The sequence below is a fragment of the Cibotium barometz genome, chromosome 5, assembly GCF_041138505.1.
Source record: "Cibotium barometz isolate CiBa-2024 chromosome 5, ASM4113850v1, whole genome shotgun sequence".
Taxonomy (NCBI): domain Eukaryota; kingdom Viridiplantae; phylum Streptophyta; class Polypodiopsida; order Cyatheales; family Cibotiaceae; genus Cibotium; species Cibotium barometz.
The window spans coordinates 33,034,415-33,106,503 of NC_141050.1; the positions used below are offsets into that span (position 1 = coordinate 33,034,415).

At 40.4% G+C, this 72,089-nt stretch overlaps 1 protein-coding gene across 5 annotated transcripts; it reads left to right on the forward strand.

The window, feature by feature from the left end:
* The first annotated feature begins 18,474 nt into the window (after nucleotides 1-18,474).
* On the forward strand, nucleotides 18,475-44,240 carry LOC147638376 (cyclin-T1-3-like). Of its 5 annotated transcripts, none has more exons than XM_086798306.1 (8): nucleotides 18,475-18,599; nucleotides 18,743-19,006; nucleotides 37,113-37,194; nucleotides 42,252-42,386; nucleotides 42,516-42,691; nucleotides 42,800-42,951; nucleotides 43,102-43,491; nucleotides 43,594-44,240. In XM_086798306.1, the coding sequence occupies exons 2-8, from the start codon at nucleotides 18,795-18,797 to the stop codon at nucleotides 43,812-43,814; spliced, it is 1,368 nt and encodes a 455-aa protein (XP_086654432.1). In that variant the 5' UTR covers nucleotides 18,475-18,599; nucleotides 18,743-18,794; the 3' UTR covers nucleotides 43,815-44,240. The 5 variants fall into 5 exon arrangements, with proteins under 5 accessions (XP_086654432.1, XP_086654430.1, XP_086654435.1 ...); XM_086798307.1 differs by having other exon boundaries at nucleotides 18,479-18,604; XM_086798304.1 differs by having other exon boundaries at nucleotides 43,102-44,240.
* The last annotated feature ends 27,849 nt before the right edge of the window (nucleotides 44,241-72,089 follow it).

Genomic DNA, 72,089 nt, shown 5'->3' on the forward strand with positions numbered 1-72,089 from the left:
AAAATCCGATGGAATGGACCATTTGTAGTAGTGAAGGACCCAATCAGCTAGAATGCCTTTACCTTAAAAAACTTGGATGGTACACCCTTTCCAAAAATAGTGAACGGCTTCAGGATGAGAAAATACAAAGGCCACCCGGAAGTGAGTACACTGAAAGAAGCAGAAGCAAAAGATCAGTGTGCCAGTCCGGAGCATTTGCTGGCATGATCTCACTAGTGGAAGTGGATGCGCAAAATTCAAAAGACCACAGATCCGCAGAAGGATGGCTAGTCCGCTAGGGTAGCTAAGCCACAAAACCTCAAATCTCTAGAACCAATCAAAGTCCCAGGACAATAAAAAAGCGAGTGACCAAGGGTGAACCAGCCCGATCCACGTCAATAATTCAAAAGGCCACAATGTCAGCATGAGCAACTGCATGGAGGACACGTGCCACAATATCATCAAGACCCCACTAGAAATGGTAAAACGGGAAGACTAAAGAATGCTCTAATACCATTAAGCCGAGACGGTGGCCATAATGTGGATCAAGGGTCACATCACATCGAAAAGTGTGAAGTTGAAAACGACAATGCCCCAAAAAAGGAAGCAAAAAAAAAACCATCGCAAAAAAGACTATAAGGAGCCTAAAAATGCACATTCTCAATCTGCTCTTCTCTTGCTCACATCTCTCGCATCCATCTGCAGCACTTTCTCATAAAACATCACCATGTCAAAGATCAACAATGTTAAAATTACAGCAATGTGATGAGCTATGGTGGATCAATTTTGCTAGAATCAACATCATTAACAAAGTGATTAGATGATAATTAAGATGTGGTTAGGAGCAATTAACTAATAGCTTAATGTAGGCATGGATAATAAAAAACCTGCAAATTCTCATTAGGCCAATGCCTCAATTTATAGAGTTTACATCCAAGTATCAAATCCCATTGATTTTACATCCAAGTATCAAATCCCACTGATTTTACATCCAAGTATCAAAAACCAGCAAATTCTCATTAGGCCAATGCCTCAATTTATAGAGTTTACATCCAAGTATTAAATCCCACTGATTTCTCCTTGATTCACTCCACCTCTTTTGCTTGATTCTCTCCACCTCTCCCAGAATATCTCCACACTTCTTAAATCTTCTCATGCTACCCTTTATTCTCTTCCCAGTAGATTCTTCTCACCTTTTCACAGGTTCTCTCACATTTAAGATTCTCTTTTACAGCCTCTTGCCAAGGGCTTGTTCCCGCACACACCCTATTCACTTGTATATTTCAACACCTCCCCTCAAGTGAATACTCCTAGCACACCTGGACCCTATACCAAGTTTCTCTCTTACTTGATAGTCCGCGACCAGTGCCTAGCACACCTCCCCTCAAGTGAACAATCTTAGCACACCTGGACCCTATACCAAGTTTCTCTCTTACTTGATAGTCCGTGACCAGTGCCTCAAGTCCCTAAACTCATAGTCCTTGTCACTCTCTCTCTATGTGTCCAAGGCTACTACAAGTGCCCGTGACCTTGACTAAAGTGCTCACACATACATCTACCACTTGGCCTACATCATCGGTGGCTTAGAGGTGGTTTTACTTTGTTGGGGCAAGTTACATTGGGTTGTGGGGTCTCTCTCTCTCTCTCTCTCTCTCTCTCTCTCTCAGATTTTCACATGGCTCCTCACTCTTTGGAGCCTCACATCTTCTCTTGTCTTCAGTCTTCTTGTCGTGGTAGCTTCTCTTCACACGTCCATGTCTTCCTCTTCTTTCAGTCTTCTTGTGGCAGCTTCTCTTCTCGTGTCCATGTCTTCCTTTAATGCTTCCTTTAGCTTTTCTTCTTGGTGTGGATCTTCCTCTTGGAAAGAGATGGCCTTGAGATTGTCCGTCAGTTCTTCTTGCTCCATGTGAGCAACATGTTTAAATGTTTTGTTGACAGTTCTTTTGGGCTTTTGATATTTATCTTGTATCCAGGAGGTCTTACCTCTTGCCTTATTCTGGACAAGGGCAGTGTCTGATCCCATTTTTACACTGATGTAATGTGCCCAATACATAATGCATATAGCTTTCATTCTTATGCACTTTTCCAAATGAAACTCTAGTTGTGAATAATCTTGAATTTGAGTGTGATTTTCAGGCATTAACCAAGGGTTAAATGCAAAATGATGGTTACCACAAATTTATCAGCATAATTTTACCATTAAATCAAGGGTAACCAATTTGTACGGAATGGTTGGAGTATCAAACCAACTCCGAATTGCAATTTGAAGTTATAGGGATCTGTATCAGATACCTAATGGTTAATTTGAACCCTCAATTGCACCAAAATATAGTGATTAGTACTGATTAATCATTGATTAGCAAATTAATCTTCTATTTTGTGTGGGGAGCCCAGATCTGAGGCCTTAGAGTTCAAATGAGCACAAATCCTTTCAAGGCCATCAATAGCAATTAGTCTAGTAGAGGATTAAGCCAAGAAACACAAGATTTGACCAAACATTGAATGCTTAATCTCTGTTTTACCAAAGTCACCTGCAGATCTGATGAAGAGCTTGGATCTCACGGTAGACTTGATCAAATCAAATTCTGACTTCACCAGCTTGTAGAGCATGCTTGAAAACCCCCGGGGCTAAGAGGAATTAGACCCATTTGATTTGATGAAGTAGAAATCACTGATTTTCTCCAAAAAAATGCGCTTGCAAATCATGTTGCCGCCTACTGGCGTTCTGCGCTGAATCACGTCAATTGCTTTGGCCTGTGTGTAGGCTATGAGTCCCTAAAAGGGCTTGGGCTAATGTTGAGCCTACAAGGAGAGGGAGCTCCTCCACTAGCTGGGGGTACAGAAAGCTTCTTGAAAATAACTAAAAATTTGATTATTTCCTAATTATCTACTAATCTTAATTAACTAGATAATGGGCTCATAAACTTGATGGATTCTAGGCTTCGCTCTGATACCATGTTAAAATTACAGCAATGTGATGAGCTATGGTGGATCAAATGCTAGAATCAACATCATTAACAAAGTGATTACACGATTAAGACGTAACTAATAGCTTAAGACGTGATTACATGATAATTAAGACGTGATTAGTGAGCAATTAACTAATAGCTTAATGTAGGCATGGATAATCAAAAACCAACAAATTCTCATTAGGCCAATGCCTCAATTTATAGAGTTTACATCCAAGTATCAAATCCCACTGATTTCTCCTTGACTCACTCCACCTCTTTTGCTTGATTCTCTCCACCTCTCCCGGAATATCTCCACACTTCCTAAATCTTCTCATGCTACCCTTTATTCTCTCCCAGTAGATTCTTCTCACCTTTTCACAAGTTCTCTCACATTTACAGATCCTCTTTTACAGCCTCTTGCCAAGGGCTTGTTCCCGCACACACCCTATTCACTTGTATATTTCAACAACCAAGTCCCAGAGGTTAGACAAAAAGCCTGAGAAAAGCCTCTACATGCCCATGATCATCCCTGATGTGAGAAAGAAAGAACATCAGGAGTGGGCAAGGAAGTGTGGATTTGATAAACTATAAGAGTATCAGTGGGAAGAGCTGCATGACCCCGAGGATGGGGGAGAACTAATAAATCATTTTTTGGAGACAAATACAGTTCACACAAAGGGGAAGGAGCCCATAGAAGTTTCAGAGCTCGCAGTGCATCACGCACTGGGATTACCAATGGAGGGTGCGATGGATACAAATCTCAAGGTGAGGGTGGAAGAAGAAATCACTAAAACTAGGAACATGCATTAGATAAAGGACGTGCGGATGAAACCTGATGGGAGCAGTTCATGTTCTTCTTGCAAAATGTCATATTTATGGGCAAAACAGAGGACATGTCAAACAAAAACTACAGACTTCTTAGAGCAGCAAAGGTAGGGGAAAAATAAAACTGGGCCACCATTTACAAAGAAAACTTGGCAAAGAGGGTAGCCACCTAGCCCAAGGAGAAACAACCCACAGTGGTACATGCACACCTACAAGCAATCACTGAGGCTACCAGGCTTGTGGATCGCTAGACTAGAGATGTCCATGTCAGACACCAGCATAAGGAGGCCGGAGGATCCTCCAAATCCGCCAAGGTCACCTTTAGTTCATTTGAGGATGACGTTGATGAAGAGGAGGAATGGCTAAAGATTGCTCAAAAAGCCAGCAAGAAGAGAAAGCACAGGGTAGATGAAGAAACGCTGCTTGACCCAAAAGAGGTCAAAAAACAAAGAGAAAAAGAAGAAAGGAGAAGGAAGCTAGAGGAGAAACAGAAATAGGAAGCCACGGGCAGAAGAAAGGAAGAAGAAGCTTGAAGAGGAAGAAAAGAAGAAGCAAGAAGAAGAAAAGAGAAGGAAGGACGAAGAGGAGAGAAAGAGGAAAGAAGAAGAAGAACAGAGGAAGATAGAAGAAGCTCAAAAGGGGGGAACAACCCATAAGGACAGAAGTGGTTATACCAGCAGAACTGCAACCTTGGGTGGCAAATATGGCACAGAAAGTGCAGGAAGGACAAAACCACAATTTCAAGCTTCTCGGAGAACTGGAAGTAGAACTTCCCAGCTAGCACGTGCATATAAACAAAGGGCTGATGTCTGCAGCCCTGAACATCCTCTTGCAAGCCCTCTTGTCTGTGGTGGAAGAGTATGAGAAGAAGGCCTGGAGCACAATCAATGACACATGTGCCCGAAATCATAAACAGCATGGAATGCTAGTATACGCCACGGCCAAAGCCAAAGAATTGGAGAACAAGGCTTAGATGGTGGCACAACAAAACGAGGAGATGCAGAAAAAGATTTCCATGGTAGAAAGGGCCCTAGTGCAACAAAAGGAGATGATGTTGGAATTAGGGTTGCAGGAATGCACACACAACTTCAAGAAGATGAGGAAGCTTGAGCACAACACTGTAGTGTATTATGAGTGCCAAAATGAAAGATTTCAAGCCCTAGAAGATAATGGGCGTATATACAATGCACGGGGGAAAAAACCTCCTAGTGAGGGAAAAAGTGCCCCGGCGGTCCTAAGTGTGTTCACACACATCACTACTATAATATGGTAACAAATCCCCCCTGGAGTGATGCGGTGAACAAGAGCTAGCACTCATGTATAGGGAAGTGTCTAGCTATGTGGACGAATCCACAAAAGGGAGTAAGCCCAAAGCTTTGCGAAAAGCTTCGAACTTCTCACGAGGCAGAGCCTTTGTGAAAAGGTCTGCAAGGTTATCCTGTGTTGGCACATAAGCCAAACTGATCTCTCCTGCAGAGAGTCTCTCCCTGACATAATGGTAGTGCACCTCAATGTGCTTCGTACGAGCATGGAACACTGGGTTCCGCGCAACTGCCAATGCGCTCTGACTGTCAGTGAAGATGGTGGTGGCAGATGGCTGCCCAACACCCAAATCAGCCATAAGGCGTCTGAGCCACACACACTCAACTGTAGCTGTGAAAGCTGCCCTGTACTCAGCTTCACAACTAGAAGTGGCCACAGTAGGCTGCTTCTTGCTCAACCATGATATGCATGAGCTTCCAAGCATGAAGCAAAAACCACTCGTGGACACGCGTGTGTCATAACAACCAGCCCAGTCAGAATCTGAAAAAACATGTAAATCTGGCGGCAATGATCCCCCCTTGGGATAAAACAACCCAAGATGCCGAGTACCACTCAAATAGCGAAAGATACGCTTCACTGCCTGCCAATGCTTAATGCCTGGGCTATGCATAAATCTGCTCACCTGTGAGACTGCAAACTGAATGTCTGGCCTCGTAATGCATACATAAATGAGGCAACCAACAGCTGTCTGATAGAGTGTGACATCAAAGTGATCTCCAGCATCATGAAGACTCAACTTCAAACCTGTCTCCATTGGAGTAGCAATAGGCTTGCAGTCTTCAAGGCCAAATCTCCGCAACAATGTTTCAATATACTTTGTCTGACACAAAGCAATACCTCCATCCCTGATAAGAATCTGGTAGACCATTCAAAACAGTCTGCACAAGTGAACTGTCTGACAGGATTTCATCTGCAGAAATGAGCTGCTCTTTGAAATCCTTGATCTTTGTCAAAAAGCTATCCATAGAATCACCTTCGTTCATATGCTCATTCTCCAACTGTTTTCGGAGGTAAGCAACACGAGCCTCATTTCTTGCCTGATACAATGTGGCAAGTACATCCCAAGCATCCTTAGAAGTCCTGCAGGAGCGAATATGTGGGATAATGGTACGTTTGACAGACAGCGCAATCAAGGCATGAGCCTGCGCATCTCTACCATCCCAACGAATCTGCTCTGCTGAAAGTGGTGGTTCTCGAACAGCTGCTACAGCACTTGTGCCTGCACCATCATCAACAGTACCTGTTTCTGATGTGTTTGCAGCATTCCCAGCCACAATAGGACGTGCATCAATACCCTGCACAATGTTCCATAACCCCTTTGCTACCAATACATGTCGCATCATATATGCCCACAATGGATAGTTGGTGCCATCCAACTTATCCTCAGCAGCCAACATGCGGAATACATCATTGTTGTCAGCCATGGCCAATGACTGTACTACTAGATGTAAATGCTGTCTGTAAGAGGTAAACCTGTATAAAATCGACCTGTGCTATGTAGCACAGCCCAAAACAGACGAATGGGCAGCTGTCCTGCAGATTTTAATCTTGACAGAAAATCTGCACAGTAGGACGATTTTGCCTGCGCAGTACTTGGAATGCAAAAACGGAGGGCGAAATGACTTCAGATCAAAATTCTGAAACGACCGAGCCCTACGGCCTATCCCACGGCATATACTAACCTGCAGACGCTCGTGAAACCTCGTTGCAATCGGAGGAGATGAAGCGGCAGATGCCGGTGATGCTGCCCGGGAGAAGGAAGCCTGCTCTGATACCAATTGTTGGAATTAGGGTTGCAGGAATGCACACACAACTTCAAGAAGATGAGGAAGCTTGAGCACAACACTGTAGTGTATTATGAGTGCCAAAATGAAAGATTTCAAGCCCTAGAAGATAATGGGCGTATATACAATGCACGGGGGAAAAAACCTCCTAGTGAGGGAAAAAGTGCCCCGGCGGTCCTAAGTGTGTTCACACACATCACTACTATAATATGGTAACAGATGAGTGAGGGGAAGATCAGAGCCCTCATCAATGAAAGGCACAGTCTCCAAGCTCGAGTGGAGGGACTTCATGTAGAACTAATTAACTGAAGCAAGGAAACCAGCAAAGGTCTAGGCTAACACCATCCAAGGACTAAAGGATGAAGTATTGGATAGCACAATGGTGTTGGTAGTCACCCAAGTAGAAGTTTAAGCCCTGAAAAACCAAGAAGAATTGGAGAGCAAAGCTCAGATGATGTCATAGCAAAATGAGGAGATGCAAAAAAAGATTGCCATGGCAGAAAGGACCCTGGTGCAACAAAAGAAGCTGAGTGAGGGGAAGATTAGAGCCCTCATCAGTGAAAGGCACTTACTCCAAGCTCAGGTGGAGATCAGTGAAAGGCACTTGCTCCAAGCTCAGGTGGAGGGACTCCATGTAGAACTAACTAAAGCAAGGAAACCGGCAAAGGTCTAGGCTGACACCATCCAAGGACTAAAGGATGAAATATTGGACAGCACAACGGCGTTGGCAATCACCCAAGTAGAAGCCCAAGCCCTGAAAAACTAAGAAGAAGAGGAAGTTATGTACCTCCCACTAGACGCCAAAGCAACAGTAATAAAAATAGCAAAGGCCAGACTTAGTAAGGTGTGGGATCGTGTGCTACAAGCCTCGGTAAGTTTGGGTACGATGGCATAAGGAAACGTGGGATTTTCCAAGGCCTCTGAGCACTAGGAGACTTGAGAAATATACAATGGCCACCACTTGACATATCAAACATCATCTGATGAGGTGACCAAACTTTGCAAGCATGTGGGGGACCTATGCTCCCACAACTTGCAAAGTTTGGTCACTATCGGACGATGTTTGGGTATGATGACATGGGGAAGAGCGGAATGTTCCAAGGCCTCTCAATCACTAGAAGACTTGAAAAATGCACACTAGGTGCTACTTAACATATCAAACATCATCTGATAGTGAACGAATTGTGACTAAACGTTGCAAGCATGTGCGGGGAATTCTCCCCCATATGCTTGTAGAGTTTGGTCACCATAGGACGATATTTGGGTACGATTGCATGGGGAAGAAAGGGATTTCCCATGGCCTCTCAAGCACTAGGAGACTTGAAAGATGCACACTGGGCACTTGACATATCAAACATTATCCGATAATGACAAACTTTGCAAGCATGTGGCGAGGGACATTGTTCGATGGTGACCAAACTTTGCAAGCATGTGGCAAGGGACATTGTTTGATGGTGACCAAACTTTGCAAGCATGTGGGGAGCTCCCCCCACATGCTTGCAAAGTTTGGTCTCCCCATCATGGACGATGTTTAATATATCGAGTAATGCGGTCCTCCCCCACATGCTCGCAAAGTTTGGTCACCCATCAAATAATGTTTTATATGTTAAGTAGCACCTAATGATTTATTATAGTTCTAACCCTTTGTGTACATTTACTTGCACACACACACACATACACACGTATTCACGTATGTACACACACCCTTACACTTATGAATGCATGTATACACGCTTGCACACATGCATGCATGATAACACACACACACACACACACATGCTAGAAGCTAGTACGTTTCTTGGCATGTCCCTCTTGTCGAGAAATGAGTCAACCTCGCCACATACATACTTCTCAACATGTCCCTCTTGTTGAGCACGAGTCAACCTGGCCACATACACACTTCTCAACATTAACGACCTTCACCTAGGCTTTGCTCTAGTTGATGCGAGGACTGGCAAGCCTCTCGATTTACATCATCTATAGTGACTTAGGAGTTGATGCCACCCGACAGAGTTGAGGAGCCCGCGGTACCTTCAAAGATTAAGTGGAGTACAAACGGGTTTGGTGGATACTAGAGAGTCCTTTAGAAGAGCTGGCTCACAACACATAAGCGTGTGGGTGGTGCTGGTCCTCGGGTAATGGTGGTGGAAATAGTGCTACTTCACATGAGCAATGTGACCTTAGCAGAGGAGCTTACAACGTAGAGTGGTAGGTATATACCATAGCTGATTACAGATTTTGGGTTTATAGATAAAGACATCTTGCACTAGCACGTGCACGACGTTGAGAGAGGGAGAGGTCTATATCAATTTATAGGATTTGTGGGCTCCCGAGTACACCAGCAACACCCTACGATTGTATACTTAAGGCAAACCTACCTGCAAAGATTCGACAAGCCGGCATAGCCTCCTCAATGTCATGCACTTGACGTGCACATCGACCACTAGTCAGAGATAACGATATTGATTTGGTGCTCGTTTGATAGTGACTAAACTCAAACTAGCTAGGTTAACTCACTTACGTTGTACTTAGATTTATTGGTAAAATGACTAAACTCAGACTAGCTGGGTTAGCTCACTTACATTGTACTTAGATTTATTGATAGTGACTAAACTCAGACTAGCTAGAATAGCTCACTTACATTGTACTTTGATCTATTAAGATAGTGGCTAAGCCCAGAGTAGTTTGGTTAGCTCACATTATGATGTACTTAGTTGATGTTTATATTTTATGAGTTATGTCTTTGTTGTATTTTAGCTGATGTTCATCATTTATGGATGTTTTCCATTGCACTTCAGCTATCAATTGAAAAATCCCTCTCTTCCCCATGCCATCGCACCCAAACATCTTTTGATAATGACCAAACTTTACAAGTATGTGTCCCCTCCACATGCTTACAAAGTTTGGTTCACCATCGTCCGATAGTGAAAAACCTTGCAAGCATGTGGGAAGGACCCCCCATATGCTTGCAAAGTTTGGTTCACCACATCAGACGATGTTTAATATGTCAAGTAGGGCCCAATGTGTAATTTTTCAAGTCTCTTAGTTCTCAAGAGGTCATGGAAAATCCCAGTCTTCCCCATGCCATCGTACCCAAACATCGTCCGATGGGTGACCAAAATTTGTAGGAGGTTCCCCTGTAAAATCTCATTCTTCCTCATGCCATCATACCCAAACATCGTCATCTGATGGTGACCAAACTTTGCAAGCATGTGGGGGAAGGATTTCTCCCCATGCCATTGTACCCAAACATTGTTTGATGGTGACTTCCCATGCCATCGTACCCAAACATCATTCAATGGTGACCAAAATTTGTAATCATATTGGGGGGGGGGATTTCTCCTAATGCCATCGTACCCAAACATCATCTGATGGACATGGTTGCAAGCATGTGGGCGGGGGGATTTCTCCCCATGCCATTGTACCCAAACATTATCCCTGCCACCATCAGACAATGTTTGGGTACGATGGCATGGGGAGAAATCTGGGTATGATGGCATGGAGAAAAGCAAGATTTGGGGAGGGGCTCGTCTGACACCATCAATGGGTATAATGGCATGGGGAAGAGCGGGATTTGGGGGGAAAGCCCCCCCACATGCTTGTAAATTTTGTTCACCATTGAATCATATTTAGGTGTACAATGACATGGGAAAGTGTGGGATTTTCCAGGGGAAGCGTGGGATTTTCTAGGGGAACCCCCTCACATGCTTACAAATTTTGGTCACCATCGAATGATGTTTGGGTACGATGGCATGGGGAAGAGCGGGATTTTTTAGGGCCTCTTGAGCTCAAAGATGACTTGAAACATGCACATTGGGTGCTACTTGACATATCAAACGTCGTTTGATAGTCACCAAAAATTACAAGCATGTGCAAGGGATTCTCCTTCCACATGCTTGCAAATTTTAGTTACCATCGGACAATATTTGGGTACAATGGCATGGGAAAGAGAAAGATTTTCCAAGGCCTCTCGAGCACTAAGAGACTTGAAAAATGCACATTGGACACTTGACATATCAAAGATTGTCTGATAGCGACCAAACTTTGCAAGCATGTGGCGGGGACATCATTCGATGGTGTCCAAACTTTGCAAGCATGTGGGGGGACCGCACTACTTGATATATTAAAGCTCTCTCCCCACATGCTGGTAAAGTTTGGTCACCATAATAGCCAAAGTGCAATGAAAAAAATCCATAAACGATGAACATCAGGTAAAATGCAAACAAGACATAACTTATAAAATATAAACATCAACTAAGTACATCGTAATGTGAGCTAACCCCAACTCTGGCTTTAGCCACTATCTCAATAGATCAAAGTACAATGTAAGTGAGCTAACCTAGCTGGTCTGAGTTTAGTTACTATCAATAAATCTAAGTACAACATAAGTGAGCTAACCCAACTAGTCTGAGTTTAGTCATTATCAATAAATCTAAGTACAACGTAAGTGAGCTAACCCAGCTAGTCTGAGTTTAGTCACTATCTAAGTACAACATAAATGAGCTAACCCAGCTAGTCTAATTTTATTCACTACTAGAGTGGGTGCTACTTTACATATCAAACATCTTTTGATAGTGACCAAACTTTTCAAGCATGTGTGAGGAATTTTCACCTACATGCTTGCAAAGTTTGGTTACCATCGGCCGATGCAACGGCATGGGAAAGAGCAAGATTTTCCAAGGCCTCTCGAGCACTAGGAGGCTTGAAAAATGCACACTGGGCACTTGACATATCAAATATTGTCCAATAGTGACCAAAATTTGCAAGCATTTAGTAGGGGACATCGTCCGATGGTCACCAAACTTTGTAAGCATGTGGGGGGGACCACGCTACTTAATATATCGAAAGCTCCCCCTCCCACCACATGCTTGCAAAGTTTGGCCACCATTGGCAAACGATGTTTAAATTCCACAATGTGCTTCCTCTAGGATAGAGAAGAATGCATCGTCCCTTGATCTTTTTCCAGTTAATGTAGGTGTTCAATAATTTTATTTGATAGGGGGGTTGGCGAATTAATGAGTCATCGTATCCTATCCTTATTTAAGACCTTATTGGTTGGGAATCCATAAGCAAGGAGGGACCCTAAAATTTCTCCACTCCATATGGGCACACCAAGTCAGGATAAATGTCCACATCCCAAAGCATCTATGTTCTTGGGGCATAGAGTGCAACATGCATCATGAAGAAATGGTGGTTCACCTTGAGAGAGAGGTCGCTTTGCCAAAATCCTCTATAATAAACATGCCATGGATATAAGGGTAAGTAAGGTGGCACTGTCACATCGAAAGACTTGTAGAACTTTTGAATATGAAGGATCAACTACTTTTCCCTCTACTGAGCAATCCTCTCCACGAGCATATGCTGCTCTGGCTCAGCTCTAGCACTATGTGCCTTAACTTGGCTTACTCAAAAAGTAAAGCATACAAAAATTAATTATTCTCTCTAATTAGATATAACTTCAAGAAATTTATAAGTTTAGACCTTAATTATAAATCTTTTAAATACAAAGAGAGAGACCTACTGGGTGGATGTCAATATCTCTTGCTCGATGCGCCTTTGTGGTGGCTGCCTCAATGGTGCTCTAAGATAGTTAATTTGTGCTCTTGTCTCTAGCAACTCCTGTGTGAGTCTCTCACTCACAAATGTGGGACCCTATGTGACACAATCAACCCACCATTAATTTTAAAAATATAGAAAAGTATATATAAAGATGTAAACAAAAAAATAGGAAACTATGAAAAATGTATAGAAGCAATAAATATGTATAAATACCTCGACATCTATCAGCATCGATCGTGAAAAAAGATGCACCACATGCATCAACAATCATGAAAAAAGATGCACCACATGCCGGATGCTCTTAGTGGTACTACACACATCGATCCCCACCTAAGCGCCTAGTGTCTTGATAGTAGATAAAGGTACAAATGGTGGGTCAGCAAACAACTGCACGTATGACTAGTGGAGGCTACCTCCCCTAACTTGGAGATAACCTTGACTAGCACCACTGGAAGACCGATGACTGGTGTAGTCAACCTGCTCTCCCAAGACAAACTCTGCATATAATTGCGTTGCAAAGTAGATGGGAAATCCGGCAGTTGCTCGGCATCCTCCCATATATGGCAACATATTGACTATAGATATATGCCACCATACAAGGTCGCAAAATAGTAAGGGGCTTCCTTGTCACAAGTTGTATCAAGAAAAAGGTCCAAGTATGCTTCATCTCTATAAGCCTAAGCTCACACACCTGACGATATGTCAAGCTATGTGATATTGAACATATTGACTATAGATATATGCTACCATACGAGGATGTGAACACCACAAAATAGTAAGGGGCTTCCTTGTCACAAGCCGTATATCAAGAAAAAGGTCCAAGTATGCTTCATCTCTATAGGCTCAAGCTCACACACCTAACGATATGTCAAGCTATGTGATACTGGAGGAATACAGTGGTGTGCTATCCACTCATCTACATACACAACATTGTGAAGGCTTACAAAGGGATGAGAGCATCACCTCCAAGTCCAACACGATATGTAAAGTAGATGGTGTGTCCCTATCACTCTTATAGATAGCTGCTAACTCATGGTCTATCTTTGCAATGAAGTCCATAAAATAGAAGAGCAGCCCTTCTCCTTGCATGACTCCATGCTAGCCTAACACAAATGGGCGGGCTAATGTGAAAGGCTAATATGAAAGGTCCAATGACTAGTGCTATGAAAATACTAATCTAGTACTAATAAATCTCTAGAACACCACTAATGTTGGATTCAAAACCTAGTAATGGCGCTTCAATACAAGAGAGAACACAAATGAAGAGAGAGTGAACCAACAAAAATGACATAAGAGAATGAGGAGGAAATAATCTCGTTCGAGGTCACGTGGCATAACTTTTAGGGTTTGCAAAATGAATGGCCCTGATGTATGCGTGGTTTTAAGATTGGTAAAATGAACAGCTTAAATTTGTTGAGGGTATTTCAATCGAGATATATGGATGGCTCCGATTACTATCAAATATCTCGATCGAGATACATTATCGCATCTCAGTGTCTCGATCGAGATATATGAATGGTTGAGATTGTATCTCAGTATCTCAATCAAGATATGTCAATGGTCGGGATCACATTTCCATATCTTGTTCGAGATACGACAGTTGAGATGGCATCACTATATTCGAGTGGGCAGTGTGTTGAGACCGAGATCCCTTATGGCATTGACATGGATCCCAAGGGCCTTAGTATCTCAATTGAGATATCTAAGTGGCGATGGCGTGTTTTAGTGACATGGACCATGATCGAGATACGAGAGCCCTTTCGAGGCTACTAGCATGGCGGTTGTTGGCTACTAGCATGGCGGTTGTTGGTACCTTGATCGAGATATTGGGCTATTGGCTCGGGAGACACTTGTCAACCTATTAGTGATGCTTATATCTCGATCAAGATACCACCCATGAGTTTTACTTCTTGCATCAATGTCCTATTTTCCTTGAGAGTGAACAAAAGTGTCTACCCTTACCTTGCATCCACCCATTTTACTACTTGGGAGACACTTGTCAAGCTGTTAGTGATGCTCATATCTCGATCGAGATACCACTCGTGAGTTTTACTTCTTGCATCGATGTCCTATTTTCCTTGAGAGTGAACGAAAGTGTCTACTCTTACCTTGCATCCGCCCATTTTACCTTTTATAAAATTCTACAAAAAGTGTTCCTTCATTGATACATTGGCTATATCCTACATCTCATTATAAATCCACACTTAAGATAAAACAAACTTTCCTTGATAGGGATAATAATTGGCTTGTTACGCTATGAAGCCTACACACCCCAACGATTTATTATAGTTCTAACCATTTGTAATTGTTAATGGATGCATCAATGAGGTGTTACCCTTAGGTGATGTTTGTTCTTAATATTTTGGAACTTTATTGATCTAGTAAAAGCACATTGCAAAGTGTGGTGCAATATTGTGTTGATGGATCTATATTACATGGCATTATAATTTCATTGCATTTATTTACTAATGTATGATGTAGCTTGACTGTTCAAACAATTTTGATTAATGTTTATAATCATTTCAACTTATGATTTTTGGGATACATTTACTTGGATTAGCGCGCGCGCGCACACACACACACACACACACACACAAATGCATGCATGTATGTACACGCACCCTTACACATGCATGTATACACGCACACACACACACACACACACACACACACACACACACACACACACACACTTGGATTAACACACACACATAGTGAGATCGAGCTAGAGTATACATGTTTGTATACATTTATCAATATGTGAGATTGAGCTAATACTATGCATACATACATATATAAATATTTGAGATTGAGATAATACTATGCGTATATACATACATATATTAATATGTGAGATTGAGCTATAGTATGCATACATGTATACATACATATATATATGTAAGTTTGAAGTATGCACATATGTAAGTTGTAAGTGTAAGTACACACATATGTAAGTTACAAGTGTAAGTATGGCCATATGTATGTGTATATATATTTTTAAGTTTGATAATTTCTTCCTATTACACTAATACCAATAGTGAGTTGTTACACACTTGAGTTTGATAATTTCTTTCTATTACATTAATACTAATAGTGAGTTGTTATACACTTTGTTGCATTAAGTCTCTACTTGTTGTATGAAGAAGCAAAGCCATGGGTGGAGAATGCTTGCTTTATTACTATGATAAAGCAAACACTTCGTTACATTAATACCAATAATGAGTACGCCCATATGTAAGTGTATATATATTTTTGAGTTAAATAATCTCTTCCTATTACATTAATGCCAATAGTGAGTACGCCCATATGTAAGCATATGTATATTTTTGAGTTTAATAATTTCTTCCTATTACATTAATACTAATAGTGAGTTGTTGTACACTTTGTTGCATTAAATCTCTACTTGTTATATGAAGCAAAGTTATGGGTGGAGAATGTTTGCTTTATTACTTGTGTGGATGATCTTCAAGATGGTTGTCAGGCTTCAACCTACTACTATATTGCTAAGATGGTTTTTAAGCTTCAACATGCTGCCAATATCAAGGACAAATGTACAAACTATACAACACGTTGGGCATGGTGATGGTGCCATGTTCAACCAAACTATAAGGACCATTGACCATTGGCCATTGATCCTGATCATTGACTATACAACACATTGGGCATGGCGATGGTGCCACGTTCAACCAAACTACAAGGACCATTGACCAGTGGCCACCACTAACCCTAGGAGAGATCACTTTTCTTTCATTTAGTTTATCATTATCCCTTATGATTGCCAAATGGGTCATGCTCAACAAATTGGGAGTTTTTGCCTTTTGTTATGCTCGTTTTGATCTCCATTGAGTTTTTTGTAAGAATATTTAGAGTTGATCATAGAATTCAAAATTCTTAAACTCATTAACACTACACAATTTGTGATTGCTTATGTAGTGAATGGATCAAAAGTTTACAAAATTCATGGTCATCAAAAATACATATTGGTCCCTTAAAACTAGAGCTAATGGACATGTAAGTCAATAAGTTTAACTAATATTCAAATAAATTAAAGCTTGTTAAGTGGCAAAGTGGAATGCTAAGATAATTAAAAAATATTATTGGTAACTTTGAAATTAAATTTAGAATTTAGGAATCTTGAACAAATCAACAATTATTTGTTTTTTTTTGTGAGATTGCGTATACACAATGCCTAATGCCTAATGCCTCTACTATATATATATATATATATATATATATATATATATATATATATATCAACTTAAAAAAATAATAGAATTATAAAACCATTGTTATTTTTTAATATTAATGACAAAAAATCCCATGGATACAATTCCAGAAAATGTTTCCATTCTCATAGAAATATCTTCAGCACTAATATTATGTGACCCCTTTTTTAAGGAGGCAATCTTTCATACAATAACCCATCATACCATGAAATGTGTGCATATTTTTTTTTGCCTTAAAGCTCTACACATTATTACTCCACTAATATGATTCTTATTATCCCATCCAAGATACTTTTTGATGAGTTTATTGATTGTAATAATTGATTCTTTATGAATTCTAAAAACCATTTGATAGTAAAGATGGAAAACTGTACCTCCTCTTTCTAATGAGAAACTACTAGCAAGACAATCTTTTGTGATAAATTCACGAAGATTATTTAGTAATGCTTCATCACCACCTAATGATATTGTCACACTTAGCTCAAGTTAACATTGGGTTCAATCACACAACACCGACTCTTCATTCCATAACTTCTTTGGTCTACCACGATTCTTCTTTGGTTCTATGCTCGAAACATCAATAGTTTGATTGTTTTAATTTGTAAAAATTTCAGTCCGTGTTTGTCTTGCTCTTTTTTTCATTTTTGACATTTCACTAGATCATAGACAAAGAGAGATAAGAATATGTTAAACTAAAAAAAATAAAAAAATTACATTCTATGCATTGAATTAATAATTTTTAAAAGAGGTATGAGTGGTAAACTACACTTTTGAAAGCCAAATAATTAAGACACACTTGGAGAGTAGTATTAGTTTGCGATTAGTTTGGGAAGGTTATAGGCATTGGCAATATCCATGTCATTCACCTACTCACCATAATCACTATTCACCATGATCCCTGCAGGCCAGAGTCATGAGATGATCATAACACTATAATCCTAATAAAAATTAATAATATTTGAGCCTAAAAATCGATTCAGTGTTTGATACGGTTGTTTTCACTAATGTGTGTGTGTGTGTGTGTGTGAGAGAGAGAGAGAGAGAGAGAGAGAGAGAGAGAGAGAGAGAGAGAGAGAGATTAGTACTAGTTGTAGGCCACCCTCCTCCCTATTGATGACGTAGTCCCATAGCAAGAGAAAAGCTAGGTCATGGAGAGGCAAGATTGGCATTGGAGAAGAGGATGCCAGTTGTAGCACCAACAACTAGTAGTCAAAGAGGGGAGTCGTAGAACCAGGGGCTGTAGAGGCACCACAAAGTGAGGAGGCTACAAAACAAATGAGTGAGCATAAGGCTTAGGATTATAAATAAATGTTTAGTATCTATTCTTTCATGTGTCGAAGCATTTCATTGTAGAGAATAAACAAGGAACGCTTAGCGACGGGCCGACTCTTTGCCAGGCACCTTGAGAATCGACGAGAGATGCGCATGTGAGAGAACGGTTGCCACAAAGAAATGGTTTGAAAACCCTTGATTAGTAAGGTTATGAAAACATTAGAAAAAATAACTTTTAAGGTTGCATTGACTGATTAATGAATTTACATTTTTTCACTCGTTATGGGCCCTATTTTGGAGTGGGTACCAGATTCGAACCCAATATCTCCATGATGAGAGGTAAGGGCGATACTATTGGGCTATAGCCAAGAAGGCAAATATACTACTGAGGTAAGGGCGATACTATTGGGCTATAGCCAAGGAGGCGATACTATTGGGCTATAGCCAAGGAGGCAAATATACTACTGACGTTTGAACCTTGGGGTAGACATAATTCATGATTGGTTAATGGATCAAAGTTATGCATGGTCTTAAGAAAATACATATCGATCCTACAATAAAATAAAAAATAAGGCTTAAGACTAATCCTCTTTTCCATTCTCAAGCGCGTTGTACGTACGAAGCTGGTTGCGCCCCCTCTTCCAATTCCTCTCCTATCCCTCTCTTACCCCGTCAACACGGTTAGGTTTTGATCTGCTCTCTCTCTCTCTCTCTCTCTCTCTCTCTCTCTGTGTGTGTGTGTGTCTGTGTCTGTGTCTGTCTGCCATGCTTATCGGCCCCTTTGTGACGACAGGGAGTCAATTTTCTCTGTTGTGTTTTGCAGCACTGCGTTACCGCAAGGAGGAAAGGCGAGAGCATCAGAGAAGGATCTTGTGATGGCAGAGCTGCTGGAAGAGGAAGGGGAGTCGTGGCAGGGGAGGGCATCCTTGGAGGAGCCCGACCACTCCAGCTCCCAATGGTTCTTCCCACGCGATTTCATCGAGAGCGCCTCCCCTTCCTGCCACGACGGCATCGACCCCACCAAGGAGGCATACCTGCGGAAGTCCTACTGCACCTTCCTCCAAGACCTTGGCATGCGCCTCAAAGTGTTAGTCTAAGATCCTATGTACCTCGAGTTATTTTCTGTACATTTTTGTGAGGTGAAAGTTGTTTCATTCAATAAGGATTTCTTTAGTGTATGTCCCTCATGATGGTGATGGTGATGGTGATGATCATATGTATGTAGGGGTGTTTAGATTTTAGGCTTGCTTCTTGCCTTTGAGATAATCAATGTTTTACTTCTTTGCCGGCATGCGAAAAAAGATCTCGCAGACCTTTGCCTTCCTACATAGCTTGATACTCTCAAGAGTTTTTTAAATGTTCTAATTTTGCTTGTCTCCCTGATGCACTCATCTACTATGCAAAGAAAGATAACGTCCATGCCTCTCCCCATAAAATTTATGGGAATTCCTTAAAGAGCCCATGGGACCAAGAATAATAAACTAGTTTTTGTTGTTTCCTTTTCTGGATTTGGTGCTAGCCCTTGCCTACCGATGAGGCATCTCAAATGGCTCATCACCACCATGGAAGAACGGATTGGAGTGGTACTCTGTGTGAGGAGCGTCACTGATCAGTAAGGAGTCTAATAAACAGAAGTGGCGTCACTGTTACACATTTTTGAGTTTCAATTCCTAGCTAAAATGTCAAGGTCGGGGCAGAGAATTTTCCATCTGGAAATTTCAAAATTTATGCTTAATGTCAGAACATTATGGTGCATTCGTATTAATTCTTAGCATTAGCAGGCATGCCAGTTTCAGGTAAAATCACATCTCTCCACCATTGCGTGGGATACCTTATTGGAAATTTTGATGAACAAGTGAAATGTATGATCAGGAGCTTTAGGAACATGACCGATGAAAAATCTAGGAATCCCACTGCTGATGTGAATGCTTTAAAGAAATCGTACAGTGAAGCGGATTGTCCTAAGTGTGACATCTCAAAGGGATACAGTTCTTCTAAACTCTCAACCCAAATCTTAATTTAGCTAGAATTTGATTGATTGCTTCAACTTGTTGCAGAGAAGGAGAATGCCATGAATACGGGACATGTAACAACGAATGTGAGGGCTGTGTGCAAAGTGTGCAACATCATCATCATCATCATCAGATTTGTCTTTGTTGATGGTGGTGGAGAGATGGCTGAAATTGGGGGTTTTGAGGCAGCCATCTCATTCTTGGTTGACGTGCTCTTCTTCAAAGTGTTCATCACCCTTGTCCCTCTCCAAGCTAGTTGTCTTGCGGGAATGTAAATTGACCATTAACTGTTTGAAAGCCAACACTAAAACCTTCATCTGGCTGGAATTTTTTTTCTTCGGTTGAACATCTGGTGTTACAAGTTCTAAGTCTAGCTCTAATACCAATGTGAGGTAAGCTATGCAAAAGTGACTTGATTAACTCAAATATTTGATTGCTTAGACAATAAATTTTGAACAATCATCCATATGTACACAAAAAGTGCTCCCCCTCCCCTTCCCCCCCCCCCCCCCCCGGGGCCCTTGCCCATTTGGCCTCGGGGATATGGGTCCAATTGGCTGGCATGTATATTGAGGTTGGGCTTGTCCCTACTAGGGCAGTTCGGGAAGGGACGCGTAACACACTAACACAAAGTGAGAAGTTTGCTGAATTTATGTGGGTCCCTTTTGAGCCTAAGAAGAAGAAAAAGAAGGCACGTTCTAGGAACCCACTCGGGGCAACAATGATGCCTTCCCACAGGATCTTGCTTTTTGACAGTTTTCCAACATGCAGAACACTTATGGTGCAAACCCATAGAATTCCTTTTTCGGACGGCCATCTATTCCACAACAATTGATGTATCTAGGCTATTTTGGCGGTGGTTTCGTGTTCCAATCTATGACTGGGGGTTATCCAGAAGGAGGAACCACCGTGTTCCAATCTATGACTGGGGGTTATCCTCAAGGAGGCACGGGAATGCAAGGGAATTTTGGTGCTAGTTTTCAGCCTGGTATGCAAGGCAACATGTATGGTGGTATGCAGCCCGGAATGCAAGGGAATATGTATGGGGGCATGTAGCCTAGAATGCAAGGAAACATGTATGGGGGCATGCAGCCCGGTATGCATAGTGGCATGTTTGGAAACATGGGAGGATCAACAGGAATGCATGGTATGCAGGGTGTGGGAACTGGCAATGTTGACCCTAGTATGGGCATGAATGCAGGGGGTAGCAACCTTGTTAAGCCACTTCCTTACGATAAGCTAACACCTTTGGGTAAGGCGAAGGATTATAAGGAAGGGGGAGCTGCGGTGAAATTTGACACATTCAGTGGGGCCAAAGACAGGCTCATGGCTCTTACCTTTTCATAGCAGTTTGATGCTGCTTTCTCTGGTGGAAATTACATGGAGTTCTCGAAAGTGAGAAAAGCTGCGACTTTTTTCAAGGACAATGCACTGCAGTGGTGGTTCACTCTTCTTTTGGAGGGCATAGCACCATCTACTTGGGTACAGTTTAAATAGGTGTTCTCTTCCGTGTCGCTCACAATGACAGCGTGGCATAAGTTGGATGTATCGAAATGTGAAAATCTTGAGGATTATAACGAGAAGTTTTGGAAAGCTTTACTCCCAGTTACTTCTTATCGTGCAGTTCCACTGTTTGAGTAGGTTGAGAAGTATTGTTGTGGGTGGCCCAAGGAAGTGCGTGATGTGTTACTCATTGGGGTTTCAATTGGATTTAAGGGCAACAAAAGCATTGGCAAGAAAACTGAGAAGTCAGGGCATGCATCTCGGGATGCAACAGTGGTTGCCGAGAAGCTGCGTAAGATGTTACCAATGCCTAAGAGAACTCCAGAGGAGAAGCAGGCTTTGTTGGATGCCAAGAAATGCTTTTTCTGTACTGAAGAGGGACATGTTTTTCAATTGTCCCAAGCGTAAGTCCAACAAGGAATCTGACACTAAAGGGGAGCCCAAGCCTAAGAAATAGAAGCTGTCTGCAGGTTAGTTCTTGATCTTGTTGGGGAACAGCCTGGTGGTGAGGAGACTGAGTTGTGCAGAGCATGGGGCAAAGTTAGAGATTAGAATGCTTTGATTTTCTTTGACACAGGTGCTAGAGCCAACTCTCTCTCACCAGATTTGGCTAGTAGATTGGGGATCCGTGCAAAGGAGATGGGGCCTATATACGAGACTAATATGGCTTGTCTTGGGTATGCGGAACCCGTTACCCCTATCATTGGGAAGTTGAGGCTTCATGTGCAGGGTTATGTGGACAGTGAAGAGTTTTATATTATGCCACTTGATGGGTGTGATGTTATCTTGGGTATGCCATGGTGCCATAGGGTACATGCGGTGGTGGATACGTACAATGGGAAGATTACTTATAGAGGGAAAGAGCACATTTTGGATGTAAAGCTTAAAGGGGAATCTAATCCTATTATATCGGCTTTGGCCATTTCATCAGTAATGAAAAAGCATCTTTCCGCGTACTTGGTTTTTGTTAAGGATGCAAAAGATGATGAACCTTAGTCTAATTTGTCTATGTTAGATAAAGACATGACCGATTTCCTATGTAAGTACCAAGATTGCTTTTTCGAGTCGTTGCCAGGAGAGCTTCCTCCGGAAAGGCCAGAAGATCATGCTATTGATCTTATTCCGGAGAGTATCCCACCAAATAGACCGCCGTATTGTGTTAGTGCAGCCCAACAAGAGAAAATTATGAGCCAGGTACAGGAGTTGTTGAAAAAGGGACTGATTCAGCCAAGCTCATCGCCCTTTTGCTCACCTGTGCTCTTAGTGCAAAAAAAAGATGGTTCTTGGCGCATGTGCATAGATTACAGGGTGCTAAACAAGAACACCATCAAGAATCGATTCTCTATTTCGAGGATTGATGACATTTTGGACCGCTTATAGGGCTCCACAGTCTTAAGTCGGATCGACTTGAAAAGTGGGTATCACCAAATACGCATTAGACCCGAGGATGTGTATAAGACAATATTTTGGACCACTTGTGGGCTATATGAGTTCTTGGGCATGCCCTTTGGCTTGACAAATGCTCTTGCCACCTTTAACAAGATGATGGACATGATTTTCCAGCCTCATCGAGTGTTTGTGGGCACATTCTTTGATGACATGATTGTGCATTTGCATATGTATCCTTGGCCTCTCTCATTCTTATTTCTACATCTTCAATTAATGCTTTCATCTTCAAGGTCTTAGACATATAATCTACATGCGGGAAACTTAAGCTGTTGCTCTTGAGTTAGGAGTTTCTTCAATTTGGAGTTGTGCCCCTTTGTTGTACTCCACGATACTGTCCACGCCACCATTGTTTACCTTCCAACAGAGGAAATGGTTGTCAAAGTAGTCGCCTTTCTAAAGATCATTGTTGTGATCTTCGGCAACAACAGCCCAAGCAAAAGACATTGCCTTTCTTGCTCTTGGACTAAACTGCAACACGTGCTCTAGCAAATGAGACGTTAAATTCCATGTTCGTAGGGCGCTTCTGGTACACCTTGTTGTAAAATATCAAAACGTCCTGGAACTGCTCTGCTCGAATACTATTGCACTTAATCCGATATGCACTTGTCTCCCTTGTGTGCTTGAATACTGACAACCAATCAGAGTCGGAGACATCTAAATCCCTTAAGAGCCTTGGGTCCTTGCCTTCTATGTCGAGGCCGTACTGTGTGTGGAAATCCTTTTTTGTTATGTAGAAAACGGTTTGAAGTGGATAATATATCTTAGGGGCCTTCCATCTTGATGTAGAAATGACATGCAAGAAACATCAATATTAGAATTATATAAATGAGAAGAAAGAAAGAGAGAGGACTAATGCATTGAGAGAACACGTTTGAGAAAAAGAATTATATTCAATATCAGAAGAAAGAGAGAGGAGTAATGCGTTGAGGGAACACATTTGGGAGAGGACTAATGCATTGAGAGAGAGAATTAGGGGCATATGGTCTTTGTATTAACTCGTGATGTTAATCTAAATTCACACAATGTACAAAAGAAAAAAAAAGAACACACATTCTATGAGTTAGAAACCTACTTCCTAAGGACAACTTGTCTTTCTTTAGCATCTTCTCCTCTTCTTTGTCTGACCCCACCTCGATTGGAGGGGCTGCTTGGGCTCGCTTTGGTGTTCTTTGCTCTGCTGGAGAGCCTGCTGTTTCGAATTTCTTCGCTCGCTTTGGTGTTCTTTGCTCGGCTGGAGAGCTTGCTCTTTTCCTCTGCTGCTTCATCCTTTCACAAACAGAAAGTAAGCCCCGCGAGTGGTGTCCACAAAAATTTCAAAACGTTACTTTTACACGAGTAGGACTTATGATTCACATTTCGATTCCCTTACTCCTCATCATTAAGAATAGTGGTAGAAAACTTGACGTGACATTTCACACATGGTAAATATACTATTAAGATTTATCACACATTTTAGGCTATTATAATATCACCCCACACAACTACCATTTTTTATTCTAGTTAAAGAAGCTTTTGAAATGTGCTAACAAGCATAAATAACATACTACATTAACCTGCTTACACCCAGAGGGGGATGTCATGTACAAGATGTGTTGCTCTAATCCCAGGCTGACCCTGCAGAGGCAACAAGATAAAGACAGATTAGAACTAGAGTTTTGGAGCATTGATTGCTCGTTTGGCAAAGGGAGTTGACTAGTGATGGACAAGGTTGCTGTCGGCCAACAGTAGAATGGAATAGCATTATATGTTGGATTTTTGTCCAGGAAGCTGGCCGACCAGCAGTCGGCCAGTTCACTTGGTCTTTTCCAGCCTATAAATAGCATTGGTTGCTCAACGATTTGATTCATTCAGTCCTTGTTGGTTGGGTCATAGAACTAGGCATAGATTAGGTGTTTTCACCTTTTCATTGAAGGCGGCTGCAACTCTGATATACCTTTTTGTACTATATGATATACTGAATACTGAATACTCAGCTCTCTCTCTCTCTCTCTCTCTCTCTCTCTCTTCATTGAAGGCGGCTGCAACTCTGATATACCTTTTTGTACTATATGATATACTGAATACTCAGCTCTCTCTCTCTCTCTCTCTCTCTCTCTCTCTCTTCTCTCTCTTTTGCATGCGTTTTTGCGTCAGCATGTTCCTAGATGGTGTTTAGGGTTGAAAGAAGACTCCCAGAGCTTCCGCATGTGACACCCGAGATGGTAGATTTACTTGAGATGGCAGAGAAACTTGTGAAGATCCTTACCCTCCCAACGTTCCCAGTGGACCGACAGTTGGATGGGAACAACTATGGCATTTGGAAGGTGATGATGGAGTCTGTTTTGGAATCTTATGATTTGGTTGACTTCGTCACGGTTGGTGTTTGAAGGCTAGATCTGGTGGAGGAGGACTCTTCACTATCAGTCAAAGAGCAGGAGGCCCAAGCACAATTGTGGGATCGTGTCAATGCCCGTGTGCGCTCTTTCGTCTTCCTCAACTGCACACCGCAAGTAATCAATCATATCAAACACATGACGCTGGCTCGAGGGATTTGGTTCCCGAGAGTTGTTACAGGACCTTCGAAGGCAAACAGGTCACATCTTTATTGGTGACAAGTCCACTATCCCGATTCACAGCGAGGGCAGGTTGGAGATCGTTCTCGATGGCAAAGGGGGGGAAGCATTCCTCTCCAATTCTTTACGTCCCATCTCTTGGCTTTTATCTTTTGTCAGTGCACGAGGTTTGCAAGATTGGCATGCGGGTGGAGTTTGATGAGCATTCAGTTGCTATCCGGGACAAGTTAACAGGCCCAGGTTGTTTGGGAAGGCGGAGTGGAGAATGGGATTTACAAACTCTTAGCACTCTCTTCTCTTACAGGTACTCAGCTCAGTGATTTGTGGCATTTTCGTTTCGGCCACTTGAAAGTGGACGCGCTGTGGCAGGCTTTCCGGGACCAGATGGTGGATCTCTTGCGAGATGTTGGCAATAGACAGTAGACAGGGACATTGCAGTTCTTGCATTCGTGGGAAGCAGCATATGGAGTCTTTTCTGAAGTAGGCTACGCTGTTGCTTTTGGAACCCGAAGGTTGCCAAATATTGGTTTGCTTGGCTTGTGTTCCAATGTCTCATAAATAGCCCATCCTTGATGGAGGTTGCAAATCCTGATCGTATTTTGCAAGTGTCACGCTCCCCCCCGTCCCCTCCAAAGTAATATTGCAGCTATTCAAAGCTATACTGCGGCGACCAACTCGGACTTAAACTACTAGATGACTTGAGAGAAGTGTGTTGAAGCTCTACGCTTGTCCTGAAGGTTACATCACAAGACCTTGCAAATCTATCTCTTGACAATGTTTCCAATGAAGTATCCCTTGATGAAGTATGAAACCGATCCCGTCAAGTGGGAATAGACTCCGTTGGACACCCACACGCGTAATAGCACAACTTAAATTTCACAATATAAATGGACAACTCAATAACAACTGAAAACTGAAATGAAATGAAATGTTGATCAATGGACACCAGCACTGGGGCCGGAACGGGCCAACCCCCCCCTCAATATATGATATATTATTGGGAGTATTTAAGTGATACAATGCTCCATGGGTTCAATGAACCAGATGATGTCCATGTACAACTGAGATGAATACAGTTACCAAACAAGAGACTTGAAGTGGACGTTCGAAGGAGAGCGATCCACTTGAAGAAGTCTAATCTCTACGGTCCTATGCCTTCACTGGAATCTGCAGAGAGCGCCCCACTGGTGTTCCAGGACCACGCACAAACAGGCGCTCCCGTACTAACGCCTGGCTCTCCCGATCTCGGCACCCATGGACCGTGGTTCTCCAGAAGCTTGGACTACCCGGCACCGAATGGGTGTTAGCAGCAGAGAGTATCCCTTATAAGATTTACATCAAAGACCTTTGCTTAAATCTCAATCCACTTACCTTGCAAAATAATGGATATGGCCTTTAGAAGTACTAGGCACCCACGTATGAAAGGAGAAGTCTCTATTACTATTGTTGCTGCCAGCGCGCAAGTGAGAGAGTCGCCTGGAGCTCGCTAGTGGGAGAACAAATATCAGAGGCGCCTAAGTGCAGCTGCATAGGGGCTAGAGAAGGACACCTGGGCACAGCCGCCTGCTGGCAAGAGAGGTGAGTCTTGTGCGCAGCTGCCTGCAAAGTGGAGAGGCCTGCAAGGTGGAGAAGGTGGTGTCTGGGCGCAGCCGCCTGCTGGCCAGAGAGGAGCGAGAGGACCTGCGCACAGTCACCTGGAGGGCAAGAAGACAGCCACCTGCAGAGCAAGATGAAGAGGTCGCCTGCACAGCTGTCTATGGATAGCTGAATGAAGCGGTCGCCTGCACAGTCGTCTGTGGATAGCCGGATGAAGCGGTCGCGTGCACAGTTGTCTATGGATAGCCGGATGAAGCGGTCGTGTGCACAGTTGTCTATGGATAGCCGGATGAAGCGGTCGCCTATATGTAATCGATGGAGAGGGCACACGTCCAACAGCTTGCCAGCCCACCTTGCTTGCATGGAGGCGGCCAGTTCCAAAGGTTCCAAGGTGGGGGGGTGGGTAGGTGGCCATGCACCCACCCCCACACACATGAGGGGTTCCCTTTCCCACCATGACTCAAACGTGGGTGCCCAAAATGGGTGCCCACCCTTCTAAAGGTACCATGAAATATTGGGAAGGGTGCCCACTCATTAATGAGTGTGAAACTGCAACCTTATAAAAAACAAAGGTTAGTAAGAATGCTATGAAATAAACAAATGCAATACACTTACCACCTGTTCACATGCAATAAAACTCGTCAAAAGACAGAGCAAAGTTCACGACTCACTGGCAGGCATCCCCGCTCTGTAAATGGCACGCCAAACAAGCAAACACAAGAATACAAGTTACGCGAAAACAGTTCCAAACATGCAAAACATGAATGCATGTGCAAACAGTATCATGGACATATCTCCCGTTCATGGAACAAGTACTAAAATTTCTGTGGGGCACAATGATGGCACGACATAAAACATAAATCCCGGTCTTCCTACGGAGTGTCAGTCCCACAGATCCAGGCACGAGCCTCCCTATGGAGTGACAATCCCATAGGCAAGACACGGCACAAATACTGGCTCTTCCATGGCGTGACAATCCCATGGATAGAACACAGTCCAGGTCATACATGGGTGACACCAGTTTGGCTCCCGTCCATACGACACCAACACACGGGTGGCACCAATCTGGCTCCCGTCCATGTTATGCAAAAATACTGGCCCCTTCACATGAGACACCGGCTTGGCCTCAAGTAAACGAGGCACAAATTTGGAGATGGACCAAATGGTCGGCCGATTGGTGACATCCCCCCGGGCTTCTAAAGAGTTGTCCTCAATTGAAAAGCCTCAAGATATGCGTGCAACAGTTGTGGGTAGTCAACAAAATAATCCTCATTTACCCACTTTGCATCAATGGGCAAATAGTTCTTGAACTTCACAAGGTATCGCCGGGAAAGCTTTCCTGTAGGTAGCTCTCTGTCCCTATGAAAGACAATCTGTTCTGGTTGGAGGATCTCCTCCAGCTCATCAATTCTGGTGGATCTTCTGTGACAGGCTCGTCAGGATCTGGCCCGACATATTTCCGAAAAAGACTCACATGAAATGCATTGTGAATCTTCCAATGACTAGGTAAAGCAAGCTTGTATGACACTTCATTGATCTTTTGAATCACCTTGAAGGGTCCATAATAGCGAGGAGAAAGCTTATGATACGATCCTTCTCGTCCTGGCCTCTTCCGAAGCCTAGCTTTCTCAAATTTCAGCAAAACCCAATCACCTTCTTTGACTTGCATGTCCCTTCTATGCTTGTCAGCAGCCATTTTATGCTTATTTTGCGACCTTGCAATGGTTGTCCGTACCAGTGCAAAGGCTACATCCAAGTCACGAATATACTCATCAATTGCAAAAATCTCATCCTTTGTACGAAGGATGGGTGGCAATACCACTCTGCCATAAATAATCTCAAACGGGACCTTTCCCGTGGAGGCATGGATCGTATTGTTGTAGGCAAACTCAACAAGTGGAAGATACTTCTCCCATGCAGTCTTTTGATCTGCCACATAACACTTCAACAAATCCAACACGGCTGAATTTGCAGCTTCACTTTGGCCATCCGTTTGGGGATGATAAGCTGATGAAAACTCAAGTTTAGTGCCGATGTTATCAAATAAAGCCCTCCAGAAGAGGCTCGTAGTCTGGGGATCTATATCCCCAACAATGGATTTAGGCATACCATGATGCTTGAAGATATTAGCAAGAAAAAGCTTGACCATATGATCAACTTTAATGGTTTTCTTGACGGGCAAGAAATGAGCATGCTTGCTAAACCTGTCCACAATGGTCCAAATAGCATCATTCCCATGCTGGGATCTTGGCAAGTCCATAATAAAATCCATAGTAATACTTTTCCATGGCTGCGAGGGAATAGGTAATGGCTGAAGTAAACCTGGAGGCTTTTGCCTGTCAAATTCCACATTTTGGCAAGTAATACATGCACGTACATATGCCTCAATGTCTTTACGCATGCTTGGCCAAAAGAAATATCTCTCAATTATGCGTGTAGTCGGCATGATACCTCTATGACCAGCATAAGGTGGAGCGTGACATTCGTCCATAACCTTTGGACGTATATCCTTTACCACACATAAGTAGTTATCCTTCATAAGATAACCCTCCTTGATCACATGAGAGGCATGTGAGTGACCAGCCATCAAATCAGTCCATATATGGCAAAAATCAGCATCCAAATGATACAAATCTCGCATAGTAGATAAGTCCTCATGAGAGGCCACTGAAACTGCAGCCACATAAGGCCTCTTGGATAATGCATCTGCCACCACATTTTTCTTTCCTGGAGTATGCACAATCTGAAAATGAAACATGGAAAGAAAGTTTGCCATTCTCATCTGCTTCTCTGAAAGCTTTGTTTGAAATAGAAAGTATCTCAAGCTTTGATGATCTGTCTTGACTACAAATTCAGCCCCAAGAAGATAATGTTTCCATATCTTTAAGGCATGAATTACAGCCAAGAGCTCTTTCTCATAGATATATCCATATGAAGCTCAGCATCATGCAAACGACGGCTTTCATATGCAACTGTATGACCTTCTTGATTTAGGACAGCTCCTATATAGTCGCCACAAGCATCACATTCCACTATGAATGACCTTTGTAAGTCGGGAACAATCAATATGGGTCCACATATGATAGCATGCTTGAGTTGCAAGAAGGCATCCTGTTCTTTTGGAGTCCATTTGAAAGTGGTTTTCTTCTTTGTGAGATCATGTAGAGGGGTGGCTATCATAGCAAAATGCCTTATGAAACGCCTATAATAAGAACATAATCCGAGAAAACTATGTACTTGATGTACATTTTGCAACTCTGGCCAATTCCGAATGGTTTCTATCTTTGGAGGATCCATTGTTACTCCATCCTTGGATACAATGCGACCCAAATAATGTATCTCTGAAAGAAAGAACTCACTTTTCTTGGCATTAATGAAAAGTTTATGCTTCCGCAACTCTTCGAACATTGTGACCAAATGAGTTCTATGTTCTTGCTCATTCTTGGAGAAAACCAAGATGTCATCAAAGAATACACCTGTGAATTTGCGATGGGGTCGGAATATCCTATCCATCATACGATTGAATGTGGCGGGAGCATTGGTGAGACCAAAAGGCATCACCAAAAATTCATATAATCCAAAGGCTGTCCTCAATGCAGTTTTGTGGACATCTTGTGGCACCACTCGTATTTGGTGATAACCACTCTTCAAATCAAGACGGCTGAAACAAGCCGCCGAGCCATCAAGCTTATCCAAAATGTCATCAATACGCGGGATTGGGAATCTATTCTTGATGGTGAGCTTATTTAAAGCTCTATATAATCCACACACATGCGGAATGACCCGTCTTTCTTTTGAACAAGAAGCACGGGAGAGCAATAAGGTGAGGAACTTGGCTGAACCAAACCTTTCTCTAAAAGCTCATTTACTTGCTTCATGATCTCTTCTTGTTGTGCGGCACTCACACGGTATGCGGGTTTGTTAGGTGGAGAACTGCCTGGCACAAGATCTATGCGATGATCCTCGGGCCTTTGGGGAGGTAATTCACCTGGCAATGTATCAGCAAAACATTGATGACTTGGTACAATGCTATCACGAACAAAAACCAAGTACGCAGAAAGACTCTTTTTCATTGCTTTATTAATCTGGATGTGAGATACAAGTGGGATGGAATCCCCTTCCTTGCCGGCATCAATGATATGCATGCGGCCTTTATGCATAAAAGAAATCGTGTTTGTCTTGTACTCTTTGCGGGGCTCAAGCCTATGATGCCATGGCTTGCCAAGCAATACATCACATCCATTAAGTGGTGCAACTAAGAAATGCTCATGATCAAGGTAACCGTGGATATGTATGCGCAACTTCCCTATTAGTGGGGTAACCTGCACCTCTTTACCAACAAAGGCAGCTTCTGCTTCAATTTGAGGTCCCATGTTCTCAACCTCATTACCCAAGGCAGCTGCCATCTAAACAGAGATGAAGTTATCGGTTGCACAATCATCAAACATAAATAAGGCGGGCTGATCCTTGATTTGACCCCATGCTTTGCATACCATCCGTTCTTTTGCATCATGTTTTGTGTTTCCCTGCACATCGGGAACTGCATGCACATTAGCCTTGGTTTGCTTGTCCTCATGCTTTGGTTTGAGGGCATGCGGTCAGGGCATTGTCTAAACATGTGCTCTTTGCTGCCACAAGAAAAACATTTCCCCTCCTTGGCATATTGCTCCCTTTGCTCGGGGGTCAAGCCAAATTTGTTCTTCTTTGGCCCATGATCTTTAGATGAGGTATTTTCAGCTTTACCTCCCTTCTGGATCTCCCGGAAGCTCTTTTTAGGTGGCTGTTCACCTTTTTGCAGATTTGGGACAGCCTTATCTTTGCCCTTGGAACCCCCTTGATCTTGCTTAATTTTAAGCACCGATTGCTCCATAGCAAGAGCAGAGGCTATAAGCTGTTGCAAAGTGTGTTTCGGGTGCAATTCAATGCCCGAACGATAAGCTGGTTTGCAATCCGGAGCGAAACTTCCTCTTTCTTTCATCCTCAGTGATTTGCATAAAAGGAGTTACCTCAAGCAACACTTTCCAAAACTTATTGACATAATGTTGCACACTTTCATTATCTCTTTGCTCAAGTCTATCCCACTTTTGGGTGAGAGTTTGCTCCGCATTAGGTGGCAAGAACTGGGCATAAAATCTGTCCTTAAACTCTTTCCAAGTGCAAATGGGGTCTTTGGTGATCTTTTCAGTGATCCACCAATGAGCAGGGGTCCCCTTCAAGAACATGCTAGCATGGCGTACTTTAGACTTCTCAGTGAAGTCCTCATCAGTAAAGGCAATATCAAACTGTGCCACAAATGCTAACACCTTGGTAGCATCATGCTCTCCATGAAAAACATCAAACTTAACGGACTTGTCACATGCTTTAAATTCCTTGAGCTTTCTGGGATGAGACACATGGTCCTTTCTTTTTCTTTTCCCCTTATCCAACGGGGCAGCCCTATCTGCATGGGCTCCATGGGCCATCATGAAGTTTCATGAAGCACGGTGGCATGTGCTCCACGAACCTGAGAATCAGATGCATGTGACCTTCCTGCATAAGGCAATGTCTCTCCATGAGACCATTCAGTAGGCAAGGCTCTTCTAGTGGCAGACCTGTCACCCCCTCCATGGGATACATGCCTTGAATACATGTGACCATCATGCCCTCCATGAGCACTAGTATACATATACCTGTCAGCCTTTGTGCCTTGTGGAGAAGATGCATGACGAGAGGTGGCTGTCACCTCTTCCCTTTGCATAAATGACCTCAACCTTTGAGATGCGGGATCTCCATGCTTCAAGCGAGGTGGATTTTTGAATTTCAGCTCTCCATCTTCCCCCTCTTTGATGTCACCTTTGCGAAGGAGGTAGGAAACTTCCAACTCCCTTGGCTTCTTGCCCACTTCTCGTGCCATGGACTCAAAAGTCATGTCCACCATTGCATCGGCTTTCCTTGCTTCAATGGCACTTTGCACATGGGGATCTTCATGCAAAAATTTCAGCTCTTGCTCTTGTGCCAGCAAAAGCTTTCTCATATGCTTCAATTCAGCCCTCATTGCATCAAGCTCTTCTTCTTGCATAACTGTCTTTCCACGAGATAGTTGTCCCCTCGAATCACTATCATTTACCCTCTGAAGGGCCTTGTGCCTTCCCTGCAGAGCATCAGAACCACGCAAGGCACTTGATGGGCCCCTCGAATTAGGCACTTCCAAACGGTTGCCTTGGCTGTCCATTGTGTTAAGTGTGCTAGAAGCGGGGTGTCCAAAACACAGGTTCGTTTCTCCACTAAGAAGAGGAAAATGACCGTGCTTTGCTACCAATGAAACCGATCCCGTCAAGTGGGAATAGACTCCGTTGGACACCCACACGCGTAATAGCACAACTTAAATTTCACAATATAAATGGACAACTCAATAACAACTGAAAATTGAAATGAAATGAAAATGAAATGTTGATCAATGGACACCAGCATTGGGGCTGGAACGGGCCACCCCCCCCTCAATATATGATATATTATTGGGAGTATTTAAGTGATACAATGCTCCATGGGTTCAATGAACCAGATGATGTCCATGTACAACTGAGATGAATACAGTTACCAAATAAGAGACTTGAAGTAGACGTTCGAAGGAGAGCGATCCACTTGAAGAAGTCTAATCTCTACGGTCTTGTGCCTTCACTGGAATCCGCAGAGAGCGCCCCAGTGGTGTTCCAAGACCACGCATAGACAGGCGCTCCCGTACTAACGCCTGGCTCTCCCGATCTCAGCACCCATGGACCGTGGTTCTCCAGAAGCTTGGACTACCCAGCACCGAACGGGTGTTAGTAGCAGAGAGTATCCCTTATAAGATTTACATCAAAGACCTTTGCTTAAATCTCAATCCACTTACCTTGCAAAATAATGGATATGGCCTTCAGAAGTACTAGGCACCCACGTATGAAAGGAGAAGTCTCTATTACTGCTATTGCTGCCAGCCCGCAAGTGAGAGAGTCGCTCGTAGCTCGCTAGTGGGAGAACAAATATCAGAGGTGCCTAAGTGCAGCTGCATAGGGGCTAGAGAAGGACACCCGGGCATAGCCGCTTGCTGGCGAGAGAGGTGAGTCCTGTGCGCAGCCGCCTGCAAGGTGGAGAGGGTGGCGTCTGGGCGTAGCCTCCTGTTGGGGCCAGAGAGGAGTGAGATCTGTGCGCAGCCGCCTGCAAGGTGGAGAAGGTGGCGTCCGCAGCCGCGTGCTGACCAGAGAGGAGCGAGAGGACCTGCGCACAGTCACCTGCAGGACAAGAAGACAGCCGCCTGCAGAGCAAGATGAAGCGGTCGCCTACACAGTTGTCTGTGGATAGCCGGATGAAGCGGTCGCCTATATGTAAGCGATGGAGAGGGCACACATCCAACAGCTAGCCGGCCCACCTTGCTTGCATGGAGGCGGCCAGTTCCAAAGGTTCCAAGGTGGGGGGTGGGTAGGTGGCCATGCACCCACCCCCACACACGAGGGGTTCCCTTTCCCACCGTGACTCAAACGTGGGTGTCCACCCTTCTAAAGGTACCATGAAATATTGGGAAGGGTGCCCACTCATTAATGAGTGTGAAACTGCAACCTTATAAAAAACAAAGGTTAGAAAGAATGCTATGAAATAAACAAATGCAATACACTTACCACCTGTTCACACGCAATAAAACTCGTTAGAAGACAGAGCAAACTTCATGACTCACTGGCAGGCGTCCCCGCTTAGGTGGCACGTCAAACAAGCAAACACAAGAATACAAGTGATGCGAAAACAGTTCCAAACATGCAAAACATGAATGCATGTGCAAACAGTATCATGGACATATCTCCCGTTCATGGAACAAGTACTAAACATTTCTGTCGGGCACAATGATTGCACGACAGAAAACATAAATCCCGGTCTTCCTATGGAGTGACAGCCCCATAGGTAAGACACAGATCCAGGCACGAGCCTCCCTATGGAGTGACAATCCCATAGGCAAGACACGGCACAAATACTGGCTCTTCCATGGCGTGACAATCCCATGGATAGAACACAGTCCAGGTCATACACGGGGGGCACCATTCTGGCTCCCGTCCATACGACACCATCCTGATAACACACGGGTGGCACCAGTTTGGCTCCCGTCCATGTTATGCAAAAATACTGGCCCCTTCACGTGAGACACCGGCCTGGCCTCAAGTGAACGAGACAAATCTGGAGATGGACCAAATGGTCGGCCAATTGGTGACAAAGTATGTCATGTGCATCACAACTGTGAGTGCCACATGGACATGCTCTCCTGTTGTAGCTAGTATCTTGGCAAGATATGGCCTGTTTGGCAGCCTAAAGTCCGGAGGGGCCTAGGACATGCACCCTTGGATGGGACACCTTTGGGGCATGGTTTGGACACAAAATATGACTCTTTTTACATCGTTTTATGGGCTGAAGAGGGGATACCGACTTGAACATGGCTTCCCCATGAAAGGAGGCATTAGGCACTTCGGTAGGTAGTCTAAGACCAGAAGCAAGGCAGTGGCACATTTGTGGATTAGCAAGAGCTACTTCTTTGTGCATTACAGTAGGAGTCTTTGGTACGCATTATAGAATAGCATGCACGAAGTGGATCTAAGTCTAGATCTAAAAACAGTTGTGTATATTCATGTTTTGGAATATACAGTAGGTTAGGGTTAATCTCGTCTTGTGAGTTTGCTAAACATAGGATGAGCAATAATCTCTTTTGCTTAGTGTTAATCAAGATCATGCTTCCGCATTGCATGTACGTTTGTATCAGAGCCTCTAGGTTCAGCCTAGGTAGAGTTTTGTATCAAGCTTTTAGGTTCAACCGAGGTAGAGCTTTATATCAAGATTACGCTTCCACAATGCATGTAACATTGATATCATAGCTTCTAGGTTTGGCCTAGGTAGAGCTTTGTATCAATGTTAGGTTTTGAATGCAAATCATCAAATTAGGGTTTGCGATTTAGGATTTGCTACAAAATTAGGATGTGCGTTTTTTCGTTTAATCAACGTTTTTGCATCAGCTTCTTGTTCATTTTCAGCATAGTAGAGCGTTAGAAAGTTTAGGTTTCAACCTAGCATGGTCCTAGGGAGTCTAGGAAGGATGTAGAAGTGGAGAGTTATGGTGGTTTACCATAGGGCTAGTTAGTCTAATCTTGGGTCAGAGGGTCCAAAAGATTAGTAAAGAACTGAAAACTGGAACTTGACTCTATAAGCCTCCTGATGGCAGATGTGGGTATGGTGAGGGCTTGTCATGTTGTTAGAGAATCTCATGGATCTGTCTTTGTGTGGTGGAGATCCTTAGTGCTCTGGGTTGGGGCTGCCTGGCACGTAGGATGGAGTAGGCCTGCCCACCTAGGATTCCTTTGGGACGTGAATATGGCCCATGTGTACATACTACAGCTGTTATGAGCTGATGTCGATGCGGCGGTGTCACCATGGGTGGCTGATGTGGATGCTGGTGCCATGAAGAAATTAGTGATGGATTTCTGTGCGATGTCTTGTATGGGCTGGCCTGTTTCTCAGCATGTCCTCTACGAGAGAGAGAGAGAGAGAGAGAGAGAGAGAGAGAGAGAGAGATTAATTTATGTTCTCTTTTTTTTTTTTGGGGGTGGTTGATTTCAGGCCACAAGTCACGATAGCTACAGGAATCGTTTTTTGTGTGTGAGAGAGAAATGAAAATGAAATGAAATGTTATATTAACGTCTTCAAAAGGCCAAAGTGACCTATGAGACCAAAGTTACAACCATGTGACATCTGATACACTGTCTGGAAAAGAAAAGAGATAGCCCCACAATACATCAGTAGGGGGGAAGCTAATGCTACTAGTCAAAATGGGGTACATGAGTACATGGATACATGAATACATGAATATGGGGGAGTACAAAAGTGACAGTGAGTACAACAGTATATGGCTGGAGTCGTAATCATCCTAGGAGCTCTAGCATGGGTCTCTGCCGGATGGCCTGGATATCTGCCATAGAGAGAGAGAGAGAGAGAGAGAGAGAGAGAGAGAGAGAGAGAGAGAGAGAGAGAGAGAGAGAGAGAGAGATTAATTTACGTTCTCTTTTTATTTTTTTTTGGGGGTGGTTGATTTCAGGCCACAAGTCACAATAGCTACAGGAATCGTTTTTTGTCATCGCTTCTTTCTACGGCAATCTCATGCAAAGAATGATAGATATGTGAGTTTATCACTGTGCATGATGTTTCTGTTATTGGGTTTAGTTTTTTAATCCTTTTGCCCATGAAGTTCAAATCATTTTTCTTGTGGCTTATGAGAGGGGAAAAAATGGCAAGAGGGAATGTAGGAGCTTCAAACAAATTTTGATGATATGGTTAGCTCTCTGAACATTACACGTCTCCCATAACACAGATGTGCTTTTCAAAATTAGAAAGTTATGTGCACACAACCATGCATGCACATAAAGGCAAGTTTTTGTGGAGGTAACATTGGGGTCAGATAGCCATGAACAATTAACACAAAGTGCCCATAATGACCCTCCCCATGTCCCTGTGCTTTACTAACATCTATTCAAATTCTGAATTGTACTCATTCTGGTGTATACGAATCCTTAGCCATATCGGCAAGCTAGGTTTAGGTTCTATCTACTTATGTATGATGCCGTTGATTTTGCTAGTTGTTTTCTTTGGAGGTCCTATTGGGATGCCAATGACATTTTTAATTGTCATCATTGTTATCTTGCATAATTCAAAAGAACTTGTCTCTAGGTACCTACATGTCAAAAATTCCTTTTTGTGAATTAAGAGCCTGGGAGCTCTTCTGTATCCTCCTCTCTTTTCCCTAGGAACTTTGGTGGGACAAAAGATTAGGTACTTAAGTACTGGGCTTTGATAGGAAGGTGCTTAGCAAGAGATGATGCTGACAATATAGTAGCCTTTTTTTTGGGGGGGGGATATAGAGACTACAATATCCAGGACATATTTTACTTGGTTTATGACATGGATATAGTCAGTCCTAGGCATTTTCTTTTGTTTTTTAACTTAATATTGTTGTGCTTAGTATAGCTATCTTGAACATGTACTCACTAATACACGCCTATTTATTCTTTTAGCCACTGCTCAGGACTTTGTATGAATTCCAGCATTTAGTTGCGTGATTTCCTTTTTATTAGGAGTGAGAGACATTGGAAGAGTTTAAATCATGGAAGCTACCAACAATCATAGTTCCCAAGGGCTCGCTACAGCGTGCATGCCTCGCTTTATTTGAATTGTCAACTTTTCTAAGATGTCTTCAAATGCTTTTGATAGGGTGAAGCTCGGAGGGTACCCTAACTGGGGAGTGATTGTCATAACATCCACAACACAAGTTTGATGCACAGCTTGCACAAGAGATGAGAAGAACAAAGCTACCAGTGGGGAGTTTTTGTCATTACATCCAACACAAGTTTGATGCACAGAGATGAGAAGAACAAAGCTTTCTTTAGTGCTGAACAAATTAGAACAGATGGCGCCTTCCTTGAGCTATGCGCTCCTAAGATAGGTACAGAAGTGGCTGAGCAAAGCTGGAGCTCCCCGCTAGCCCGTATGCTCCCTCCCTCCCGGCCACGGCTGGCGGCCTTGCTGGGCTGGCTGCCCATGGACTAGCCAGCAGTCTGGCCAAGCCAGAAGGCTGGCTGACTGGGCTGCCCAAGCCATAGGTGCTGGTCGACAGGCTGGCCAAGCCACATGGGCTGTCCGCCTTTCTGTCCAGGTCCCCTTAGGGATGGCCAACAGCATGCCCAGTCCAATAGGATTGTTGGGCATTGGCCAAGGGTCACCTAAACCCTTAGGGCCTACCCCATGCTCAGTCAAGGGATACGCACCCTATCATGGAAAGGTCCTTCGGGAATGGGTAAAGGCTGTATAAGGTGTCAGGTGGAGAGAAAAAGCGAGAAGGGGTCCAAGTGTAAGCGGACACTTGGCTGGTTGCTCTCTTTGTATTGGAACATCAGTGTGTGCGAACACAGGAACGTTCATAATTCGTAAGTGCCATAATGAAATCCATTGTAATACTTTTCCATGGGAATTGGCAATGGTTGAAGCAACCCTGGTACCTTTTGCCTATCAAATTTCACCCTTTGACAGGTGATACATGCACGTACATGTACCTCTATGTTCTTTTGCATACTTGGCCAAAAGAAATACCGCTCAATCATGTACATGCATTATGTCCCTATAACCAGCATATGGAGGAGCATGGCACTCATCCAAAACCTTTTGTCTCATGTTAGACACCACACATTGACAATTATCTTTCATAAGATAACTCTCTTTGATCACAAAGGAGGCATGTGCATGACCAGCCATCAAATCAGCTCGAATAGTTGCAAAATCAGTATCCGTATGGTACAAATCACGCATGGTAGGCAAGTCTCCATGAGAGGTAACTAAGATAGCTGTTACATACGGCTATAGTGGATGTGTCACTACATTCTTCTTTCCTGCTGTGTGCAAGGTCTGAAAACGAAACATAGAGAGGAAATTGACCATCCTTATATGCTTCTCTGACAATTTAGTTTGGGTAAAAAAATACCTCAAACTCTGGTGATATGTCTTCACAGTGAAATTAGACCAAAGAAGGTAATGTTTTCATATGGTTAGTGCATGAATTACAACAAAGAGCTCTTTCTCATAAATGCCAAGAGAGAGCTCTGTATCATGTAGTCTACGTCTCTCATAAGCCACAACATGTCCCTTTGATTTAGGACAGCTCCTATGCAGTTTCCAGATGCATCACATTCCACATTGAATAGCTTTTGCAAATCCGGAACGAACAACATTGGACCATGTCTTGTTGTATCTTTTAATTTGAGGAGTGCATCTCTCTCAATATCAATCCATTTAAATATAACTTCTTCTTTGTCAAGTCATGCAAAGGAGAAGTAATCCATGCAAAAGTGCCGAATGAACTTGCGGTAGTAAGAGCATAGCCTAAGAAAACTACGGATGTCATGCACCGATCTCAATTCAGGCCAATTCTGAATTGTGTTAATCTTTGCAGGATCTATCCGCACTCCGTCTTTGGACACATATGTCCAAGATAGTGTATCTCTGACAAGAAGAACTCACTCTCTTTTGCACTTATGAAGAGTTTATGCTTATGGAGTTCTTCAAAGACAGTCAAATGAGCTGTGTGCTCTTCTTCGGCCTTCGAGAAGACTAGGATGCCATGAAAGAAGACACCTGTAAATTTCTTGCATCCACGGAACATGCGATCCATCATTCTATTGAATGTAGGTGGGACATTCGTAAGACCAAAAGGCATAACAAGATACTCATTAAGTCCAAATGCTATCCTAAAAGCGGTTTTATGTACATCCTTAGGCACTTGATGATACCCACTCTTGAGATCAATTCGGCTAAAGCATGCTGATCCATCCAACTTGTTAAGAGTGTCATCTATGCGTGGGATCGGAAACTGATTCTTAGTGGTGAGCTTGTTCAAAGCTCTATAATCCACACACATACGAAAAGACTCATCCTTCTTTTGAACCAAGAGGATGAGTGAATAATATGGGGAAGAGCTTGGTTGAACCAAACTCTTCTCAAAAAGTTCATGTACCTGTTTCATGATCTCCTCTCTTTGGGATGCATTTACACGATAGGCTGGCCTATTAGGTGTTGGACTACTAAGCACAAGATCAATGCGATGATCTTCCGGTCATACGGGTGGCAACTCATTTGGTAACTCATCAGCAAAACATAGCATCATGTCAAGAAGGCTGAATCTCATGTTCATGTGTTATGTATTTGGAAAATCATGGGCGATCTCAACCTCGTGTTTCTGTGCCATGTAATTAATTAACCAATCAAGTGAAGGTTGATTCCCATGTATTGGTGAGAGGAAGACAATAGCCAAGGGAGATATCTAAGGTGTTAAAGTACGAGAAGGCTCTTGAGGGAGGGTAATTTCCCAGATCTACATGAAGACCCCCATGGGAGGGTAATATCCCTTGTTCATGTTCTAGGCTTTAGTCATGTTCTATACTTTAGTCATGTTTTGTAATCATTAGATCACTATGGATTTATGCCAAGAGTGTGCGCAACCAATGATTTTATAATTATGTGTTCTATAGGCATGTTTCATTTTGGAGGGTGTTGGGAATAATGCCCAATTACTTCTTACCTAGTCACGTCATAGGTAGACCTCGAGAATAGCACAGAGATGATATTCTTGTATTCTTGTATCATGAAGTAATGAAGCTTGTAATTCTGTGTTCTTCATCGTGTAATCCAAGAGAATTGTTCTGTATTTACGTGCTGGAATCTCTTCAGGATGATGACGCTGGGGCATTGATTTCTAAGAGTAATCATGCATCAAATTAAAACAAAGTGCTTAGCATATAACATGAATCCTTCTTAGATGTTGTGAGTAAACTACACATAAAGTATGGATGTACTGCTCAAGGAATACAATTCAAGCAACTCAGCTGATTTTTTTTTGAAAATGAGGAGGGTTCTTCTCATTCTGGCTCTTAGTTTTTTTTCTTGAATCTTACCTACAGCCCACCCTTGCAAGGTAGAGTATTACAAACCATATAAGGAACTAACTTACTAAGATCCTAATAATTTTGCAGATTCATAGGTTGGGCACTTACGATTTCGGGCACTTACAATTTCATTAGAGCTAGTTCTGAGCTCTAACATCACACGAAAGGCCTTTTAAAATTAACCACCTCAAAGGAGATGCTTGGGAAACGTTTCTGGTCTTGCCCCACTCAAAAATAGGTCCACATTAGGTCTTCCAACCATAGTCACAAGAAATGGCCGTTTCAGTCCCTAGAAACGCGTTTCTCCGTTTCAGGACCCCATCCATTTCCATTGCCGTTTCTCGTTTCCCAAGTGATATTGTCACAGGAAACGGCCGTTTCCACCCGAAACGCGTTTCTCCGTTTCAAGACCCCATCCGTTTCCATTGCCGTTTCTCGTTTCCCAAGTGATATTGTCACAGGAAACGGCCGTTTCCACCCTTAAAAACTTGTTTCCCCGTTTTTGTTCCCGTTTCTTGTTTCTGGTAACTATGCTTCCAACAATAATCAAGGGTGGCAGAAGACCCTTAAAGACTTTCGGTTGTCCTTCCGGCGAGATTATGGAGTTCCTATTTAAAGGCTTTAAGGTAAAGGATGTGACGGTTCCTTGAAGACCCTTGATTAGATCATGTTTAAAAAATGTTAGGGGGCGAATCGGTCATCAATTTGATGTGTCCCTTAGCTGTCATCTGGAAAGTCTTTGTTGGCAGGTGATTGCAACTGTTTGTATGTTCTTGGCTGGAAAAGTCGAGGAGACTCCAAAACTGCTTCAAAACGTGATTTGTCTTGCTTATGAAATAAGGCACAAGAAAGACCCAGATGTTGTGCAACGGATAAAAATAAAGGTGAGAAAAGTGTTCATTGTAAATGTTATTCAATCTTGAAGTCCTTGCTTTTCTGTGCCGAGTTGATTGGCCTGGCTTGTATCCTGTCGTACGGTCTTCATATTCTGAACATTTGTGTCTTTTGACCAGGAAGTTTATGAACAAGAAAAAGAGCTTGTGCTTTTAGGGGAACGCCTTGTTCTTACAACTTTAGGCTTCGATCTCAACATTCATCACCCTTATAAGCCCCTTGTTACTGCTATTAAGAAGCTCAAAGTTGCACAAAATGCTCTGGCTCAAGTTGCTTGGAATTTTGTAAATGATGGGTATGCTCGTGATGTTTTATGCTCTCAGCATTTCAAGTGTGCAAGTTGTTAGTTTTTTAAATTATGGGTATCTACAAGAAGGAACTCATTAGAACCACTATTGTCCAGGCTGCGCACTTCACTGTGCTTGCAGTTTAAGGCTCATCATATTGCTGCTGGGGCTATCTTTCTTGCTGCTAAGTTTTTGAAGGTTAAGCTTCCCTCCAATGGGAAAAAGCCTTGGTGGCAGGAGTTCGATGTTACCCCTCGACAGTTGGAAGGTGAGATCTTTGCTTTGTGTATTGAACTGAAAATCACTCTCTAGGAGTTCATTAATTTCCTTTTATATGAAAACACGTGTATTGGTAACTTAATTGGTTAATGATGATGACTAGAAACTTTCTCAACAGATTTTGTTTTATGTTGGGCAGAAGTGAGCAATCAAATGCTAGAATTATACGAGCAAAATAGGGAACTGCCTGCCTCTCGCTCCACTGATCCCAGTGCCACCAGTGCAGGTGTGAACCATGATAAAAGAGCAGCCAATGCATTACCACCTGGTACACCCCAGGTTGCAGAAAAAAGGTCAGCAGTCGAAACAAAAGCAAGGACAGTAGTGGAACCAAGTCAGCAACTGCATTATCAAGATGACAAAAAAACACACTGGGCTGATTTTGAGCAGGTGAATATTGACAAGCTGAAAACAGCAGTAGAGAAGAGGAGGAAGTTCAAAGCGGAAGGTGGTGGGACACGGTCTAAATTAGAGCTCACTGATGAGGAAGAACTGCTGGAAAGGGGGATGGAAAATGGACACAAAGATGGTCAGTCTCAGAATTCTTTTTATGTGCATGCATATAACAGGGACCATTATCATCATTATTCTCATGTGGAAGGTTATGGTTCAAAATTTGTAATTAAAACAGAGCTCAGTAACCAGGAAGAAGTTCTAGAAGAAGACCTGGAGATGGGCCCCATGGATTGTTCTCCAGAGAACATGCATCGACATTCACATACCAGGGACCATCATCACATTTCACAAATCCACCGTAGAGTTGACACCGAAGTTGACCATCATCGGCGCCAGAAAACAAGGGACTGGCAAGAGAGGGAATATAAGAGACTGCGCTATGAGCATGCCAATTAAAGCCTCCGCCGCGTTATTATATCCATGGATGGGGCTGGATTATTTGATCCGTCATTGATGGCACAGGAAACTTGCTATGTTGTCTCACAAAACTCATTCAAGTCACGTGTGTGGTAACCGAGCCACAGGAAAGGCTTTTATAAAGCACTGGAATGGGTAGAGCTGAGGTTTTGTGGTCTCAAGGGTGCTGGTTGATTATCTGAGATCATGCACCTGACGAATCTTGGCTTTTGAAGCAGAGTTTTCCAAACAGATGTGATTTCAAGTATCAAAGGTCCTATGCACGTTATGTCCACAATGCTATAATAATATGTGCTTTACAGTAGTGCCTCAAGCTGGCCATATGACAACTTGTACAGAAATGGAGGAGATTGCCAAGATTTTTAAAGTGTTAGTTGACTAATATATCACTTAGTTTTTATACCATTATGATGTATTATAGTAGATTTTTCTTGATCGTGGACTCTTGATTATACAGGAGGGATTGCCTCCTCTAAGCTAAATATCTCCCAGCTGAAGCTCAAATTTTGAGCTGAGAGCTTCCTGCTAACCTTGTGAGCAGCCTCCCTCCCTCTTGCATGTCGTCTTCCCCCCTTTTCCCTTCCATGTTTGAAGCTCTGCCTTCGGCTTCCATCTATATGGACCCCCCTCTCCCTGTTCATCTATATTCCAATCTGTTATGTTGGTGCCTCCATCCCGATAAAAAAAAAAAACCTGCGCCTGCCGGTGCCACTTTCTTGTCCACCCTTCCCCTCTTCCCGCTATCCCCGTCCCCCCTCTTCCCCACCTTCCGTTTTTTCCCCTCTTTGCATTTCCCATGCTTTCCCCCTTTTTTTTCTCTCGATTGCCCAGATCCCGGCCCCTTCCCTCGTCCTCTTGCCTGCTTTCGGATGTGAGGGCTTGTTCGTCATTGGGAAGCTACAGGGTGACCCTTGTCCATGGCAGCTGCTCCACCTTCCCCAGTTGTGGGCCCCTCAATTGTCCTATCTTGGAAGCAGACCTCCAGTTCCTGTCTACTTCTGTTGCATCACTGGAGGCCACTATCTTGATCTGTGAATTCTTCAGAAGCATTCAACAAGCGGCTTCTGTTGCCAAGCAAGGATGCATCACTGACATTTATCATGGTCATGTTAGGAAATGGCTACATCAAGGTTGAGTTTGACACTGCCACCCTTGTAGGAGAGAGTCCTTTCGTTGAGTCCATTGTGGCACATAGTTCTGATGTGTTCATTACTCAATGGTGACATGGCTTCACGCCAGACTTTGACATGTTGGCCAAGGCTATGTTAATACTAGTCTCTTTCATGGGCCTTTTCAAGGAGTAATATGGGCTCTCCAGATTGGGCACCCTGTAGGACATGCTTGAGATTACCTTGGATCACGACTATGACTGTGGTGTGGCAGGACGATTGAAGCAACTTCCTTTTGATGATGCTCCTGAGAGGCCTATGTATTGTGAAGCAGGAAAGCATAAAAATAGAGCAAGAAAGCACACTTATTAATAAATAAGATTTTAACACTAATTTCATATCATGATTTTCCCGTAGTGTTCCTATCAAGGGTCCAAGAATATGCCGGCCACGTTATGACCTTTTTGGGTCTATAACATACTCCCTCCAATATCATACTCCCATGAAAGAAAGTCAAGGAATAACCTTTCCAGTCTCCCAAGAACTATCATCTACACTACAATCTTTCTACTTGACTAGCATTTTTGGAACACTCGTGGCTGTCTCATGAGAGTACAAATTTTGACTGTCAAATCGAATGGCTTAAACTAAACTATCTCCATTTTTCATCATTTCTTTTAGGCTACCGACATGAAAGACGGGATGAATTCCTCACTCTTGGTGGCAAATTCAGCTTATAGGCTACCTCATTAATTACCTTTGTAAAATTTCAAGGTCCCTTTGTGGACTCTTGATTTTGAGCTATAAACCATTTGATCAATTTGGACCTTCCAAGGGAAAAGCTTTGTTGCTATGTCAAGACTAAGGTATTTAAGTGACTCCTGGTTCACTAAATACTATGGGTGAAGCAGAGAACCTTAAGGATGTGAGATATAAGTTGGCAATAAAGCGGAATATATATTGTTCATTGAATATAATTGGTAATGCATTAATTTAACAACAGTTGATTTTTTTTGGGGAGAAGGAGATTCATGAAATTAATGTTATTCAAAGTAAATTTTAAGCATGAGAATTCGTTTGATGTTTTCATGGGCATTTTGCAAACATCATTGAAATTGACAAGAGTTAGTTGAGACCATATTCTAAGTTGTATTATTCGGCTTGTATAATAATTTTAGACAATTTATTCAATGTTATTCATGCAAAAACACAATTATATAAATATAAATATATTTGGCTCATACTATTCGCTAGTGGTAAATTTTTCAATGTTATTTATGTAAAACACAAATATTGGCTCATATAGTGAATTTTATTCGCTAGAATTTCATACGAAAGGCTTTTTGTACAAAAAGAAAAATGTGAAAAATACGTCTTCATTCTAATCATTTTGAGTGTACTAGAGAGAAAAAGGTTGATATGATGGGTATATTGCTTTGGATGGATGTGGCAAAGAGATCATTTTCATTTTTCTATAGTGATGGATAAAATATTGAAGGTATTTTTTTAGACGTTTGTTATAATATAGTTATCATTGTTTACCATAATCTATTTAATTTTAATGGTTCAATTGCAGGTTCTCTGTTTTGGGAAGAACAAGCAATATCTCTAATGATCGAACTATTAGAGAGCAGAGAAGTATTACGTTATATATAGAAATTGGTTTTTTATGTAGCTTTTGCGTATTATGTAAAAAGATAAATTATTATTAATATAATTTTTTTGAAATAAATTTTTATTTTATTTTTTGAACTCAGATTATTATTGTTAGGTTTGTATGGTCGAGACACTTACAACGAGAGCTTTAGGCTCCTTGGAATTTACAATCTAAAATTGCGAAAGATTGTAGATCAGCTTCATATGTTTGTAGACTATGAAAAGCCTAATAAGTTAGATTTTTGGTACATGGACACTGGACATTATTGAATTTTTCGATTTGTTGTTTACAAGTATATTCAAACGTCATTTGTCTTAAATATTGATCCATCGAATGAGTTTTGTAAGGTTTTATTTATTTATTCTTTGAAAATTATATCTTGCAATATCTAATGTTATCTTAAATATATTTTTTGGACATGTGGAGGTGAGGAGTATAGGCTTCCAAGGAGAGATAATCTAGTCGTTTGAAGATTGTTTTAATTCTTTGCTCAGGTGTGTTAAGATTGTCACCACTATATTGGGTTGGAATGCTAGATGCATATTTATGCTAAGTTTGGTGCTTTATTCAAAGTGCTTTAGGAGCTCCTACATGGATATTTATGGCAAGCATGGTGTGTTCATATATAGGTTGCCAAGTTGAGGACCATGAGGCTCAAAATGGGCTTCAAATATAAGACTTATGTCTACTTACCCCCGAGAACGAGTCTGTGTTTTTATGCATGCACGAATACTCTTGTTCGTCAGGGATGGGTCATGCTACTAGTCTTTCTCTATGTGCGTGCATGTATGCGTGTGTTTTTTTGTATAGGGTGTGAGTTTGGATCATGTGATCACTTTGGATCATGTTTCGATAATATTTTAGTATTTTTAAATTAATTTTTAATTTTTTAAAATATAATAAATTTTTATATCAGTTAGATAATATTTTAATTTATCAAAAAAATAAATTTAACTTTAAAATTAAAATTAATTAGTTGTTTTTTGATAAATTTTAATTTATCAAAAAAATAAATTTAACTTTAAAATTAAAATTAATTAGTTATTTTAATTATTAAAAATATTATTTTATGTTTTATTGTTTACCGAACATACTTTGCAACTCTTGTGAACACTCTAGTCCATTGTGTTTATTTGTTTTATCTAGGCTCTATGCAATTGTTCTTACAACTCATCTATCCTGGGAATATGACACTTATTCTTAGGTTGATTCAACTCTTGATAATCAACACATAATCTAAGGGATTCATTCTTCTTTTTTTTAAAAAGAATTGGTGCATTCCATCCTAAAAGAATTGGTACATCCCAAGGGAATACACTGGGCCTAACAAAAACTTGTTCCAAAAGTTATCTCAACTATTCCTTAAGCTCAATTGCTTTTGAAATGACCATCTTAATGAGCTCTTTTTGTAGTTGGTTGCACTTTCGAGAATCAACTCTATCTCAAGATTGACCTCACGATGAGTCCGGGTCATTTTAGTTAAATCTTCAAGAAATATATTAGCATACTCACTCAACCATTCAAGCTCCTTCTTGTCTAAGTCTTTAACTATAGGATTGAGCTTAATAAGATAGATTGTTTGCTTCTTCCTGAGTCTCTTCAATAACTTAGATAACTTTACAAGTTGTCGGGTGGGAGATCCAGTCTCACTGCAGTCCCTAGCACCTTGTTTCTGTGAAGGTCCATGAAGAAAATGGTCCCCTTATGAAAATGAATATCAATCTAATTATTCTGCATGAGATGGGATCTCCAGCCACTCCAATTCCTTGCACTTTGTTCCCATGAAGATCCATGAAAGAAATGTCCTCATGAAAATCCATGAAGGAAATGGTCCCCTTGTGATAATGAATATCAAATTTATTATTTTGCGTGAGCCAATCCATCCCAAGGATCCCATCGTACACGTTTATGGGTAAAACTCTGAACTTACATTCGTTCAGGTTCTTATCCAAGGAGAATTGAGTTACATTTATTTCTCATGGTGGCATGAGAAAAGAACCTTTACACTAGCCAATTCGATTTGTATTGGTTTACCCTACTTTTGATCAATTACTAATTTACACAAACATCTAGGTGAAATGAATGAATAAGTACTTCCTTAATAAACTAAAACCTTAAAAAATTGATCGGGGTTTGGATTATTGAGAATGACTTTGGTGTTCAATGGAATTCTATCTTTTTCTTCTCTCTTGTAGCATTAGAAGCTACTGAGTGGGCTAGAACTTGCCTCCTCTCTACTTTCTCTAGTTCTGAGGCAAAGATCCTTGATTGCTTTGGTCTGAAACTGTAGGCCTTTGGTAACGAGATCCTAGAGCAGAAGGAGTTAGAAAGGTAACAACAACGGGTACATTTGGGCAATCATTTATCAAATGTCTTGGCTGCTAGCATCTAAAACACTTATGCTCCTTCTTGAGTTGGAACTACAAATCTAGGGAAAGAATCCTGGCCTTTGGGTCTACTAGATTTTGATACTTGGTTCCAATCCTATCCCCTATTTCTCTTTGACTTTGGGATAATAAAATTTGAGGGACCTCTCTTTAGAGGAGGGGGTAAAAAGGGCTTTTGCTACGATGTCTCCTTAGAAAAAGCTTTATTCAAAATCCTCAGCCATCCTTACTGTTTTAGCTAAACGAAGAGGGCTTTACATTATTTTATAATCTGTTTAGGGGAGGATCCAATCTTCTAATAAAGAGGGCTTTACATTATTTTATAATCTGTTTAGGGGAGGATCCAATCTTCTTCTAATAAAGAGGGCTTTCCATTATTTTCAAATCTTTCTAGGGGAGGATTCAAGCTTCTAACAACAAGGGTCTCATCATCCAATTGTAGGAGTATAACAACAGATAAGACTTGTAGAAGACTGATGGTAAGCCTAAATAGGTTTGCTCACGTGAAACAACTCTTAAAACTCATTCATCTTCACCTCTTGAAATCTATGGGGATAAAACCTTTGATGGAGGTAAGCCTTCATGTCTTCCCATCTCAGCTACTATGGTTGATTCATGTCTATTGTGACTCTTGTCTCCAAAATCATGACTCATGTCTCTGATGCGACTCATGTCTCTAGACTCATGGCTCACATGTCATGGCTCACGCCTCTAAGCTCACGACTCACGTCTCTAGGCTCACAGCTCACGTGTCTAGGCTCACGACTTACATCTCTAGGCTCATGATTCATGTCTCTAGGCTCACGTGTGTTGACTCATATGTTTAATTCACGTCTATTTTTACAAGACCGTGGGCTTATGTCTCCCAACCCGTGAGCTTGTTTGCTTGGTTTTTGGAGTTTTTTTGAGATTTTTAAAACTTTACGAGATGTGATTAAGGGTCCTAATCCTAGTTAATGGTGGTTATGCGACTGTTCAAATATTTTTTGTTGTTTTTAAATTACTTTTCCATGCTTCTAAGCTACCCCACAATTGAAACAATGTATGAAAAAAATATGAAATGCATGAATAAAAATTACTTAACCCTCTCTAGTGTTCACTTATAATGGAGCTTAATGCTCATGTTTTTGTAGTGGATTCCACTCCTAATCATAATTGTTAAGCTATTCCTTGGCTTAATACAATAAAATCTAAGACTTTTGGGCTCCAAAATCATGCAAATCATCTAGAAACTAGAGTTTTTTCCTTCCAAGATATGAAAATAGAATGTCCTTTCACGATAAGCTTCGAATCACAATAAAAAACAACAACTAAACACATCCAAGACTCCAAACATGTATGATTTTTTTTTGAGTGTGACCTAATCAACATCGAGAAATATTGGGTGCTCCTAGTAGCTTGAAATGGATAGATGAACGGAGCTAAGCCTAAAGCTAGTTCCAATCCTGCCGAGCGATGACGCTGAATTGTTTAATGGCAAAGCTTCCATACTGAGAAACAGAGACACATTGCCATTGAAAACTTCATTCATTCATTACTTTTATTCACCACGATTACCAAGATGATCCATTACAAAGATGAAAAGTGGTTATAATCCCTATGCCCATGCACACAACTATTTGCTCATTGCTTTACATCCCTTGGCATCCCCCTTTTGGCTCCCAAGGTTAATACAAAAAGACTATAAGAAAATGCCCACAACACTTGGCATCCAAAGTACAAACCCACATATATGATAGTGTCATGCCAAGGTTGTGCACATAACATGTACATATAATACCATGCTATATCATACAATATGAATATATGAAACCATGAATTAAGAATCAAATCTCCACCCCAAGTACATGAAGTGATCCATGTCAAACTATCACATAAAAAACTGCGTGAAGCACCATCATCTACATCATAGGCTAGAAAAATAGCTTATCACCAAAAAGATATGTCGGTGTAGATCCTCCAACAAACTGGTATATGTGCCTAAGATGGCACATATACCAGTTTGTGCCTAAGATGGCGTTGTGCCTAAGATGGCACAACGCCAAGAAAATATGTCGATGAAGCACATGGTGAAAAATCATCACCATAAAACTATGCGAAATAGGATGTCAGCAAACTGCATCAAGAAAGCATAGATGGTTGGATCATCCTCCAAAGAGAATACCGTTATATCAGAATGATCCACCATAGGTACTAGATTAAGAGTATGCACTTATACTAGAATATCATAATACTCTAACTTGTACATAGCATCATAAAAGATATCATCGTCAAAAGAACAAACATCATCATCATCTCATGACTATGATCCGCATAAACATCATTGCGAAAGAAGAACATGTGTGTCACCAATCAAGGTGATAAAATAAATTTTCTCCTTCCTCCCTATGTGTTGCATAGCACAAGGAGGGCCTTTAAGAAATATATCCCCCATATTAGCATCAAAGAATATAAACACATAGAACCATAAATGTATAATATCCACATGCCAATAGCATAGAAAAATCCATACTCTCCTGTTACAACATATAATCCATAAGCATTTGCCTGAATATCCATCATATAAAAGAGCATATGAAAATTTTCGTAAAGATCCACATGTCTTGTTGCATGGATAGGCAAATCAGCCCCATCATGTCTCACAAAATAATGGGATAAAGCCTCCATCACATGGAAAGATTCATCAACTGGATGTTCGAGAAAGTGTTCAAGAAGGGATTGAGAAGACATCCATGTGGAGAATGCTCCATCACTTCCGCACAAGAAAGACAAGACTATGGATACTTTTTGCATGCCTACCAACAACAATAAGCCACATGCATGCAAGAAGCTATAGACAAATGTATAAGGTCTATAATTTTGTGCAAGGAAGTTCACCTTGCTATTGTTGTACGGTTACTTTTGAACTTCTCTTTCAATTATAATGCAAAATGCATTCTATGTGATTTTGGTTTTTTTACAAATATGTGTTGTCTATGGTAGACTGTTGGGATGATGAGAACCGTCTTGCGATGTGGACGTATTGTTTTGTCGATCGGCCTCAAGGGGTTTAAAGCACATCGAAAGCAAAAAAGTCATTGTAGCCCCACTTTTGTAGATGGATCAGTATTCTTGTCTTGGTTAGCATGTTGGTTTGATGTGTATATATGGACTTCACAACACATTGACAATATGAAAATAACATTTCAAACTCGTATTTCTCAATTTGGAACCGTTGACTTTAGGTTTCATTGGTCAAGAGTACTGTGATGAGGCTCATTTCAAGTTTAAACGTGGAAAACCCTTGTTCTTCAAACATTTTTGCTATTTTTGGGAGAAATATTCTCATTAGGAGGAGTCGAACACAATGCTATTGGATGAGAGCTTATAAAAGTGTGATAGGAACTTGGATGGAGCATACACTATACTCCCCAATATCGGATTAATCCCAGAGCAGTTGCATAATGACAGATTTCTTTTATCACTTATTGTGCCATGGTGGCTTTGGAAATGATTGTTGTTAAATAGGATCGACTGTAATTTATCTCCGGAGATAGTTTGGATCTTGGGGAGATGAAGAGACCTCAGAAGTTTTTTGAGAATCTAGGAATTACTATTGGATCAAGACAGTGTGCCGACATATTATCTTAGAAGTTTTTTGAAAATCAAGACCTTAGAAGTTTTTTAAAAATCTAGGAATTACTATCGGATCAAGATAGTGTGCCGACACATTACCTACGCTACCAAAAAATGGAAGCAGAATAAGCCAAGACCATGGGTACATGAGGGTTTACAAGAGACCTAGTAGGGGAGCTTTTTGAAGGAGATAAATAATGAGACTAATGTATTATATCAATGTTCAATATCTTGTTTATTCAGCTCTATAATATATCTAATCAGGCTTGTAATTGTTCTCCTTTAACTCGAATTGGCGGCAGCTTTGTTTTTTATTTAGATCTCTTTTTAATAGAGGTGAACCACCTAATGACTTTAATTAACATTATATGAGCACGACATGGCAACAAGAAGTATGTTACTATTACTAATTCGATGAATGCTTGTCGGATAAACGTGAGTCTTTTTGTTTTTGTATAGACTGAATTGGACCATCTTATTGTTACACCACCTAAGGACTTTTATTAACATTATATGAGCACGATATGGCAACAAGAAGTATGTAGACTAAGTTGTTCTAACAAGTAGTATGTAGACTGTTGTTACTAAAGTAGTCTAACAAGTAGCCTTGTACACATTTTCGGGGGGTGTGTGTGTGTGTGTGTGTATATATATATATATATATATATATATATATATATATATATATAGAGAGAGAGAGAGAGAGAGAGAGAGAGAGAGAGAGAGAACTAACATTGTCTATCACTATTATGGTTTCCCATTGTCTATCATTGTGAAAGCACTTTGTTATAGCTACATTGCTTTACAACACTCTTTATAGAGCTTTCAAGATGCTTTCAAGAAGGATGCAATGCTTTCCAACATTGTGGCTAAGTACTAGAAAGCACTATTGGTAGAAAGCATTGTAATAGTGCTTTCTAGCACTATATTAGTACTTGCAAGGAGTTTGTCACTACTTTTAAGCTTTTTCTATCACTATGTCAATGCTTTATAGCACCCTTTGAGTGCTTTGTATCCATCTGCCAATGCTTTCTAGCATTGTGGTACAAAGTAGAAAGAACACCATATTGGGGAATATGGGAATTTCCTATAAGTTTGGGACACGTGGTCAAAACTTTGGATTTGCCATAACTTGAACACCATTACTCCAAATTGTGCGCTTTAAAGCTTAATAGATCCCTCTTTTCAAGCGCTTTCCAATGATAGGTCACATGATAGGGTTTTGAGAAACTTATAGACATGTTAATCGGGTCCCACCTTTTTAGTATTACAAAAATGGGACTTGGGAGATTCCCAAACTCACGAATATGGTGTTAAAGCATGGACAGAGTGCTATTAGGCAAATTTTAAGTGCCTGAAAGCACTATAACATAGGTTGAAAGTTATGTAATAGTGCTATTAAGCTTTTATACACTGTTTTTTAGAAAAATCTCATTGCTTTATAGGCTGCTTTCAAGAATTTGTACAAAGCTTTCAAGCACTCTTGCATAGCTAGAAAGGTATGTAACAGTGCTTTCAGCCATCACTGTTACATTGCTTTCATGCACTAATATACCTATCTCTCTTTGTTACACAAAGAAGCACATCTTTAGAATTTTGTACCTCTCCTATGGTGCTAACTAGCACTGTAGATTTCAAGCACTAATATACCTATCTCTCTCTCTCTCACTCTCTCTTACACAAAGAAGCACATCTTCAGAATTTCGTACCTCTGCTACAGTGCTGACTAGCACTCCTACAGAGCTTTTAAGGTGGTTTTAGCTCTTTTTCAATGCTTTCAAGCACTCTTACAGAGCTTTGTGGGATTGTGTCAGTGCCTTCTAGTAGTAAAAAGAAGTGATTTGTAGAACTATTTGACATCTCTCTCTCTCTCTCTCTCTCTCTCTCTCTCTCTCTCTCTCTCTCTCTCTCTCTCTCTGTGTAAGACATACACTTGGAGTTAAAGTTCAAATGGCATGATATTGTAGATTGATTCATATAATTTTGGCGAAAGTTTATACATATCGTGGACACCCTCCTCAAGTTACATAGGGAATTTGATAGCTCTCACCAGATGTGAGTAAACAAAACAATTGGCTTCATGTCAAGGCGGATGTACTTCTCTCCCTCTATTTTTCTTACAGAACATATGAGCCTACAACAATTGTGTTTTCTCACTTATCACGCATTGGTTTTGTGGCAATCTCCTTAGCCATAATGCACTTAACAACATAAAAGTCTGCACCTTCTTCATTGTCCACTTTAGCGTTGATTGCAAAGTTGTCTCCCGTAATAAGAGCATCACTCAATACTTTCATCAATGTTGTCTCCCGTAGTAAGAGCGTTGATTGCAAAGTTGTCTCCCGTAGTAAGAGCATCACTCAATGCTTTCATCAATGTCCTCTTCATCGTTTCTAATCTCATTGGCCGGGAGTAGAATGTGATAGTCCCAAATCTCGACATATGAGCGGTTACTACGTCTTATTCATCTCCCTTTAATACACTAAGTGCAGAAGCATAACAACCACCTACTAACGAAGTATTTGGATATTTTTCGAATTATATCCGTTCATGCAATGAATGGAACGTGACTAATAGGTTCATGCAAAGAATGGAGCATGACTCGAGCACAAGTTCACAATCACACAACAAATGGAGCATGACTTTGGAGCACAGGTTCATGGTCCCACCTAGTAGTATGGTCAAGTTCCCCTTCCTTTAACTACTTACTTCCCTTTCCTATGAAGGATTAACTATGATGGGCCCCAGTTGACAATTTGGCCTTCAGAAAGTTCACATCCGCTGCACAATTGAGAGGTGTAATATTTATCTTGAGCTGTTCATGTGTGAGTGCTCTCTTGATAACAAAACCTACCCCATCATAATCCTCTTTGCCATGGCTTGAACTAGAGAATTTCCATGTCATATTAATCCCAATTAGTGACGCAAATCTCACAACAAAGTAGAATGGTCAATTGGCCTTGAACTGAGAAGTTGCTCCATTTGACCACACCCAATGATGCTTTGGTGCAAATCCTTGATCTTTCAGCCATCCATCATGCAACATGAAGTAGTGTTGAAGAAAGAGCATGTCATGCACCTTGTCATCATCAGAAATAAAAAAATAAATGGTCTTATTGACACCACTTGTCAACCAACAACATGATATATGCACGAAAATTGTGACTTATTTGGAATACCAATGCATTGACTGAATTTCATTCTGCTCTTTAAATGAATAATTCTCCACAAATTCAACTATGACACTACTGTTTCACAAGGAAACCTTAGCATGCACTCCTTGAAACCTTAGCATGCACTCCTTGAATTGTTTAGCTTGCTATCTATGAATAAAATTATGCTCTAAGAACTTTTGAAGGTGTGTCTGGTGGTACATTTGAAGAAAATCCTTGACTAGGAGCTGCTTGTATAATAGATCCTTTATTTTCTTCTTTCCCTGATCCTATCTTTTTTGCTTCTTTCGCTTGTCATTAGTGCTGCCCACTTCTCCCAATTAGTTCTTACAACCCACATAATTTTTCTTCTTCTTCTTCTCTTTGTCCTCAGTGCCAACTTTGTCATCACTGCCCAATTTTCTAGCTTTGTCATTGATGGCCACCTCTACCTCTTCCAAAACCTTCATAGAGGCCTTCAAGTTTTCTTCAACCAAATCTGGTAGGCATCCTTAAATATTTTAAAGAGTTCAACGTGATATTTATAATAATTGCTAGCACTTCAATAATGCATATTACACACATTTTTTAAATTCAAGAAAACACACAAAAAACATGTAGTTTGGCATTGGCACACTACTAGCTAGCACACTACTAGCTAGCACTGTGGGTAGTGCTGGAAGCATTGTGATAATGTTAAAATGCACTATATCAAGGTTAGAAAGCACTAAAAAACTATTGGAAGGCATGTTATAGTGCTAGCCAGAGTGCTAGAAAGCATTGTAACATTGCTTTTGTATCATTTTAGAAAGCACTGCACACTTTTAGAATGCATTGCTCAATGGTGCAAGCACTTCCATTGTGCTAGAAAGAAAATTGAGGAACTGCTAAAAAGCACATTAGTAATACTTCAAAAGCACTACACAATGCTAGAGAGCGCTTTGAAGGTTCTGGAAGAGGCTTTATAGCATTTTGTAGTGCTGGAAAGCATTGCAGTGAGCTAGAAAGCACTGCACAATTTCAAACACTGCACAATAGTATAACTTCTTGTATTCTACTAGAAATTAACCTTCAAAGCTCTGTGAGACTACTAGAAAGCACTGCACAATTTCAAACACTGTATAATGGTATAACTTCTTGTATTATGCTAGAAATCAAAGCTAAAAAACTACTGAAAAGCACTTTAACAATGCTTGAAAGCACTGTATAGTGCTAGAGAGCATTGACACTGCTACCTGGAAGCACTGCATAGTGCTAGAGAGCATTGACACTGCTACTAGAAAGCAATGAAAGAGTGCTAGAAATAACCTTCAAAGCTCTGTGAGACTACTAGAAAGCACTATAACAATTCTGGAAAGAACTCTACCACTTTGCCACAATGTTAGAAAGAATTTGATAGTGCTAAAAAGTTTTGAACATTGCTAAAAATCCATGCACAGTGCTAGAAAGCTCTGGACACTGCTAAAAATCCTTTCACAGTGCTAGAAAACATTTCAAAAAATAAAAAGTAATGCACAAAGTTAGAAAGCGCTTCACTAAGATATAAAGCAAATTGAGAACGTGTTATATAACACTTTAACAATGCTAGAAAGTAGTGCACAATGCTAGTGAGCAGTGCATAATGCTAGAAGAACTAAAGGAATGCCATAAAGCAACTTTATGGCTATGTTATAGAAAGCAGTACAATAGTGCTACAAAGCACTAAAGCAATGCTTGTGGATGTAATAAGAGAGAGAAAGAGGTGAAAAAGTGCTAAATAGCATTTTCACTATGTTAGAAAGCATTAGATAATGTTAGAAAGCTTTGAAACAATGCTACAAAAAGCACTCTAGCAGTTTGGCACAATGCTACAAAGCACTCTAGCACTTTGGCACAATGCTAGCTTGAGCTCTGCCAAGTGATAGAAAGCACCTTGGAAGGTATTTAGGTGTGGTAGAAAGCTTTGAAATAGTATAACACTTAAAAGAATAATAGATCTACATGTATAGATGGAATGTTGAGAATAAGTTGAATAACAACTATTTAGGAGATGCATGTATAAAACCTATGGTTTGTCAAGAAGATGAACCAAATGCCATACAAAGGTGTTTCTCCCAATCCTTTGATTACATACATCTTTCTTGTGGGGAGACACCCGTGTCTTGGTAGTCCAAAATTTAAACATAGGGTCCTTCACCTCTTGTATAAGGGTGGTTGTGTAATGATGTCTTTGACATGTTAACAATGGCAATAATCCATCCTCATCAAGTGATTTAGCTGAGTAGAAATTCCTCCTGTGGATACCCAAAACCTTTGAGGCCTTTCCAATCTTCACATCCTCGGATTTAGATGTTCCACTTGAGTTCATCAACATCAGCATAGCGGATCCTTTCAAGAAGAGCTCATCTGAAGATCGTGGTTGTTTAACTTGCGTTAAGGTGTTGTAGATATTGGTCACAAGTGCTACTTGAACATGTTGTTCTTCTCTTGATGTTTGCACATCCTTGAAATAGGGATAAAGTAGAAGCTGATTTGAAAGAGTTCTTTTCTTGTGACCGAGTGCATTCCCCTTATTTATTGGTCAAAGTAGTGTGCCACTTCATTCCAAATCTTGTATCTTTTTCCTACAACATTATCCTCTTGTACAAGTGATTCCCTAATCCTTGCGTGTTTCTACTCACAAGAATCTTCTTGGTAGTAGGATGATAGAGACAGTAACCTTTACTTTTCGAGTCGTACCCCACAAAAATACATTTAATAGCATTATTGTCAAGCTTGTTGGCGAAGTTTCTCAGGCATAAGTGCATAAGCAAGACAACAAAAAAAAGCGTAAGTGAGCCACAAAGGGCTTTCTGCCATTCCAAGCTTCAATAGGCATAATTATATGCAAAGAATTTGTAGGACACCTATTCAAAACATATGTTGCACACATGACTACTTCTAGCTAGAAACCATGAGGTAACTCTTGACTTTTGACCATACAACTTGCCATCTCCATGAGAGACTTGTTTTTACGTTCAACTACACCGTTTTGCTGAGGTGTATAGGGCATAGTACATTGGTGTTTGATCCCATGATCAACCATGTATGCCTGAAAATCCTTAGACATATACTCCCACCCTCGATTAGTACGCAAGGTGCCAATCTTACATAAAGAAGAAATTTAAACTATAGCAACAAAGCGCTTAAAGCACATAAAACCTTTGATTTTTGTTTTAATGGATATACCCAGGTATGTTTGGAATAATCATCAATGAATAAGACAAAAAAGAGGTAGCCCCAAATAGATGGTATCCTCGTAGGGCCACATACATCACTATGTATAAGCTATAATTTTTGGATAAGCTATCATGATGATGCAACGATTATGTAAATTTTGCTTTCTCTTGATCATAGTGGTGATGATGTTGGATGTTGTTTCTCCATGACATTATTTTTTATGGCGCTATGGTGATCCATGATGATATTCATGATGTTTTTATGTATAATGGGATTTATGTTGATGGATTTTTCCATGTGATGAAGGGTTTATCTCATTCTTTTGTGAGGCACGATGGGGATGATTTGCTTATCTATGTAAAAGTGGGTTTATAGCTATTCACAAGAGATATATTAAGCTTGTTGCCTATGATGGGTAATAAGATATATTAAGCTTGCTGCCTATGATGGGTAATAAGACATGGGGATCTTTATGGAAATTTTCCTATGCTCTTTCATATGATGGATGTTCAAGCATATGCTTATGGAATATATGTTGCAGCATAGGAGAGTATCGATTTTTCTATGCTATTAGCACGTGGATATTATGCATTTATGGTTCTATGTGTTTATATTCTTTGATGTTGATATGGGGGATATATTTCTTGAAGGCCCTCCTTGTGCTATGTGGTGCATAGGGAGAAAGGAGAAGATTTTTCTTATGATGCACATGGACTTTGTTCTTTAGTGATGATATAACCTTGATTGGTGACTCACATGTTATTCATGAGAATGTTTATATGGATCATAGTCATGATTATCATGATGCTTTTAATTTTAATATCTTTTATGATGCTATGTATGAGTTAGAGTATTATGAGGCTATGGATGATGTTCTAGCGGAGGAGCATACTCTTACTCTAGTACCTATGGTGGATCATGGTTATTACATAGTGTTTTGTTTGGTGTTGATCTGACCATCCATGCTTGCTCAATGCAGTTTTGCATTAGGACCTCAATGGAAGGCTTCTTGGGCCCTTTTATTTGGCAGTTTAAGGAGTCAAACCTTTTCTCTTAAGAAGAAACGTTTTCTAATTAGAAGCTTCAAAACGGCTACTTTATTCGAATTTGAATTTTGGAGGGAAAATGGAATTTAAAATCTAGCGGACAAAACCATATCATGTAACATATCTATGGAAAGCTCTTGATGCATAGATCACGGATCTATAGTCTCCGCTCAAATCGGAGCTTGTATGTAGAAGTTATGGAGGTCCGAAAATTGTAAAATTACCTCTCCTCCTTTTTGGGGGAAAAAGTGCACCCTTTGACCACTCTTACACCTCTCTTACAAACCCAACATTTCAGTCCATATGGCAACCCCCCATTTGGCTATTCCTTAATCACCTTGATTAGGCTTGGGCAAATTAAAGGGCCCAAGAAGACCCCATTCACTTCCTAATGGCTAAGATCCTATTTGTTTTATGGTGATGGTCTTTCACCATGTGCTTCATTGCCCTAGTGTTGTGGTGTTGTGCCATATTGGGCACCTGTTCCAGCAGCCGTGTTAGAGGATTGACATTGACATATATTTTTAGTGATAGGCTATTTTTGCCCAATGATGCAGGTGTTAGTGCTTCATGTAGTTTTTTATGTTTCACTCCATGCCTTTAAAGTATGGATCTTCTCATCAATGCATGGTTTCACTATGTACATGTTATGTGCACAACCTTGGCATGACACTATGATGTTTGTGGGTTTGAGTCTTGGATTCAAGATCCGTCCACACCCGGGTGTGCCAGGTGTTGGCCATGTGCACTCATTCTATATTTAGCTCATGGAAACCCATTTATCTATTTGCATGTGAATGCACTCTTAGTACCTTAGCATTTATGACCTTTCATATTAAATGACTTTTCATATCCCCACATATATGTGCATAGAAGCCTAGCCACCATCTTCCTTTGGATTTGAACACTCATTAATGAAGCGTGTTAAATGGAAGTCTCTCTCTTTCTTTGTGTATGTGTTCATTGTGGTCTCTGTTGAAGGCTTTTATCTTTAACACAGCCAAAGGGAATCCATACTTCGACCATACCACTAAAAAAGAGGACGATTCTTTACCACCGTCTAGGGTAAGTAACCACTTGCTTCATAAGCCTCACCTAGGCTAGATCAACCCTTACCGGCTCATAACCCCCCAAACACAAGTGGCCTCTAACTCCATTAAGACCCTTGTCGCTCCTAACACTCCTAACCTTGAAGAATTTAACCCACAAGTGCTTGAGCCTACCAATCCCTAGCGTCACCAAAACTTCCATAATAAAGGTAACACAAGGTGGGTGTGCTAAAATAAATACTCCAAGCACAATCATACTATGAGGGGCACAAGAAAATCTAGATACCCACTAAAAAAGAGGACGATTCTTTACCACCGTCCAGGGTAAGTAACCACTTGCTTCATAAGCCTCACCTAGGCTAGATCAACCCTTACCGGCTCATAACCCCCCAAACACAAGTGGCCTCTAACTCCATTAAGACCCTTGTTGCTCCTAACACTCCTAACCTTGAAGAATTTAACCCACAAGTGCTTGAGCCTACCAATCCCTAGCGTCAAAACTTCCATAATAAAGATAACACAAGGTGGATGTGCTAAAATAAATACTCCAAGCACAATCATACTATGAGGGGCACAAGAAAATCTAGATACCCAAGATCTCAAGGGTGCACTCTTAAGAATACCTACATATAACATACGTTCAAAGGGTATACAAAATACCCTTTTCTGTGAATTTTGACTTAATAAAATGATCCCTTTTTCTTTACAAATGAGTTTTTTTTAAAAGTGATATTTAAAGCCCCCTTATGTAAATATATTTCTATAAAATTTTCCTAAAATATTGAATTAAAAAATCGCTTCTTATGAACCCATGTAGTATACTTACGTATTTTTAGGTGAACCCCCCTGAGCCTAAGAGAAAGGTCCAACATAAGCTAGTGTGACAGCCACACCATCGCAATGAAATTAGAAAACCAACCCTAAACCAAAAACATGGTTCATAAGGAAGGAGTTATTAGAAGCCCAAGGATACTATGCAGGTCAAAAACAACTCTGGCTACCTAAAGTAGCGTACTCAAAACCATCTTGTCAAAAAAGAAGACTTGGATGGAGGAGTGACACCCAAAGATAGTGGGTACCTAATGCCCTTCTAGTGTCTAAGGATACTACAAAGGTAACACGAGTTATTGGGTACCTATGATCATACTGTCATTACCCCAAACTTCTTTCCAACTTCTTCAGGGTACTACGAAAGGTAACACGCGTTATTGGTGGGCACCTACGATCATACTGTCATTACCCCTAACTTCTTCCCAACTTTTGCAGCCCACCAAGGAAAGTACCAAGGCAAAATGGCAATGGCAACCAAAAGCTACCATCATTACTCCCACTTCTTTATCTTGACAAGGAAAGTACCAAGGCAAAGTGGTAATGGAAACCAAAAGCTACAAAAGATAGCACTAGAACCTCATGCTCAACCTTAACAAAGGGTAAGGAAAAGATTGAATATTTCATGGAACTACAAAACCATATCCACACACTGTATGAATATGAAGTTCCTTTTGTTTCCATCTTAGAAGCTTATGGTGCAACAGTAGAAAGCCAGAAACCACCTATTTCCCTATTGTAGCCGGTGTCACTCTCAAGCCTAGCTAGATGGTCCAAGCACAGGTACCTCACCCTTGTTAGAGAAAAATAGTACCCATCCCAAAACTAATAAAAAATGTCAAAGAAAACAGTACAAAGAGTCAAAGAAAGCAGCAAAGATGGAGTAAGGAGGAAAGTAGAAATAGAAGACAACACAAAATTGTCATAGAAAATAGTACAAAGAGTCAAAGAAAGCACTGAAGATGGAGCAAGGAGGAAAGTAGAAATAGAAGAAAGCAAGAGTGATGAGAACTATAAAAAAGGAAAGTCCCCCCTGCAAAATAAGTCAATACTAACCACATAAAGTGGTTCTCTAATAATTAGCTTTCTAGGTACATCTCAAGATGGGGGCCATGTTGGGTGAAAACCTGGTCCATGGTACAACCCCCTGTGCCCAGATCGTTAATGATCCAAACACCACTAAATGCACTTCCACAAGAAGTATGTACATTCTCAATAAGCGACTTCTTATTGAAAGTCTTAAAAGGTACTTGCTTAAGGTGCACATGCATGTTCTGAGATGCGCATACATGTTCAGTTCATGCAAGCACATTCCTTTCTATGCATACATGTTCCTTGATGTGCACAAATGTTCCATGCTGGATACATATGCATGTTCTGAGATGCGCATACATGTTCAGTTCATGCAAGCACATTCCTTTCTATGCATACATGTTCCTTTATGTGCACAAATGTTCCATGCTCTATACATATGTTCCTTTCTTTGTATGTATATTCCTTTCTTTGCACGTATGTTCAACTTATGCATGTTCCTTGATATGCATGTGTGTTCCATACATGTTCTAATCTTTACATGCATGTACATCACTTTGTATATGCATGTTCCAAGAATGGTCTACATATGTATGTTTCAACCTTTGTATGTACATTCTCGCTCAAAAGCTATATAAGCTAGTGCCCTACTCTCATTTTTCACTATTCACTCTCCTGCTGCCAATCCCTTGCAAATTTTATCCACAAATCACCCACACCTTCATAGCCTCCTTAAGCTCTCTATTAATTCCTTTTGTACAAGCCGCCCCATCATGGTAATAGGTGCCACCACAAGTACCTCAGAAACATCATTTGAATTACACTATTTTGCTCACACTCTCCAGGAAGAGGAAGAATGAAAGATCCCTATCCCCACCGCGCAACGAATTCAGGGTGCTAGCAGTGGAAGTAGCACTTCTTGCGCAGGGCAGCAGGGTCCCTCACTCGGGGCCCACGGATATCTGGAGAAGACACTAATCCATCGGTTCTTCCAAAACCGAACCCACAAAAACTTCCCTCGCTCGGATAGCACGGGCGATTCCTCCAGGATAATTTTTCTCTAACGTAGTCAAAAGCCTTAACTAACTAAACTGATCTGACCAAACCCGTAAGTCCCATAGTCAGATCAAGGAAAAGATTGCACTTGGATCATAGAGACCAACGCTTTTTTCCTCATTGAGAGGCATAGCCGTTGATGCTTTTCCATAGTACAACTTTTGTCCGAGATTTACTTCATCTATCGTACCATAACAGAATTGAGTCTCAATTTAGGGATCCATCAGTCCAGCCTAACCCCATCTAGCTCCATGGGTTAGCCAACCGCCCCCAACCACTGTAGTGATGGGATCCAATTAGGAATTTGGTTAGGTTTTGTCCCGAAGAGTTCCCAGGCCCCCTAGTCGGATATTCATGCAAACTTAAAACTAGTCACACCACTTACACACCCAATATGAAATTACCTTTTTCACAGATTCAATTGTCTTTAAAATAATCATTTAGTGAAATCTTAGTATCACTGATCATAATCCTCAAAATCTCCGATTGAATCCTTATTTCCAATCATTCCTTCATCGGCGTACCTATGGCATCATTGGCAACTAGAATGCTCACCACCTGTCCACTCATCAGGGGCCTTATGGTTCCTAGCTCATAGTACTCGGTAATATTTTCACATATCAAAATGGAATCTCTGTTGAAGATCAGCAAGATCAACCAACGGATCTATATAAAAGAGCCATGGACTCATCTGTTGAGGACCAGCAAGGTCAATCAACCAGATCCATGCCCGAATTCAGAAAACAACCTTACTCCTTGTTCCAATATCTTCCACGATGCACGTGTGGGTATCTTTGACGACCCAGAGCCCAAGCACCGTATGGTCAGCACCCTCTAGGATCCTTCACAAGTGACCCAGCACTTCACTCATAGGCCACTTCCTTGGTCCCTCATCCACCGCCCGTACCGGAAGCTCACCATTGGTCAAGACCTCGGCCCGACCTTACTATATGCGAGACGTCCTCCATTGACTCTCCGTTAGTTGTTGCAACTTTATCAGATTAGGTCTCCACGACCTCATTCACAAGATGGTCAAAATGCTTCCCTAGCATTCTTGACATAAAACAGTCATTTAAAACAGGTCATAAATACAATTTCTATAACGAACTCTCGTCTTTCCACATTGTTCCACATCAGTCCACATTATTTAATTCACGTCCAATTCACATGTATTCCCATTCTCATCCACATTATTTAACCCACGTCAGTCCACATTATTTGTTCCACATCAGTCCACATTATTTAATCCACGTCCAATTTATATGTATTCCCATTCTCATCCAATCACATCATTTTCATCTCATCACATCTTTTCTCATTTATCAGATCTCATCACATCATTTTCTGTATTCCCATTCTCATCCAATCACATCATTTTCATCTCATCACATCTTTTCTCATTTATCCTCATCAGATCTCATCCACTCGCATCTACCCATCTCCACATCTCATCACATCACATTCATTCACATCTCAATTCACATGACATCACATCTCACTTATTCACATCTCGATTCACATCACATTCATTCATATCCATCACATTCATTCGTTCATATCCACCACATACATTCTCATAACCATCCCATCACATACATTCTATCCACATTATATCACATCACTTCTTTCCACATCATATCTCATTCATACACATCTCATCTCATTCATCCACATCCATCCACCAATCATTCACATGTACGACTTCTCACATCTATCCATACATTCATATCTATCACTTCACATCTACATATATTCATGTTACATCACATCTCTTTACATTACATCACATTATTTCACACACACATCTATATCCATGCTTTCACATACATTCACATACTCATTCACATCCATTCTTCACATACACATTCACATCCATTTTCATCACATACATTCACATCCATTCTTTCACATACTCATTCACATCCATTCTTCATATATTCATTCACATCCATTCTTTTACATACATCTACTCACATCCCATATCATTCATTTACATCTATCACATGACATCACATCTCATCCATTCATTCACATCTATCAGATTCACATCACATCTCATCACCTCACATCTCATCACCTCTATTCACATCAGATCCATCCATCCATTAATTCACATCCATCTGATTCACATCACATCTATTCACCTCACATCTCATCACCTCTATTCACATCACATCCATCCATTCATTCACATCCATCTGATTCACATCTCATCACATCTATTCACCTCACATCTCATCACCTCTATTCACATCACATTCATCCATCCATTCATTCACATCCATCTGATTCACATCACATCTCATCACCTCTATTCACATCACATCCATCCATCCATCCATTCATTCACATCCATCCATCCATCCATCCATTCATTCACATCTACTTGATTCACATCACATCTATTCACCTCACATCTCATTACCTCTATTCACATCACATCTATCCATCAATTCATACCTATCTGATTCTCATCACATCTCATTACATCTATTCATAGAATTCAAACATAGAATTTAAGAGAATTCCAATTTTGATATAAAGATTCTTTACGCATCTATTTATGCATAAAAATCAACTTCAGTGGGAATAATACTTTTATTAAAATCCTTTTATGCATCTATTTATGCAAAAAAATCAACTTTAATGAGAATAACCCTTTTGAAATAAAAATAAATCCTTTATGCATCTTTCTATGCATAAAATCAATTTTAATGAGAATAACACTTTTGAAATAAAAATAAATCCTTTATGCATCTTTCTATGCATAAAATCAATTTTAAGGAGAATAACACTTTTGAAATAAAAATAAATCCTTTATGCATCTTTCTATGCATAAAATCAATTTTAATGAGAATAACACTTTTGAAATAAAAAATAAATCCTTTATGCATATTTCTAAGCATAAAATCAAATTTTAATGAGTAACACTTTTGAAATAAAAATAAATCCTTTATGCATCTTTCTATGCATAATATCAAATTTTAACGAGAATAACACTTTCGAAATAAAAATAAATCCTTTATGCATAAAATCAATTTTAATGAGAATAACACTTTTGAAATAAAAATAAATCCTTTATGCATCGTTCTATGCATAAAGTCAATTTTAATGAGAATAACACTTTTGAAATAAAAAATAAATCCTTTATGCATCTTTCTATGCATAAAATCAATTTTTAATGAGAATAACACTTTTGAAATAAAAATAAATCCTTTATGCATCTTTCTATGCATAGAAATTAAATTCAATGAAAAAAACACTTTTATAATAAAAATTTCCATTATGCATCTTTCTATGCATAGAAATTAATTTTAATAATTAATATCAGTGATATATGCATGCATATTCATAGGTGAATATGTACATGGAGTAAATTAGAATATTTCTTTTAGAATGCACATACGGTGGGAATTACTCTTTTGGAATAATAGAAAAATAAACTTTCTTTTCCACAAAATTCTAGAAAATTTTTGCCATAACCTTCTTTGTATGGCTGACCATTTCTCATTTTTAACATTATATTTTTAATTTAAATTAACCCCAATTAGATGTAAAGGATTCTATTCTACATAATTTTTTAATTTTCAAGAGAGTAAACAATAGAAAAGTTTAATTAATCTTTTTGTTAAACATTCCAGGATAAAGAAAGGCTGAATTGTAAAGAAGAGAAGGGGGAGGCCTTTTCATCAAGGCATAGCATTAGAATTTGCTTTAATCAACTATAAAACAAGAAAATCAAGAAAACCATAGATTTGAAATTGAAAAGTAAGAAAAATTTAGCTTACATGGAGTTGTAAGCTTTCCTTTGGCTTGAGGGATTGAGGGTTCTACTCTTGTTTGAAACAAGAGTGGCCACCAATTACTTTGGAGAGGATTAAGCTAAAAACAATTGAATTATCAAGAAAATTATATGTAAGGAGTAGAGTAACAGTGCATAAACACTATTAACCTTTTACAAAGGAGGAGGCTTCTATTGATAGGAAAAAGTGAGCCTCTAACAAGCAAACTGATTCTAGAATTTCCCAGATCAGTTTGGTCATTTTTTGACTTTGGGTCAGTTTAGCTTACTTTTTGGATCTAGTTGAAACAGGAGAGAGGAGAGATGAAAATATCTCATTATTTTTTAGTTTAAAACTCCTCTACACATGTGAAATATGCGCCTCTAAGGTGTCAAAAATGCATCATTTCTTCTAAATATCTCTTCTTTTTAACTAATAAACCTTGTCCTTAGTCAACTCTTCATCTTATGTGAGCATTTACTCATTTTTGGAAAATTTTCTTTTATTCTTCAATTTATCTCCTCCCTACATTTGGATTAATATTATTGGTCCATAGGAACCTTAATTGGACCATAATCCAAAAATTTCTAAAAATCTGGACCCTAGGCTAAGGTCCTTTTTACTATTTTCAATTAATTCCAATTGTACATTAGAAAGTTCTTTTTGAATTTCTGTTTCAGGGGAAACCATTTTAGATACTAGGAGGATTTTTATATCCAAAAATATCTCAATTTTGAATTGCCTCCCTCTAGACATTTTCTCTCTCCAGGCCAAAACTGGGTAAAACAAGATCTTTCTTTTATTTCAGAGAGGGGAATAATTATAAGATCAGAAGGGGAGGTTCTTATACCTGCACACCTCAAAAGCTGGAGGGAGGAATCTTACAAAGAAGGCCACCAAGGTCCATAAGCTCTTAGAGTACTAGAGCCACCAATGACTTCTCCACAAGATCTTAGAGTGGTGCACAAGAGGGATAGGCAAATATGTTATCAAAGCTCTTAGAGTGGTGCACAAGAGGGATAGTGAAAGATGTTATCAAAGATCCTACCAAAACAAGGATGGAGTGAAATGGGAGAGGATATCTCTTGTCCAGACTTGCTCACCATGCTCATGAACCTCATATAGATAGATAGATTCTGTAGATGCAACCTCTCCCTCTGTGCCCATCTAAAGTAAGGAATGCCAATTAACTAGGCTGACCAATTCCACCACCACCATGAGTTGCACAGCATCTACACCAACCCACAAGAAAATTCAGAGTGCCATGATCCTCACATAAGTCATCTACTATGCTATAGGTTGGGAAGAGCTCCCCGAACCATACATTTATTAAGGTGTTTCTGTTAGCAGTCATCTCCTATCTGTATATTTACACCAGGGCCTCTGTTGTGGGTGTGCTCGCTTGATTTAGGTGTTTTCTCATTTTTCCCCACTCTCCATATTTTTTCCCTATTTTTACCATGTGTTGGAGGATGTTCCATGGCTCCTGGCTGATCCAAACACTGGCCGACTATACTGGTCCGGGTGTCCTAAATGCTAGCCGACTGCCCCTACTGGTCCCCGACTTGTCGTGTGTGCGGGCCGACTTTGAGAAGTTGGCCGACTGGGGACATGTGCTGGTCGTGGATATTTTGGTCCTGTCGGCGATCTTTTGAGTAGGCCGACTGCTCATGTGGGGCCATATAAAATGGCCCCTTGCTCCCCCACTTGTTGTATTCAATCATTTTGGGATTTTCTTATGTACATATAGCAGAGTTACACGCCTCTCTCTCTCCTTCTCTATTGTTGTATTTTCATACATCCACATCTACTTCATACATCCACTTTCATACATACACATCCATATTCATACATCCATATCCACATCCACATCCATACATCCACATCCACATCTGCATCCATACATCCATTTTCACATCCACATTCACATCTACATCCATACATCCACATCCATACATCTATATCATACATTCACATCCGCGTTCATATTTATACATCCACATCCATACATCTATTTCTACATTCCCATTCATATAACCACATACGCCTTCACATCTATTCTTTTACATCACATCCATTCTCACCCTATCACAACCCATATACATCTTATCCCATCAGATACACTTCTTACCTCATCCCATACACATCTTATCACATCCTAACTCATCTTATCACATCCTAACTCATCCCATATGCATCTTATCACATCCTATCACTTCTCATACACATCTTATCACATCCTATCACTTCCCATACGCATCTTATCACATCCTATCACTTTCCATACGCATCTTATCACATTCTATCACTTTCCATACGCATCTTATCACATCCTATCACATCTCATTCGTATCTTATCACATCCTAGCACATCTCATACACATCTTATCACATCCTATCACTTCTCATACGCATCTTATCACATCCTATCACATCTTATACACCTCTTATCACATCCTATCACATCTCATACACATCTTATCACATCCTATCACATCTCATACACATCTTATTAGGTATAAAGATAACTTTAGTAGGAATAACACTTTTATAATAATCTTTTTATGCATTTCGCTATGCATAAATTCCAATTTAATGAGAATAATACTTTCGAAATAAAAATAAATCTTTTATACATCTTTCTATGCATAAATTTCCATCTTAATGAAATTAACACTTTTAGAATAAATCTTTTATGCATCTATCTATGCATAAAATCAAAATTGATAAGAATAACTTTTTTGAATTAAAAATAAAATTCTTTATGCATCTTTCTATGCATAAAATCAAAATTGATAAGAATTACTCTTTTGAATTAAAAATAAAATTCTTTATGCATCTTTCTATGCATAAAATCAAAATTGATGAGAATAACACTTTTGGGTTAAAATAATTTCTTTATGCATCTTTCCATGCATAAATCCAATTTAGTAGGCATTACACTTTTAGAATAAAATAATTTCTCTTATGCATCTAATTTGTGCATAAAATCCAATTATGATGAAAATCTCACTTTTAATATAAAAAAATCTTTTATGCATATGTTTATGCATACAAATAATTTATGATGAAAATCATTCTTTTGATATAAAAGAATTTCTTTTATGCATCTAATTTATGCATAAAATCCTTTATGATGAAAATCACACTTTTAATATAAAAAAAATTCTTTTATGCATCTACTTATGCATAAAAATCAATTATGATAAAAATCACACTTTTATAAATAAATATTTCTAGTATACATTTTTCTATGTCTAGAATGAAAATAACCCTTTAAGAATACTCATACGATGGGGATTACTCTTTTTAACATAAAATTTAATTACTAGAAATCCTCTTTTTCTTAATTCATCAATTATGTATAACATAAAAATCAATTTCTCCATGATTACAATGAAATTCTTTCAATTAATCTAGGATGATAATTCCTAGAATATGGTAGGAAGTCCTCTTTTCATGCTTTGAATGAATTATTTTGTGTGTATTTTTTACAAAAATTTTGCCATAGCTCCGCTGCTATGACTGATAAATCTCAATTATTTTAAAGGATAAAGCTTATCATTAAGGGAATGATTAGAATGATCCCTAATTGGATCATTAACCCATAATGGATTGAATCATCAATATTCATGAAATACATAAACTAAAAGCATAGAAAAAAGCCATTAATTTGGCCTCAAGCATAGATTAATCTTGGATTAAGGAAAAGCTTTATGAAAAGCTTCATTTGGATTGAGAATAGGTCATGAGAATGACCATTCTTTGAGTGAGAGAGAGAAATTACATAAAAACCATTAAAATTAAGCATAAATAAAAATTAATGTAATTCTTTACTACCATTCATCAATTAACTTCAATAGCATTCAAAAACCATTCCAATTAAGCTTCTCAAGCTTGAGAGGGGTTGAGAAGAGAGAAGGTTGAATTTGGACTAGATTTGGACCTAGTTTGGTTCCTTTTTTATTCGGTTGATTCGGTTTGATCCAAGAGAGAGGAGAGATAAAAATATCACATTATTTTTGAGTTTAAAACTCATTCAAGCATGTGAAGTAGGCGCCTCCTTCATGAGGGGAATTATCCCATGCAGAGGTGTCAAAAATGCATCATTACTTCTAAATATCTCCCTTTTTTAACTATTAACCTTGTCCTTAGTCAACTCTTCATCTTATGTGAGCATTTACTCATTTTTGGGTAATTTCTTTTACAAATTGGATTTATCTCCTCCCCACACATGGATTGATCTTATTGGCCCATAGGAACCTTAATTTAAAATGTCAAAAAAATCTTGACCCTCAGGATAATGCCTCTTGAGTAGATTATACTCAATTTCTAATGCACCT

Excerpts from the sequence above, each read along its gene's own strand:
- LOC147638376 (XM_086798304.1), top strand. The coding sequence starts at position 18,795 with ATGGCAGAGCTGCTGGAAGAGGAAGGGGAGTCGTGGCAGGGGAGGGCA. Across the intron at positions 19,007-37,112 it reads CTTGGCATGCGCCTCAAAGT|GCCACAAGTCACAATAGCTA; the intron begins GTTAGTCTAAGA and ends GGTTGATTTCAG. Across the intron at positions 42,692-42,799 it reads TGGAATTTTGTAAATGATGG|GCTGCGCACTTCACTGTGCT; the intron begins GTATGCTCGTGA and ends ACTATTGTCCAG.